Raw genomic sequence first — 72089 nt, 5'->3', positions numbered from 1 at the left:
GTTATATGTATATTTTGAAAATCATAAGGGGGTTATATGGTAAAGGGTTAACAACATAAAAGGCCCCTGTGGTATAGCTATCATACAGAAAAACCCCCTGTGGTTTCATATCATACGTGTCAGTACCTCATGGTTTGAATTATTCTGAAATATCGACGGAAATCATCAAATGTAACGGAGTTAAGTGAAACGACGAAAATACCCTTTTAATATAAGCGAAAATTGCAGAAGTATCTTGTACTGGTATCGATACTAATGCTTCTCTCTCTAATGCTCAAGATTCTGATCGATCTGAAGGCGCAAGTGTTTCTGAATGTCTCCATGGCGAGGTTGATATTGGCAGTCATGAAACTTTTCAACCAAATGGGGATCAAACCAATAGAACAGCAAAATCTGGGATAGTGTCTCAGTTGGTTGAAAGCAAAAAGTGAATGCCGCCAGACCAATGGTAATGATGTGATGTAGATTGATATTCCTAATGATTTGATGCAGGTTGATATTCCAGATACTAAGTCTTTAGAGGACTAGAAAGATATAGGAGTTGGAGAACAGTACCAGCATGATGGACAGGTTAACCATAAAGAGCAAGATTTATCAAGTCCAGAAAATGCTTCTGAGACGGACCCAACAGAAAGAATGGACGAGAAAACAGAAAAGCTTCCAAGCTTGCTGAGTATACATCAAGCAGGATATGTTTCACCACCACAGAATGAAAATGAATTCTCCATAACAGATTTAGTTTGGGGAAAAGTCAGAAGCCATCCTTGGTGGTCTGGACAAATATCTGATCCTGCTGATGCTTCAGAGAAGGCAGTCAAATATTACAAAATGAACTGTTTTCTCGTAGCATATTTTGGAGACCGAACTTTTGCTTGGAATGATGCATCTCTCCTAAAGCCCTTCCGGCCACATTTCTCTCAGATAGAGAAGCAAAGTAACTCAGAAGCATTTTAAAATGCTGTTAGCTGTGCTTTGGATGAGGTTAAAAGACGTGTTGAGCTAGGTCTAGCCTGCTCTTGTATACCAAAGACATGCATATAAAAGATTGAATATCAGATTGTTGAAAACACTGGGATCCAAGAGGAATCAAGCAGAAGAAAAGGTGTCGAAGGGTAAAGTTCTCTTGTTATTAAAGTGTGAAGGGTAAAGTAGGCATATTAGGAACAAGTTTGTGGTAGAAATCTATTTTCCACAAGAAACACGCGCATTTCCGGTGCGTTTAAGACAAACGCCATACATTTGACGATTTCCGTCCAATTTTCAAAATAATTCAAACTATGAGGTACCGACACGTATGATATCAAACCACAGGAGGCTTTTCTGTATGATGGCTATACCACAGGGGGCTTTTTTGTTTTTAACCCTATGGTAAAATATAAAAATTATACGGGGGTTATATGGTAAAATTTTTAGAAGTTCCGTTACGAGTGACTATTTCCGTTACTTTGACACTTTAATTCAAACTATGAAGGGGTTATGTATAGCTTTTGAAACCATAGGGGGTTATATAAAAAAAGGGTAAACCACAGGAGGGTAAAATGTAATTTACCCTTTAGTTTATACTGTTCTCTGCACAAACGCCAAGCATAGTACGCAGCTTCAGAAAATCATCCAACTTAAGAGGCTTTGTCATCACATCAGCTATTTGTTCCAAAGTATTGCAATGAACTACCTCTATCATACCTGCCTGTGCGAGTTCTCGAAGGAAATGGAAACGAACATCTATATGCTTGCTACGACCATGCATAACTGGGTTTCTTAAGAGCTTGATTGCAGAACTATTGTCACAATGGATAGTATTTTTCTCTTACTGAGGCTGATCCAGCGTTTTGAGCACCCTTTTTAACCAAATTGCTTGACAAGCACAAGCAGCAGCAGCAATAAATTCAGCTTCGGTGATAGACAGGCTCACAATAGGTTGTTTCTTAGAAGACCATGATATAGCTCCTAAACCGAAGAGAAAAACATAGCCTGATGTATTTTTTCTATCATCCAAGTCACCCGCATAATCACTATCAGTGTATGCTATAAGATCATCATTTCCTCCCTTCTTATAGAAAATTCCATATTCAGTTGTTCCTTGCAAATACCTCAACACTCTCTTTGCCAGTTGCAAATGAAGCTGAGTAGGATTCTCCATATATCTGCTCAAAAGACTTACTGCAAACATCATATCTGGACGAGTCGCAGTAAGATACATAAGACAGCCTACAAGTTGTTTGAAGTGAGTCTTGTCCACCTTAATTCCTTTTTCATCCTTGCAAAGCTCAGAATTGCTTTGATTCATTTCAAAACGTTGCAACACCTCCTGAGCATACATTCTTTGACCGATAAAAATTTCACCTGATTTCTGCAAAACTTCGAGACCCAAAAAATATTTCATTTTACCAAGATCAGTCATATCAAACTCATTCTTTGTCAAGTTCTGAAACTCAGTAAACATCAGCTCATCATTTCCTATGAAAAGAAGATCGTCAACATATAAACTTACAATGAGCATGCTGCCCTCCATGTTTCATTTAACAAAAAGGGTATGCTTATAATCACATTTTTGAAAACCTTCCTTCATGAAATATGTTTCAATACGGCTGTACCAAGCACGCGGAGCTTGTTTAAGCCCATAAAGAGCTTTCTTCAGCTTGTACACTTTTTCCTCCTTTTCCTTTTGAATGTAACCACACGGCTGCTCAACAAAAACATCTTCAACCAGTTCTCCATGTAAAAAGGCAGACTTCACATCTAATTGATAGATAGCCCATCCTTTTTGTGCTGCTAAAGCGATCACCAATCGAACAGTCTCCATACGAGCCACTAGAGCAAACACTTCTGTGTAATCTATACCATATTGTTGTGCATATCCTTTTACAACCAGCCTCGCCTTAAACTTGTCGACTTCTCCCTTTTCATTAAGTTTAGTCTTGTAGACCCACTTGACTCCAACTATTTTGACTCCTTTTGGTCGATCGATTAGTTCCCATGTGCCATTTTTCTCAATCGCCACAATCTCAGCATCCATGGCATTTCTCCATTTTTCATTCTGTACAGCTTCTTCATAACTAAATGGATCGGCAGTCGCTGTATATGAGGAAAAAAATGTTCCTGCCTCTTCATCAGACAAACCTTCACCTGAAACATAATCTTTCAACCAACTTGATTGTTTCCTACTCCTCCCTTCCACGGGATCTGGAGAAGTTTCTTGATTAGTGGCAAGAGATTCCTCTGACTGTGTGTCAGCAGCATCTTCTTCTACATGAGATTCTTCAGTCACTACCTTTTCATCATCTTCCCATTCCAGCTCGCAAGTAACAGCTGATTCATGTTGCTTGTCCCATTCCCATTCTTCACATTCTTCAAAAACTACATCTCTGCTCACCACAATCCTTTGTGAGATAGGATCATAGAGCCTATATGCCTTTGATTCCTCGCTAATTCCTAGTAAAACATATTTCAAGCTTTTCTCATCTAGTTTAGTTCTCGAACTATCAGGCACGTAAGCATAGGAGACACAACCAAAAATTTGAAATGTTGAACTGATGGCTTGATTCCGCTTCAGGCTTCTTCGGACGTTTTGTCCTTTACAACCAGCATTGGACTACGATTTAAAACGTGCACAACCCAATTTACTGCTTCTGGCCAGAAAGTTTTGGGCATGTTCTTTTCAGATAGCATGCTACGAACCAAATTCATGATAGTTCGATTCTTCTGTTTTGCAACACCATTTTGTTGTGGTGAATATGCAGCTGTCAATTGTCTTTACACTCCATGTTCCTTGCAGAAATTGTTGAATTCTCGAGATGTAAACTCTCCATCACAATCCGTATGCAACATTTTTAGAGACATATCTGTTGCTTTCTCAACATGTATCTTGAAGCTCTTAAAAATGGTAAAAGCTTCTGATTTTTCTGCCAAAAAATACACCCATGTTTTTCGGCTAAAATCATCAATAAAAGTAATCAAATACCTTTTCTTGCTATTCGAGGCTGGCTTAATTGGTCTGCAAATGTCGACATGAACTAGCTGCAGAATCTGAGATGCTCTCCAAGAACTTTTCGTTGGAAATGAATCTCAATGTTGCTTCCCCACCAGACAATCTTTGCACAGCTTAAGTAATGGTAGACCTTTCACCATTTGTTTTTTCTGCAATGTTTGTAAGCCTTTGAAGCTTAAATGCCCAAACTTGCAATGCCACAGCTGCGCTACATCTTCTGTGACTGTGTTAAAACAAGTGGGTTCTATAGGCAAAGAGATGGCATGCAAGATGAACATTCGATTTGCAGACATATTAGCTTTCATGATCAATCCTTTGTCAGGATGATATATTTTGCATTGCCCTTGTTGGAATAAAATGCTCAGCCCCTTCTCTTGCAATTGTCCCAGACTCGGCAGATTATTCTTCAATTCCGGAACATAAAAGACTCCTGAGATGATGCTAACAACTCCATCAATTTCCAACCTGATGTTGCCCTTCCCATTGTCCACCATGTTTGAATTATTTCCCAACTTCACTGAATCTGTGAATTTTTCATCAAAATCTGAAAAATATTCTCTTTTTCCACTCATGTGATTGCTGTACCCAGAGTCAAGAAACCACATGTCTATTTTGTGTTGCTCCTTTTCTTCAACATAAGCCATCAGCAGCATGTGTTCTTCACTCTCCACTTGACTCTCTGCAAAATTGGCCTTTCCTTTCTTGCATTCCCACTGAAAATGACCAAGCTTGTGACAAGCGTAACACTTCACAATTGCTTTGTCAAAGCTTTGTCTGCTTCTTCCACGGCCTCTGCCTCCAAAGCTCCCACGCCCTCTCCCTCGTCCTGCATATTGGTTTCCATGAGTCACCTTCAGTGCATGTTCTTCATGTACAGTGTTACTCATACGTTGTTCGTGCACGAGCAAACTGCTTTGCAGCTCATCAATTGACAAAATACTTGTATCCTTAGATTCTTCAATTGAACAGACGACATAATTAAACTTAGGTGTCATTGACCTCAGAATCTTTTCCACAACAGCAATATCTTTCAACTCTTCACCATTTGCTTTCATCTTGTTGGTGATGACAAGAACACGAGCAATGTACGCATTCACAGATTCTCCTTCCTTCATGTGAGCAATTTCATACTCCTTTCGCAATGCCTATAGATGAGCACGTTTTACTCGTGTTGTTCCTTGATATTTCTGCTTCATAGAGTCCCAAATACTCTTTGACGTATCTTTGTTAACGATAGTCTACAAAATGGAACGATTTAACGCCTGAAACATATAGTTCTTAACTTTGAGATCCTTCAACTTCTGCTCTTCACAAGTTTTCTTTTGTGCCTCAATTAAAGTCACACCTTCTGCTGCTGCAGAAACTCCATTTTCTACCACATTCCAGTACTCCTTTGATCGAAGAAAATTTTCCATAAGCATCGCCCAATGATTGTAGTGACCATCGAACCTATGCACTGCTGGTTGAATAAAGGCACCCTCTGTTGCTATTTTCGTTGCCGAAACTCCCTTAGAAGACTGTTGCTTCTACCTACCGAGCCTCTTGCGAGGCTCTGATACCAAATGATAAGGTTAACAGTAAAGAGTATTTCAGAGAAAAGAAAGTATGGAAGGAATTCAGTGTATCTTTGAATGAGAAATATTTAGGCTATAAATAGCCGTACAAAGCAAACAGAAAATACAATAAATAAGGAGTCTACTGCTAACAGTCTTCTAAACAGAAAGACCTATTCTAAAGCAAAGAATCCCAAATAAAATGGGATTTTATTTACTGGCTAATATTGACTAAATCTAACACGGCAAAAGCTACAAAAGACAGAAAAAGAAAAGAAATGGGAAGAGAGAATTTTTTTCCCAAAAAAAGCTGTGAACAGGGTTGATGAATTAGCCCTATTTCTCACCTAAATCCGACTTCAATCGTAGTCCTTTACGAGAGAACTTTGTTTCTACACAATCTAGGATCCTCGAGAAACAACTTTAGTTTTGAAAATTTTTAGAGAAAATGTCTCCAAATCCTTCAAATCAAGGCTTGAATTTGTCACTTCATTAACACTTGAATCTCCACAATAGGAGCTTGTTTGCTTCGTTTCAAGAATTTGGGTGCATTTTCTTGAGACTTCCTATGTTTATTCGAGTCCACAAGCATCTATAGGTGACTACAGCTTCTTCTCTTGATTGATTTAACGATTTGCATGAAGTTTTTAAGCCCTCACATGAGTTTCAAGGGTTTGAGCCTTAAATCTCATTTTGCATGATTTATGATGTTTAGGAATTTGGTTTAATGATTTGTACGAGTTCACAAAGTTGCAAGGATCATGCTTGAACCAAAACTAGACCCTAAGTGCTCTTGGAAGTTTTTTCCGGCGAGATTCTGGCTATTTGGTCTGTTCTTGGTTCCACCGGAAGCTGGTTCGTAGTTCTTCCTTTTCATTTTTGCTTGTCTTTCTTTGTTTGATCCTTTAGGAGTTGGAGTTTGTTATTGGGTCTTGTTAAAAAAATGGGCTAACGTTTTATGCTGCGTTTTGGTTAATATGTTGTTGGGTTCTGATTTTTCTTTCTACGCGTGGGCTATGATATTTATCTACCAGGCTACTCACTATTTTGTTTGGGCTAGGACACTAAAGCCCAGATTTAGCCTAGTTAATAAGGAATGGCTTTGTAATCTAAATCAAGACTATTGTTTCCTTTCTTTCTTCTGTTTATTATCTCTTTGGTAATTTTAGACGTTTATGCACTTTTGATGTGTTCTGAAATTTCGGTTAAGTGAATAGTATGTTATTTGCTGATTTGATTCTATGAGAAAATATGTTTGCAATTTGGCTTTCCAATTTTTGCATAATTACACTAGGGCCCAAAATTATGAAAAATGGATATATTTCTTCCCCTTTAAAGTCTTGATTTCTCTTCATATGTTTTATGCATGTTTTGAGTAAATTAATTATGGTCTTTAGAATATAATTGTGACTTTGAATACAATTTATTGGTTTTTAATTACATAATTTTAGAAATTTATACAAACGATTTAGATAAGAAGTAGGCTGATGTGTTGTTTTTTGTTGGGTTTGTGACATGGGCTTTGAACTCAAGCCCAATGTCTTAATAGGTGTAAAGTTGTAAAGATGAATTGGGTTGGACTGTTTTTTAAATAAGATGGATGTGCTTATTTTTCTTGGATCAAAATGACACAACCTAACATTTTTTTTTGTTTATGTAATAAAAAACAAATTTTATAATTTAGCCCCTGATTTTTAAGTAAATTTATTATAACCCTAAAATTTTGAATTTCTTTTATTTACGTCCTTAATTTAATTGCATTTTAGCCGCTAATCTTTTGAAAATTATAATTTGACTCCAAAAACTTTTCTAATTTTTATAATTTAGTCCTTATTAGTTTTTTATTTTTCAATTACAATTGTTTCTCTTCTTTAATTGCTAATTATTTTTCATTTAAATGTTTTTAATTTATAAATTTTGTTTGCTTTATGTTTATTTACATTTTTCACAATAAAAAGGGGAGTCTAGTATATGTTTACATTCTCTTTCAAAATTGTCAATTAAATTGGTGTATTAACCCTTGTGTTGATTTTGAAAAAATAGATAACTCTCCCTTCCTCTTATTTAGCTGCTACTTCAAAAGGAAGGTATACCTATTATCCTTTAAATTATTTTATGTGCTCTTATGTGTTTATATGTTTATGTCTTTTTTCTTCATTTATGTATTTTAAATTTTTATTCATTTTGTACTTGTTTAATTTAAGTCTTATGATTATTTGTAGGGTATTTAAATACCCAAAATGTAATAGATAGGTAATATTCTCTTACTCAAGAAATATAATTAGATAGCCAATGTAATATATAGGTTTTATTTTTAGCAAGAAATGTAATTAGTTAGATAAATGTAATAGATATGTTAGATAGGTTTATTATATTATATTTTCCCTTTTAAATTGTAGTTAGGACACCCAATATAATAGTTAAGTTTTATGTATTTGTGTGTTTATGTGCTTATGTGTTTTATTCGCTTTCTGTAAAATTTTGCATCTTGATATTATGCTATGTGTTATGTGCTCTACATATTATATGTGATTTTATGTGTTTATTTGTTTTAATTATGCTCTATATGTTTTATTTATTTATAATGAGTGCATGACATCACCATACTAGTCCAATGTTAGTTATGATTTTTCTCTCTGATTTCTCACTAGTCCAACGCTAGTGAGAGATTGTAGATTTTTATTCTTGGGCGCGACCTATTCTATGGAAAAAAAGAAGTCCAAAACAGAGAAATATAACTTGACTCATATCACAGAACATGCCATATCTACCCAACCACATGTCTTTACATGTTCATATGTCCACTTATACAAGCCAGAAACTGTCCCCCGTGAGCTCTTAAATGCTATGGTACCTCCAAACAGTCCTACCACATTTCTTTACACGTTCTTTTGTGCACTCATTCAAGCTGCAACTACACCCACCACGAGCTCTTTAAAGGCTATCGTACCCAAGTTTGCTGGTGAGAGCAATTTACGAAAACTTGCATATAGAATATTCATGAACCGCATAACTAGCCCATTTATAATTTCACTAATCCTAACTGAATGTACTGATTAGTAAAATTGCATTTGATACCTTCATCCAATTCAATCGGTTAATCAATGATCAATTAACCCTTAGGATAAGGTTGGATGTATAGGATAACCTAACCTTCTTCTACTTATAAGAAAAAAAATTAGATTAACAAATCAAATAATACAATATTTTTCCAAATCGATGAGAGTACTCAATCCTACAACTCTAAAAAACTATCAACAAAATAGAAAATCAAAGCACATCACATAATTAAAACACCGAATATTTCAAATATTTTGTTTTCATTTTCTCTAGTTCTTAAAAGCTATCAATTTATTTTTTAATAAAGATGATAGGTTACTCCACAACCAAACACGTAAGTTTCAAATATTAAAAACAAAACAATTAGTAGAGTGACGAAATGCATAGAATTTGTGAGAAATGAAAAGAAGTTTTTAAATAAAAACAAGAGAAAAAGAGTGGCAAAGTGTGTAAAATGAACAATTGAGGTCGGCATAGTGATAAGAAGAGGATTATTAATCTTTTCCGCTATTAAATTCAGGATTCAAATCCCATACCTGATAGATAGAGGTGGATAGGGTGGAAGAGTAAAAAAGAAAAAAGTTAATTTATAAAAATGGAAATTAGTGACAATAAATGTAGGAAGTGGAAAAGGTAAATGGGAGATAGACTTAGATAAATAATTTTTTAAGTTTTGAAAAACAAAATATAATGATCCTTCTAACTCAAATTATTAGTAGATGACTAAATAATTTTAGTTTCCAATTTGGATACTGGTTACCCAAAACAACTGCATATCCTACACATATGCGAGTAGTTTCAATAATCGTAGTCTTTTAAAACTGAAAATCATATCCTAACCTAATTTTTTTTAGCAAGTTCGGGTAATCTAGCCATTTCAAAAATTATAGATTGAATACCCTATGTTTCGATTTGGATCAATTCAGTTTTCTCGATTAACCGACTTTTTGATACTTTTTCAGCACCCCTACTTACAGAGTTCATTGATTAATATTTGTCCCATTCCATCCACGGCCACATAAACCCAATGCTCCAATTTTCTAAAATTTTGCAACATGAAGACACCAAAATTACGCTCGTTACAGCTGAATTCTTGCTTAAAACCGAGCAAGAAGTCTCAAATTCTATCTCAGTGGAGAACATCTCTGATGGATATGCTCCTATTTTTTTGTCTGCTTTTGTGGTTTCCTGTGGATGAAGGTTAGTAAACTATCGTAAAAGTCTTTAGACTTTGGTAAAAAAGATTAGAAAGTTTGCCCAAAATGTCCAAAACAGACATTGTTATTTTAACCACTGGGCCAATGGCTCAGTGGCCACCAGGGAGGGACTTAAGTCACTCCTTGGGCTGTAGGTTGAGGGTTCAAACCTCACCTGCAGCGAAAAAAATCTAAGAGTTGTGTCATAGCACTCCCTTGGTCTAGTTGGGTCTGTATACCCACTAGCCCTCACCACAGCCTCCTTAGGCTCCACCTCCCCCTAGATTAGGATAGAATATGTTATACAAATGTATCGTTACTGAAAAAAAAAAAAGGAGAACATCTCTGAAATTGACAGGTGTCGAGCCTGTCCAATAATAATTACCTACTCGAGAAAAATACAGATTTTGTATATAGCGGTGAGTAGGGTCGAATCCACAGGGATTGGGGATAACTTATTTCTTTTAGAGTCCGAAGTATGGGGGGTTTCTGGAGAATATGAAATAACTAATTAACTAACTAATAAAGCAACTAATAGAAATAAATAGAAAGTAATCAATAACCAATACGACTCTAACCAAAGGTACAACTTTTCAGATACGGTCCATTCAACTGATCATCGATGCAAAGATATTTCATCCATTTGTCATTAGGTTGGTTATAATTATCAACAAGCTCTGATAACCAATTCTTCCTTACCTTTTCGACAGTCAAGGTACGACCATTAACTGCTCCCCTAACCAGATAACAACCCTAGGTACGACCGTAGGAATTTAATTATCCAATTGCATTAGAGCTAGAAGAACCCAACCCTAACCAATAAACACGCTAAGAGGGTTTATTTAAGTTAGATCTTGCGTTTCCCCATCATAAAGCCAATTATGGTGGTTGCCACGGGGTGTTAACTAAATGAACAATTACGGATTCTATTTAATTAACGTGGCAGTAGGCTATTAAATTAAATCAAATACCCGGCCGTTGATATTCAATTAATAAAATACCCATGAACAATTAATTCAGGAAACGCACGAATAGCAATTAATTGGAGGAAATAATGAAGATTCGGTTAGATCTCACAGATATTATGGACCGCACCCTCGCGTCGACCTTTGGGTAGAGGAGAAAATTAGCCGCTCCTCATCGTGTCAATCCCGCGTGATTTAATTGAATTCATTCAATTAATTTCCCAAGAATCAATTGCCCAGAAATTGGGGAGGATGAATTAATCGAAGAAACAATCAATGAAAAACCTGGCTCTGTCTTGTATTGGAGCCGCAATTACAAAGCAAAAGCCAACGGAGAATTGTCAAAGGCGAAAAGAGCGAATTCGGGAGTCAGAGTCGCATAAAAGCAAAAGCTACAGAAAAGGAGAAAGTCTCCAATGTCTGACCCAAAGCCGCAGAAGAAAACAAAAGAAAAACAAAAGCGTCTGACCAATCTTGCAAAAAGGTAAAACTAAGGCTAAAAGTAGTGATGATCCCTGAATCCTGCTTTTTTCCTCCTTTTATAGCCGCCGCAGGAGCTCTCCAGACGTCTGGCCCAATTCCTCCCAACAAAAGCTAGCCTTTTGGAGTTTTTATCCCATGTTTCTCGCGGTTCACGTGGACCGCAGTCCGGCTTTCGGTTTCGTCCACCTTCTAAGACGTGGCCACGCCCTGAGACGAAAAGTCTTCTGGAAATTTACCCCGCGAGATCATTTTTCATGCCTACCACCTACAATTCACACAAATATCGAATATGAGTGAAATTCCAATTCTTAGTACCGTGAATAGCCAAAATTAGGACAAAATAACAGTGCAAAATACGCCAAATAACCGTTCTATCAAATCCCCCCACACCTAGACAATGCTTGCCCTCAAGCATTTCGGAGCTCAGAAGTACAACCAAGAGAGCAGAGGTCATGTAGTAGTCTATACTAATACAAGCATTTCAGATCCCTGACAAGATCTCCAAAATTAGAACACACCGGACATGTTGTAACTCAAAGAAAATACATGAATACTAGGAACGCTCAAATCAACATCACAGAATGGCATTACCATAGGCTTGCATATTTATCACATCTCCACCACTCAAAAGTGAACTAAATACACAAATCAAAGGGACTTTAATTGGGTTGTAATGGGGTTTAGGTAAAAGGCGGGATAAGAAGGTAAAAATAAGGTGTAATGTGTCAAGAGAATGTCCAATATCCACTACATAACCACAATGCTTTACCGGGGCAATTTCTCAAGTATGGCGTTTTCATTTGCTGTTTTCATTGTGCAAGTGTCGAAAATCGTTCCTCTATTTTTTATTTTTTATTTTTTTTGGAGAGGACGTCTAGCACGGCGTGGGCACGCCCTGGAAGACAGAGTCTTCTGCTCACCAGCTTTTTGCCGATTTCTCCCCTCTTTTTTTTTTTCTTCTTTTCTCTATTTTTTTCTTGGCTTTTCTTTCGATATCAGATGTACAGAAACAGCACCATACAACATCTTTTTGACAACACTTGCGCCCATAGATTTATTTGCCTTGCACAAGTAATGAATTTCAGACATCCCTTAATGACACAAGGTTGAACAAGAAAGTCTAAAAAGGTCATGGGTTATCAAACACGGCTAACAAGCAAAAGTAAAGGACAAAAGTTCAAGTTGGTTCACTATTGGGAAATAAGATGAAGGCATGGTTTGTAGAAAGTTAAAGAAGGTCAAATCCTAAATGCCCTTATCATTTCAAATGCATCCAATTCAACAAAATGTGGTCTTGACATGTATAAAATAGCAAGTTCTAGAATGTCAATACCATGTGCGATACCCACTCAATCAAACAAAAATAGAGTAAACAAGAATAATATGCTCAAGTAAGGCTCAAAAGCTCCCAAAAGTTTCAAGAATGGGTCAAGTCCAGCATATTCAACATTCAACACTATTGTCAAGAAGAAACAAAATGCATAGCTAGTATATATAACCACATACCCGTGCACCTTGATTGTGCAATCCATTATAGCAACATGCTCTAGCAGTTAACAAATGTAGGACTAGAGAAGTCAACTAACTACACTTTTTTTTTCTTTTCTTTTTTCTTTCTTTTTTATTTCATTTTTCTCCTCTTTTTTTGTGTTTCTCTTTTTTTTTTTTTTTAAAGCAAAGCAAAAGGAGATAATAATGGAAGCCATCCCCCCACACCTAATACCTACATTGCCCTCAATGTAGAAAAGATGAATGAAGTATAAGGAGAAAAGGAGAGAAACTTCCCTGACCACCGAGAAGATGCAGCGAGACACTAAGACGAAGGAGGGTGAGATGGCTGGAATCCAATGTGAGCAAAGAAAATTGTCTGATGAGAGAGAGAGTCTCTAGCGGCGGTGGACAAGGGGGAATCCTGGGACTAAAACAAAACAAAGAAGATTGAAAAGTAGAAGCTGAGACAATGGAAATTGACAAGACCATACAAGACAAGAAAAGAGAAAAGTAGAAAGTGGGATTAGAGAGGGTCCTGGTCAATCTTTGACTTTCGTTGGCGCAAAGGCTGGAAGGCGTGGGCACGCCTTAGAAGCTATAGTCTTCTGACTGTCAATTCCAAAACTTCACTGCTTAGGCGTGACCACCTAGTGTGGGCATGTCCAACTGCCAGCTTCCTGCCACAAAACAACAATCCACTAAATGACATTAACACTTAATAAAAATTCCAAAAATATAAGAAAACTAAAGCAAAAGAATCCTTGGGTTGCCTCCCAAGCAGCGCCTTTCTTTAATGTCTTTGGCTAGACATCGTCATGTTTATTCACGGAGGATAAAATCGTGTAGCTCGTTTCAGTGCTTCATCTTCTATGTAATCCTGATAGCCCTCGTAAATAGAGTAATTCTTGAGTCCACGAGCTACGGTCTTCCATGGATTAGTAGATGGCGGCAAACAAACAAGTGATGACACTAAATCTTCAGTCACTCCTCCATCACGAGCACTTAGTGGTTCGAGATATTTTGCCATCGCAACCCTTAACTTATTCCTGTCATAAAATTTAAAATCTTCTGGTATAATAAAATCAATTTCACCAACAGGAATTGAAGAATAAGAGTTAGAAAAATATTGATTAAGGAATGGAGGAGATGTCACCGCATTTGGAGATTGTTCACTAGATTCATTCATTTGAACAATTTGATATTGGGGTCTCATGTCTTGCACTTCAACTTTCTTTTCAACTGCATCTTTAGATCCTTCTTCATGAGACTCTTGCAGTTTCATGTCATTTGTCAGGATAATTATACCCTCATCTTCTTCATGGTCGATAATAGTCACTGAGGGCAATTCTTCACAAAATGGAGAAATCAATTTGCTCATTGTAGATGCCAATTCACGCCTTCCATCTTCCATCTCTTTAATCAACCTTTGTGTCTCCTGTTGAAATTGACGTGTCTCCTGTTGAATTTGATATGTCTCCTGTTGAATTTGATGCGTCTCCTGTTGAATTTGATATGTCTCCTGTTGAATTTGATATGTGTTAGTAGCTATTAATTCAACTATTTCTTCAAGAGACATATCTGACATGGATGACGGTCCTTGAGACTCTAGCTGTTGAAAATCTATTAGCCTTTGTTCATAATTAAAAGTGGAATCATCCCACCATCCTTGCTCATACCCGTTTGAATAAGGGTCATGCCACGTTTGATATTGAGGTGGAAAATCCCCAAAAGTATCGATTGGAGTACTTCGACCATCTTAAAATGCAGGGCATATGTCGGGTGAAAAATTCGAAGCAAAATAAGCTCCACAATTTGCAACAGCCCATTGATCATTAGAAAAAGTATGAGTCTCATGACCCCTTGTAAAATTAAAATCCAGTCTATCACCAAAATACGGAATGTTAGCAGCCATAAAATATATACAAAAAAAAATAAGAGAAAAATAAAAAAAAATGAACTAAAAAAGAAACAAATTAATCAGGCACCAGTCCCCGGCAACGGCGCCAAAAATTGACAGGTGTCGAGCCTGTCCAATAATAATTACCTACTCGAGAAAAATACAGATTTTGTATATAGCGGTGAGTAGGGTCGAATCCACAGGGATTGGGGATAACTTATTTCTTTTAGAGTCCGAAGTATGGGGGGTTTCTGGAGAATATGAAATAACTAATTAACTAACTAATAAAGCAACTAATAGAAATAAATAGAAAGTAATCAATAACCAATACGACTCTAACCAAAGGTACAACTTTTCAGATACGGTCCATTCAACTGATCATCGATGCAAAGATATTTCATCCATTTGTCATTAGGTTGGTTATAATTATCAACAAGCTCTGATAACCAATTCTTCCTTACCTTTTCGACAGTCAAGGTACGACCATTAACTGCTCCCCTAACCAGATAACAACCATAGGTACGACCGTAGGAATTTAATTATCCAATTGCATTAGAGCTAGAAGAACCTAACCCTAACCAATAAACACGCTAAGAGGGTTTATTTAAGCTAGATCTTGCGTTTCCCCATCATAAAGCCAATTATGGTGGTTGCCACGGGGTGTTAACTAAATGAACAATTACGGATTCTATTTAATTAACGTGGCAGTAGGCTATTAAATTAAATCAAATACCCGGCCGTTGATATTCAATTAATAAAATACCCATGAACAATTAATTCAGGAAACGCACGAATAGCAATTAATTGGAGGAAATAATGAAGATTCGGTTAGATCTCACAGATATTATGGACCGCGCCCTCGCGTCGACCTTTGGGTAGAGGAGAAAATTAGCCGCTCCTCATCGTGTCAATCCCGCGTGATTTAATTGAATTCATTCAATTAATTTCCCAACAATCAATTGCCCAGAAATTGGGGAGAATGAATTAATCGAAGAAACAATCAATGAAAAACCTGGCTCTGTCTTGTATTGGAGCCGCAATTACAAAGCAAAAGCCAACGGAGAATTGTCAAAGGCGAAAAGAGCGAATTCGGGAGTCAGAGTCGCATAAAAGCAAAAGCTACAGAAAAGGAGAAAGTCTCCAATGTCTGACCCAAAGCCGCAGAAGAAAACAAAAGAAAAACAAAAGCGTCTGACCAATCTTGCAAAAAGGTAAAACTAAGGCTAAAAGTAGTGATGATCCCTGAATCCTGCTTTTTTCCTCCTTTTATAGCCGCCGCAGGAGCTCTCCAGACGTCTGGCCCAATTCCTCCCAACAAAAGCTAGCCTTTTGGAGTTTTTATCCCATGTTTCTCGCGGTTCACGTGGACCGCAGTCCGGCTTTCGGTTTCGTCCACCTTCTAAGACGTGGCCACGCCCTGAGACGAAAAGTCTTCTGGAAATTTACCCCGCGAGATCATTTTTCATGCCTACCACCTACAATTCACACAAATATCGAATATGAGTGAAATTCCAATTCTTAGTACCGTGAATAGCCAAAATTAGGACAAAATAACAGTGCAAAATACGCCAAATAACCGTTCTATCAAATCCCCCCACACCTAGACAATGCTTGCCCTCAAGCATTTCGGAGCTCAAAAGTACAACCAAGAGAGCAGAAGTCATGTAGTAGTCTATACTAATACAAGTCTTTCAGATCCCTGACAATATCTCCAAAATTAGAACACACCGGACAGGTTGTAACTCAAAGAAAATACATGAATACTAGGAATGCTCAAATCAACATCACAGAATGGCATTACCATAGGCTTGCACATTTATCACATCTCCACCACTCAAAAGTGAACTAAATACACAAATCAAAGGGACTTTAATTGGGTTGTAATGGGGTTTAGGTAAAAGGCGGGATAAGAAGGTAAAAATAGGGTGTAATGTGTCAAGAGAATGTCCAATATCCACTACATAACCACAATGCTTTACCGGGGCAATTTCTCAAGTATGGCGTTTTCATTTGCTGTTTTCATTGTGCAAGTGTCGAAAATCGTTCCTCTATTTTTTATTTTTTATTTTTTTTGGAGAGGACGTCTAGCACGGCGTGGGCACGCCCTGGAAGACAGAGTCTTCTGCTCACCAGCTTTTTGCCGATTTCTCCCCTCTTTTTTTTTTTCTTCTTTTCTCTATTTTTTTCTTGGCTTTTCTTTCGATATCAGATGTACAGAAACAGCACCATACAACATCTTTTTGACAACACTTGCGCCCATAGATTTATTTGCCTTGCACAAGTAATGAATTTCAGACATCCCTTAATGACACAAGGTTGAACAAGAAAGTCTAAAAAGGTCATGGGTTATCAAACACGGCTAACAAGCAAAAGTAAAGGACAAAAGTTCAAGTTGGTTCACTATTGGGAAATAAGATGAAGGCATGGTTTGTAGAAAGTTAAAGAAGGTCAAATCCTAAATGCCCTTATCATTTCAAATGCATCCAATTCAACAAAATGTGGTCTTGACATGTATAAAATAGCAAGTTCTAGAATGTCAATACCATGTGCGATACCCACTCAATCAAACAAAAATAGAGTAAACAAGAATAATATGCTCAAGTAAGGCTCAAAAGCTCCCAAAAGTTTCAAGAATGGGTCAAGTCCAGCATATTCAACATTCAACACTATTGTCAAGAAGAAACAAAATGCATAGCTAGTATATATAACCACATACCCGTGCACCTTGATTGTGCAATCCATTATAGCAACATGCTCTAGCAGTTAACAAATGTAGGACTAGAGAAGTCAACTAACTACACTTTTTTTTTCTTTTCTTTTTTCTTTCTTTTTTATTTCATTTTTCTCCTCTTTTTTTGTGTTTCTCTTTTTTTTTTTTTTTAAAGCAAAGCAAAAGGAGATAATAATGGAAGCCATCCCCCCACACCTAATACCTACATTGCCCTCAATGTAGAAAAGATGAATGAAGTATAAGGAGAAAAGGAGAGAAACTTCCCTGACCACCGAGAAGATGCAGCGAGACACTAAGACGAAGGAGGGTGAGATGGCTGGAATCCAATGTGAGCAAAGAAAATTGTCTGATGAGAGAGAGAGTCTCTAGCGGCGGTGGACAAGGGGGAATCCTGGGACTAAAACAAAACAAAGAAGATTGAAAAGTAGAAGCTGAGACAATGGAAATTGACAAGACCATACAAGACAAGAAAAGAGAAAAGTAGAAAGTGGGATTAGAGAGGGTCCTGGTCAATCTTTGACTTTCGTTGGCGCAAAGGCTGGAAGGCGTGGGCACGCCTTAGAAGCTATAGTCTTCTGACTGTCAATTCCAAAACTTCACTGCTTAGGCGTGACCACCTAGTGTGGGCATGTCCAACTGCCAGCTTCCTGCCACAAAACAACAATCCACTAAATGACATTAACACTTAATAAAAATTCCAAAAATATAAGAAAACTAAAGCAAAAGAATCCTTGGGTTGCCTCCCAAGCAGCGCCTTTCTTTAATGTCTTTGGCTAGACATCGTCATGTTTATTCACGGAGGATAAAATCGTGTAGCTCGTTTCAGTGCTTCATCTTCTATGTAATCCTGATAGCCCTCGTAAATAGAGTAATTCTTGAGTCCACGAGCTACGGTCTTCCATGGATTAGTAGATGGCGGCAAACAAACAAGTGATGACACTAAATCTTCAGTCACTCCTCCATCACGAGCACTTAGTGGTTCGAGATATTTTGCCATCGCAACCCTTAACTTATTCCTGTCATAAAATTTAAAATCTTCTGGTATAATAAAATCAATTTCACCAACAGGAATTGAAGAATAAGAGTTAGAAAAATATTGATTAAGGAATGGAGGAGATGTCACCGCATTTGGAGATTGTTCACTAGATTCATTCATTTGAACAATTTGATATTGGGGTCTCATGTCTTGCACTTCAACTTTCTTTTCAACTGCATCTTTAGATCCTTCTTCATGAGACTCTTGCAGTTTCATGTCATTTGTCAGGATAATTATACCCTCATCTTCTTCATGGTCGATAATAGTCACTGAGGGCAATTCTTCACAAAATGGAGAAATCAATTTGCTCATTGTAGATGCCAATTCACGCCTTCCATCTTCCATCTCTTTAATCAACCTTTGTGTCTCCTGTTGAAATTGACGTGTCTCCTGTTGAATTTGATATGTCTCCTGTTGAATTTGATGCGTCTCCTGTTGAATTTGATATGTCTCCTGTTGAATTTGATATGTGTTAGTAGCTATTAATTCAACTATTTCTTCAAGAGACATATCTGACATGGATGACGGTCCTTGAGACTCTAGCTGTTGAAAATCTATTAGCCTTTGTTCATAATTAAAAGTGGAATCATCCCACCATCCTTGCTCATACCCGTTTGAATAAGGGTCATGCCACGTTTGATATTGAGGTGGAAAATCCCCAAAAGTATCGATTGGAGTACTTCGACCATCTTAAAATGCAGGGCATATGTCGGGTGAAAAATTCGAAGCAAAATAAGCTCCACAATTTGCAACAGCCCATTGATCATTAGAAAAAGTATGAGTCTCATGACCCCTTGTAAAATTAAAATCCAGTCTATCACCAAAATACGGAATGTTAGCAGCCATAAAATATATACAAAAAAAAAATAAGAGAAAAATAAAAAAAAATGAACTAAAAAAGAAACAAATTAATCAGGCACCAGTCCCCGGCAACGGCGCCAAAAATTGACAGGTGTCGAGCCTGTCCAATAATAATTACCTACTCGAGAAAAATACAGATTTTGTATATAGCGGTGAGTAGGGTCGAATCCACAGGGATTGGGGATAACTTATTTCTTTTAGAGTCCGAAGTATGGGGGGTTTCTGGAGAATATGAAATAACTAATTAACTAACTAATAAAGCAACTAATAGAAATAAATAGAAAGTAATCAATAACCAATACGACTCTAACCAAAGGTACAACTTTTCAGATACGGTCCATTCAACTGATCATCGATGCAAAGATATTTCATCCATTTGTCATTAGGTTGGTTATAATTATCAACAAGCTCTGATAACCAATTCTTCCTTACCTTTTCGACAGTCAAGGTACGACCATTAACTGCTCCCCTAACCAGATAACAACCATAGGTACGACCGTAGGAATTTAATTATCCAATTGCATTAGAGCTAGAAGAACCCAACCCTAACCAATAAACACGCTAAGAGGGTTTATTTAAGCTAGATCTTGCGTTTCCCCATCATAAAGCCAATTATGGTGGTTGCCACGGGGTGTTAACTAAATGAACAATTACGGATTCTATTTAATTAACGTGGCAGTAGGCTATTAAATTAAATCAAATACCCGGCCGTTGATATTCAATTAATAAAATACCCATGAACAATTAATTCAGGAAACGCACGAATAGCAATTAATTGGAGGAAATAATGAAGATTCGGTTAGATCTCACAGATATTATGGACCGCGCCCTCGCGTCGACCTTTGGGTAGAGGAGAAAATTAGCCGCTCCTCATCGTGTCAATCCCGCGTGATTTAATTGAATTCATTCAATTAATTTCCCAACAATCAATTGCCCAGAAATTGGGGAGAATGAATTAATCGAAGAAACAATCAATGAAAAACCTGGCTCTGTCTTGTATTGGAGCCGCAATTACAAAGCAAAAGCCAACGGAGAATTGTCAAAGGCGAAAAGAGCGAATTCGGGAGTCAGAGTCGCATAAAAGCAAAAGCTACAGAAAAGGAGAAAGTCTCCAATGTCTGACCCAAAGCCGCAGAAGAAAACAAAAGAAAAACAAAAGCGTCTGACCAATCTTGCAAAAAGGTAAAACTAAGGCTAAAAGTAGTGATGATCCCTGAATCCTGCTTTTTTCCTCCTTTTATAGCCGCCGCAGGAGCTCTCCAGACGTCTGGCCCAATTCCTCCCAACAAAAGCTAGCCTTTTGGAGTTTTTATCCCATGTTTCTCGCGGTTCACGTGGACCGCAGTCCGGCTTTCGGTTTCGTCCACCTTCTAAGACGTGGCCACGCCCTGAGACGAAAAGTCTTCTGGAAATTTACCCCGCGAGATCATTTTTCATGCCTACCACCTACAATTCACACAAATATCGAATATGAGTGAAATTCCAATTCTTAGTACCGTGAATAGCCAAAATTAGGACAAAATAACAGTGCAAAATACGCCAAATAACCGTTCTATCAAATCCCCCCACACCTAGACAATGCTTGCCCTCAAGCATTTCGGAGCTCAAAAGTACAACCAAGAGAGCAGAAGTCATGTAGTAGTCTATACTAATACAAGTCTTTCAGATCCCTGACAATATCTCCAAAATTAGAACACACCGGACAGGTTGTAACTCAAAGAAAATACATGAATACTAGGAATGCTCAAATCAACATCACAGAATGGCATTACCATAGGCTTGCACATTTATCACATCTCCACCACTCAAAAGTGAACTAAATACACAAATCAAAGGGACTTTAATTGGGTTGTAATGGGGTTTAGGTAAAAGGCGGGATAAGAAGGTAAAAATAGGGTGTAATGTGTCAAGAGAATGTCCAATATCCACTACATAACCACAATACTTTACCGGGGCAATTTCTCAAGTATGGCGTTTTCATTTGCTGTTTTCATTGTGCAAGTGTCGAAAATCGTTCCTCTATTTTTTATTTTTTATTTTTTTTGGAGAGGACGTCTAGCAAGGCGTGGGCACGCCCTGGAAGACAGAGTCTTCTGCTCACCAGCTTTTTGCCGATTTCTCCCCTCTTTTTTTTTTTTCTTCTTTTCTCTATTTTTTTCTTGGCTTTTCTTTCGATTTCAGATGTACAGAAACAGCACCATACAACATCTTTTTGACAACACTTGCGCGCATAGATTTATTTGCCTTGCACAAGTAATGAATTTCAGACATCCCTTAATGACACAAGGTTGAACAAGAAAGTCTAAAAAGGTCATGGGTTATCAAACACGGCTAACAAGCAAAAGTAAAGGACAAAAGTTCAAGTTGGTTCACTATTGGGAAATAAGATGAAGGCATGGTTTGTAGAAAGTTAAAGAAGGTCAAATCCTAAATGCCCTTATCATTTCAAATGCATCCAATTCAACAAAATGTGGTCTTGACATGTATAAAATAGCAAGTTCTAGAATGTCAATACCATGTGCGATACCCACTCAATCAAACAAAAATAGAGCAAACAAGAATAATATGCTCAAGTAAGGCTCAAAAGCTCCCAAAAGTTTCAAGAATGGGTCAAGTCCAGCATATTCAACATTCAACACTATTGTCAAGAAGAAACAAAATGCATAGCTAGTATATATAACCACATACCCGTGCACCTTGATTGTGCAATCCATTATAGCAACATGCTCTAGCAGTTAACAAATGTAGGACTAGAGAAGTCAACTAACTACACTTTTTTTTTCTTTTCTTTTTTCTTTCTTTTTTTTTTTCATTTTCCTCCTCTTTTTTTTGTGTTTCTCTTTTTTTTTTTTTTTTAAAGCAAAGCAAAAGGAGATAATAATGGAAGCCATCCCCCCACACCTAATACCTACATTGCCCTCAATGTAGAAAAGATGAATGAAGTATAAGGAGAAAAGGAGAGAAACTTCCCTGACCACCGAGAAGGTGCAGCGAGACACTAAGACGAAGGAGGGTGAGATGGCTGGAATCCAATGTGAGCAAAGAAAACTGTCTGATGAGAGAGAGAGTCTCTAGCGGCGGTGGACAAGGGGGAATCCTGGGACTAAAACAAAACAAAGAAGATTGAAAAGTAGAAGCTGAGACAATGGAAATTGACAAGACCATACAAGACAAGAAAAGAGAAAAGTAGAAAGTGGGATTAGAGAGGGTCCTGGTCAATCTTTGACTTTCGTTGGCGCAAAGGCTGGAAGGCGTGGGCACGCCTTGGAAGCTATAGTCTTCTGACTGTCAATTCCAAAACTTCACTGCTTAGGCGTGACCACCTAGTGTGGGCATGTTCAACTGCCAGCTTCCTGCCACAAAACAACAATCCACTAAATGACACTAACACTTAATAAAAATTCCAAAAATATAAGAAAACTAAAGCAAAAGAATCCTTGGGTTGCCTCCCAAGCAGCGCCTTTCTTTAATGTCTTTGGCTAGACATCGTCATGTTTATTCACGGAGGATAAAATCGTGTAGCTCGTTTCAGTGCTTCATCTTCTATGTAATCCTGATAGCCCTCGTAAATAGAGTAATTCTTGAGTCCACGAGCTACGGTCTTCCATGGATTAGTAGATGGCGGCAAACAAACAAGTGATGACACTAAATCTTCAGTCACTCCTCCATCACGAGCACTTATTGGTTCGAGATATTTTGCCATCGCAACCCTTAACTTATTCCTGTCATGAAATTTAAAATCTTCTGGTATAATAAAATCAATTTCACCAACAGGAATTGAAGAATAAGAGTTAGAAAAATATTGATTAAGGAATGGAGGAGATGTCACCGCATTTGGAGATTGTTCACTAGATTCATTCATTTGAACAATTTGATATTGGGGTCTCATGTCTTGCACTTCAACTTTCTTTTCAACTGCATCTTTAGATCCTTCTTCATGAGACTCTTGCAGTTTCATGTCATTTGTCAGGATAATTATACCATCATCTTCTTCATGGTCGATAATAGTCACTGAGGGCAATTCTTCACAAAATGGAGAAATCAATTTGCTCATTGTAGATGCCAATTCACGCCTACCATCTTCCATCTCTTTAATCAACCTTTGTGTCTCCTGTTGAAATTGACGTGTCTCCTGTTGAATTTGATATGTCTCCTGTTGAATTTGATATGTGTTAGTAGCTATTAATTCAACTATTTCTTCAAGAGACATATCTGACATGGATGACGGTCCTTGAGACTCTAGCTGTTGAAAATCTATTGGCCTTTGTTCATAATTAAAAGTGGAATCATCCCACCATCCTTGGTCATACCCGTTTGAATAAGGGTCATGCCACGTTTGATATTGAGGTGGAAAATCCCCAAAAGTATCGATTGGAGTACTTCGACCATCTTGAAATGCAGGGCATATGTCGGGTGAAAAATTCGAAGCAAAATAAGCTCCACAATTTGCAACAGCCCATTGATCATTAGAAAAAGTATGAGTCTCATGACCCCTTGTAAAATTAAAATTCAGTCTATCACCAAAATACGGAATGTTAGCAGCCATAAAATATATACAAAAAAAAAATAAGAGAAAAATAAAAAAAATGAACTCAAAAAGAAACAAATTAATCAGGCACCAGTCCCCGGCAACGGCGCCAAAAATTGACAGGTGTCGAGCCTGTCCAATAATAATTACCTACTCGAGAAAAATACAGATTTTGTATATAGCGGTGAGTAGGGTCGAATCCACAGGGATTGGGGATAACTTATTTCTTTTAGAGTCCGAAGTATGGGGGGTTTCTGGAGAATATGAAATAACTAATTAACTAACTAATAAAGCAACTAATAGAAATAAATAGAAAGTAATCAATAACCAATACGACTCTAACCAAAGGTACAACTTTTCAGATACGGTCCATTCAACTGATCATCGATGCAAAGATATTTCATCCATTTGTCATTAGGTTGGTTATAATTATCAACAAGCTCTGATAACCAATTCTTCCTTACCTTTTCGACAGTCAAGGTACGACCATTAACTGCTCCCCTAACCAGATAACAACCCTAGGTACGACCGTAGGAATTTAATTATTCAATTGCATTAGACCTAGAAGAACCCAACCCTAACCAATAAACACGCTAAGAGGGTTTATTTAAGCTAGATCTTGCGTTTCCCCATCATAAAGCCAATTATGGTGGTTGCCACGGGGTGTTAACTAAATGAACAATTACGGATTCTATTTAATTAACGTGGCAGTAGGCTATTAAATTAAATCAAATACCCGGCCGTTGATATTCAATTAATAAAATACCCATGAACAATTAATTCAGGAAACGCACGAATAGCAATTAATTGGAGGAAATAATGAAGATTCGATTAGATCTCACATATATTATGGACCGCGCCCTCGCGTCGACCTTTGGGTAGAGGAGAAAATTAGCCGCTCCTCATCGTGTCAATCCCGCGTGATTTAATTGAATTCATTCAATTAATTTCCAAAGAATCAATTGCCCAGAAATTGGGGAGGATGAATTAATCGAAGAAACAATCAATGAAAAACCTGGCTCTGTCTTGTATTGGAGCCGCAATTACAAAGCAAAAGCCAACGGAGAATTGTCAAAGGCGAAAAGAGCGAATTCGGGAGTCAGAGTCGCATAAAAGCAAAAGCTACAGAAAAGGAAAGTCTCCAATGTCTGACCCAAAGCCGCAGAAGAAAACAAAAGAAAAACAAAAGCGTCTGACCAATCTTGCAAAAAGGTAAAACTAAGGCTAAAAGTAGTGATGATCCCTGAATCCTGCTTTTTTCCTCCTTTTATAGCCGCCGCAGGAGCTCTCCAGACGTCTGGCCCAATTCCTCCCAACAAAAGCTAGCCTTTTGGAGTTTTTATCCCATGTTTCTCGCGGTTCACGTGGACCGCAGTCCGGCTTTCGGTTTCGTCCACCTTCTAAGACGTGGCCACGCCCTGAGACGAAAAGTCTTCTGGAAATTTACCCCGCGAGATCATTTTTCATGCCTACCACCTACAATTCACACAAATATCGAATATGAGTGAAATTCCAATTCTTAGTACCGTGAATAGCCAAAATTAGGACAAAATAATAGTGCAAAATACGCCAAATAACCGTTCTATCAATCGTTACTGACAAAAAAAAAAAAAAAGGAGAACATCTCTGATGGATATGCTGCGGAGTAAATGGAGTTGTAGCAGAAGTACACTTGGCTGTGGCACAAATAAATTTTCATGAATTCACCTCCCTCTTCAAATACGTTCACTAGATCTAAGAAACTAACTTCCAAATTTGAGGTCATATTAGATATATATTTTAATGGACAACTAGAACCAATTCTTAAACATGTATTCTTAATCGTAAGTTTTTCTAAAGTATTGGTTATTACACCTAAATTATACCTAACTTATTATGTAAATACACACACCCGCATCCATTGCACCTGCAACATTTGGACATTTTTCTTAAATTCATTTGATTTTTACCAAAAATTAATATATGAAATTCTCTTAATGGTGACCTCCTGACACTGTTAATCAAGCATGTACATGTAGCTGGATCCATGTAGTTCATTGCAAATTTGCCACGACACGAAGTGCGTTTGCAGTCAATATCAGCAATAATTGTTAGCTGACCACAAACACTTGCATCTTTGTAAATGTGACCATCCATAACACATACATCAATGTGAATGTGACCAGTCTTTTTGCATATAATCTTTTATTTTCTAAAATATTTTGACATATAATCTTGGGATAATTTTAGAAACCTTTCTGAAATTTCAAACAATTTCACTAGCCTCCTCTGAAATTTATAAAATTACACTTACCTCTCTTTTATAGAATTGTGAGCCAAATTACTTACATTATATGGGGAGAAATTACTCATATACCCTAAGACATTATGTCTTATTAGAAACTAATATCTAACGATTGAATAATTAGAACACTAGTTAATTGTTAGTAACCAATTAACGGAAAAAACTGTTGAGAATTTCTTTAATGATGAATGGTGACTTACAATTACAAAATAATGCCAATTGATATACCAAATGACGCTATTTGGTGATCGATAATGACCAAAAATCAATTTTATGCAATGTGAGAAGAGGGGCTTTAGTAGAAGGAAAAAACTATAAGGGAAAAGAAGGTTGTTCATAAGAAATTTTTTTTGGAAACTCTTGAACCTATGATAGTTGTAAGTTAATTCCGTTGAAATAAAGGAAAAAAGAGGGAAACCTCATATGAAGAGATATGACTGGTCTTTTTTTATTGAATTTTGTGATCATTATTATAGTTTTGTTGTCTATTCGTATTGCCTAATGTATTGAATGTGAACTTTTTGAATAGTGAAATATGTTTGTTAATTGTTTCTAACTTCTAAGTATTTTCATTCTTTTACTAATACAACTTATATACATGCATAAGGGGTATTTATGGAATAAAAGTTTCATTTCTCTCTTTAATGTTACTTTTTATGACTTGGACTATTTTTGTTACAAAAATCTTAACCTTAAGGGAGAGTTGTGTAATTTGCAAACCTCAGGGAAGGATAATGAAATTGTTAGAAACCTCAAGGAGGTTTCTGAAATTATCCCTATAATCTAATGTAAAACCTACCTGTGTTTTAGATGATTGGTTCTTTAATTTGTGGTTGAATGAGAATTAGCAAGACAAGCAGAAAAAAAATAAAGAAAATTTTTTTTTTCCCTAATGAGCTCTTGTTAGATGAGAAAAAAGGAACCGATTAAAGTGCACATCTTTACAATCACGAACCTTAAAATTTGTGGCAGCTTTTGAGAAAATTTTTCCGAAATAAATACTTGTATAAAACCAGTCATGTAATTAAAAAAATTTAAGATGATTCTTACTAAAATTGAGTCTCATGGTCTTCCTTTTTCTCCATAAAATAAAAAAATGTCAAACTTTTGAACACCTAGAGAATTGATTTTCTTAGTGTAAATCATAGTCAATCATTAATTAGATATACGTAGTGTTTGGATAGGAGATTATTTGAAATATTATATGAAATAATTAGTTTAGCATTTTTTACAATATAATGTATATGAGATAAAAAAAATTGAAAAGATAAAAAGATATATTAAAAAATATATTTATAATACAAATAAATAATTTTTAATCAAACAATTGCTATTCAAATGTGTATCCAAACACGTGGAAAAGTGTATTCTAGAAGTTATTTGTGATAATAATTTGCACACCAATTATGACGTGGGGATTTAAACCACAATTGCAATGACGTTTGCAGTAAACGGGCAATAATTGTTACCTGTGGACATCTGGTACACTGGCCGCATTTACATTGACGTAAGTGTTTGCCGTCAGCTAAAAAGTAAAAAGATATGATCAATTTTGACAGATGGTCCCCCCTCTCTCTCTTCCCTCCCGCTTACTTTTCAAGTATTTGGCAGTCTAATGTAAAACCTACATGTGTTTTGCGTGTTTGGTTCTTTAATTTGTTGTTGAATGAGAATTGGCAAGAGAAACAAAAAAAAGAGCATTTAAAGAACCCTTCATTGCTCATTTATTGTCTCATTTGTCTCTGTCACTTGAGGGAAGCCACGTTTGGTTTGTAAACTTCCCAAAGGAGAACCCTTAATGAAGATTTACTTTAACTTTCAAAAAAAAAAAAAAAACCCTTCATTGCAGCCGTGTAGAGCAAGTAGAAAGAGCATTTCAAGTGAAATAAGTAACATGCTTTTGCATTTATCAAGCTGTAGACTTGATTTTGTAAGGGTTTGTAAATGGACTTGAGTGTGTACATTCATTTAGTATTTTTTTTTTGGTTTAACGCACTATCAAGTTTTCAATTACTATTGTTAGAAAAATTCAAATTTTTGTAATTTTGTTTGAGTATGCATTTAACCTGTTTTAATGAGTTAAATTTTTTTAATACTCGCTGACATTCACTAAAATATTGATTAATCCAAAATTGAGTACTTTGGAACCCCTTTTGAAGGGTGGCTCGAACACTATTTTCTCCGTCCATAAGATTTGGAATCCGAAATCTATTGCGGGGTATCAAACTCCTTGTCGCTTTGACCCAACAATCGTTTGTGGAGCAGAGGGGAGCAAGTGTGATTCAATCATATCATTGCACTCTAGCTACAGACTATTCCCATATCCGTTTAGCCACATTGGTGAAACAATTCTTATATTTACTCGTAGCAAGCAACAAGCACCCTGGTCCCGTGGCTAGTGCAAATGGAAACTCGCAAAGCTCATTGCTTGATATTTCCATGTGCCGTGCAAGGACATATAAACCCGATGCTCCAGTTTGCTAAGCGTTTGCAACATCAAGGCACCAAAATCACACTTGCTACAACTAAATTCCTGTTCAAAACCTTGCAAGAAGTCTCGGGTTCAATCGCAGTGGAGACCATCTCTGATGGATATGATGAAGGAGCAAATGAAGTGCCCCTTGATACATATAATGCTGTGTTTCAAAAGGTTGGCTCAGAAAGTCTAACTGAGCTAATCTTGAAGCTTAAAGATCTAGGCTGTCCTGTTGATTGTATTGTGTATGATGCAGTCATTCCCTGGGCTCTGGGTGTGGCCAAAAGTCTTGGCTTACGTGCAGCTGCGTCCTTCACTCAATCTTGTGCTGTCAACAAGATCTACTACCATGTCTACGCAGGACTTTTGAAACTCCCTCTGGAGGAGTCTAAAGTGGAAATTCCTGGCTTACTACCACTTTTAGCTTCAGATCTGCCTTCTTTTGTTTCTACTTACGGTTCATATCCGCCAATTTTTCAGCTGGTTACACATGACCAAATGAAGAACATTCATGAAGCTGACTGGATCTTCTGCAACACATTTTACAAGTTGGAGGAAGAGGTAAAAGAACATCTGGATTTATTTCAATATTACCTGTACATTACTGCTGCCTAATGGCAAACCTTATTCCTTAATGACCCTGCGAAGTTGGGCTTCCAATAAATATGGATGTGCCTACGTTCTCGTCGGATGGTCCTTGTAACCACATTTTGACTCCCTTAACATTAGGCCATATTACTTCTATGAGTATCATACGATTACAAGGAAACTATACTGGCACACGAATCGCATGGCTTCAGTGACATCCACTGCTGAAGACAAAAAATAGTAGCATTACCTCATATTTCTTTTCGCTTTTTTTATTTTCATTTCGTGAGGAATGCATATGAACTAAAAACTAGGGACGAGAGGCAGGAACGGTTGCAATCATTCCTGATGGTTCATGGCTAAGATTTGGTAAAAAAAATATGTAAGGTTTACATTTTATTTTATACATCGTTTTTCATATTATGTGTGAAATCCATAAAAATTTATTCTATAATTATACGTTATTGAAAGTGAGTTACATTGTATGTATATAAAGTTACATTTTATGCATTTTGCACAAGACTAGTCTTGTCCAAAAACTAGATGCTTGATCAATTTGTTGCATATATTGCCTAGGTGATTGACTGGACATCTAAGATCCTACCAGTAAAGACGATTGGACCAACCATTCCATCTATGTACCTTGACAAGCGCCTTCAAGATGACAAGCAGTATGGTCTCAGCCCTTTTAACCCAATGACTAATGCTTGCATGTCCTGGCTAAATGAAAGATCAACCAGTTCAGTTGTTTATGTGTCATTTGGAAGTTTGGCAGAACTTGATGCTGAGCAGATGGAAGAAGTAGCACAGGGCTTGAGAACTAGCAACTACTATTTTCTATGGGTGGTTAGAGAATCAGAATCAAATAAGCTGCCAAAAGATCTTGTTAAAGAAACACCTGATAGAGGATTAGTCATTTCATGGTGTCCTCAGCTTGAAGTTTTAGCCCACAAATCTATAGGGTGCTTTATCACTCATTGTGGATGGAATTCAACAGTGGAGGCCTTAAGTTTGGGAGTCCCAATGATAGGCATGCCACAATGGACCGATCAAAGCACAAACGCCAAGTTTGTAATGGACATCTGGAAAACAGGAATCAAAACTCAGCCAGATGAAACTGGAATTGTTAGAAGAGATGTCATTCATGAATGCATAAGCGTAGTGATGGAGGGGGAGAAAGGACAAGAGATCAGGAAAAACGCAGATAACTGGAAGGATTTGGCAAGGAAGGCTTTTGATCAGGGGGGAAGTTCAGATAAAAACATTAAAGACTTTGTATCCAAATTGATTCAGTTTTGAAGAGATAATAAAGTATATCGTCTTCTTCAAAAACAATCAAAAGGCAACCAGGTAACTGTCATATGAAAATTTGGGCTTGGCATAGTAGCATCCGTTACCCAAAAGGGCGCAAGATAACCCAAATTTTCATTTTGTAAAAAATGCCCCATTTAGATAGCATCCTGGTACTTAGTTTTCAACATCAAATGTGGGCTGGGCATAATAGCATCCGTTACAGAGTGTGCCGTCTAATTGAGAATACTCTCAATTATTGGTTTTCCTCCATTAAACTGCGAATTCTTTTGCAAATCAAAAAACGCATCAAGTGAATGCATCTTTTGAGGAAACAATGCATTCGATAGATTTGAAAAATAATGCATTCAAATGATTGGAAAAAAATTAGAAAAAATCACCCTTTAGAAATAGGTTTGAAAAACGCCACTCTATAAGAATTTTTCTTTCTTAAAGTCTCATTTTTAGACAATGTTCTGAAACTCGAACCATTAATTGAACCGGTGAGGTGCTCGGATCGAGATTCAACCAGTCAGATCTATTCAACCTTGGTTCAACAAATTTTTAAAAAATAATATATATATATACATACACATACTAAATAAGACATGCAATGAACTAATTTAAGACTTTATATGATGAAGAGCTTAATATTTTCAAAGAACTTAGATTTTCACAAATAAAAATTTTAAATTATAAGTTGCAACAAATAAATTTCATCCCAGTTTCAATTGTATCTATCAAAAAATAATCTTAAATCCCATTCAAAAGTACTACAATATTCTAAAATTATACAAAATTCACGTCCATGGAAATTAGACATTGTAAGTTTAAATTTTTAATTCACATTTTTGGAATTTAGAGATTACAACTTAAAAAAAAAGGAAGTTTGGAATTTAGAGGAAGTTAAGAAAACAGAAAATAGAGTTGCAAACTTGATAAGGGGCAAAAAATGAGAAGAAATTGAGTGGACGTGGTATTTAATAATTAGTCTTTAGGGTTAAGGAAAACCTATTATATATATATATATATATATATTCAATTTAATAGACAAAAACAAAAAAATCGTCGGTTCAACGCTTCAATCTGGTTCATACAATTTAAATGATTCTTAACGATTTTTAAGTCCAATCAACCCGAGGTATGAACTAAACCAGAGCTATGACCGATTTGCGATCTGACTAGTCGAATTGGCCAGTCCGATCCAGTATTCAAAACAATGCTTTTAGGAAATTCATTCATGCAACGTGTGGTTTTTAAGGGTTAGTATGCAGCATCTTGCTACCAACAAATACAGAAGGACTTTGGCATAGCCAAATAGGGGCTAAATCTACATCCTTTTATCGTACAACACTTTTATTCCCACAACTCAATCAGTTGGTAGGAACGTAGTTGGATGACTTTGAGGTTCTTCATTTGATTTTCAAATCTTCTTATTTTTCCTTTCTCTCGTAAGAATTAGAGTCTCTTGAAAAAGAAAAATAAAAGGATACTAATGTTGCAAAATTTTTTTTATGACTTTAACGTTGGAACTTCGAAGAAAATGCGAATATATGACAGAAGTGCGAATTTAACTTTCCCCCCGAATTACATACAAAATATTGCCAGGTTAGGATTTTTCACCTTGAATTGGATTCTATAGAAAAAAAAATCTACAATGGATTTGGGTGGACAAAACTATGCCATCCTTCCCTTTGTCCCATATCTATTGACAGTACCACCTACTGCGCTGCTTTAGATTCTCCAATCATGTTTACTGTGTTCTGTTTGTAGTTGTGATTCATACTAAAATCTATGTCGATGACCTATGGATATGAACCTTGGAGTAAAAAAATTCTCCTATCAACTGCCAAATTTATTAGTCAAGACTTGGATCCATTGGCTATTTGTTTATTGATATCTTGATCTTGGAATGTACAATGCAGATCACATTGTTCTTAGGCGGCCAACATAGATTATCTCGGGCAAAAAGAAATACAAAATGGAGAATATAACTGGACTTATACAACAAAAGATGCCATATCCACCCAACCGCATGTCTGTACACATTCTTCTGTCTACTCATACAAGCTATAAGTACTCTCTCCACGAACTCTTAATTCTTAAAGGTTGTGATACCTCAAAAAGAGTCCATACAGAGCAATTGATGGAAACTTACAGAGCTCATTGCTTGATTTTGCCATTTCCCATCCAGGGTCACATAAACCCACTGCTCCAATTTGCTACGCGTTTGCAACATCAAGGCACGAAAATTACACTTGTTACAACCAAATTCTTGTTTAAAACCTTGCAAGAAGCTTCAGGTTCTATCTCTGTGGAGGCCATCTCTGATGGATACGACGAAGGAGCAAATGGAGTTGCAGCAGGAATATACTTGGCTATGTTTAGAAAATGTGGCTCAGAAACTCTTACTGAGCTAATCTTGAAGCTTCATGATTTAGGCTGTCCTGTTGATTGTATTGTTTATGATGCATTCTTGCCTTGGTGTCTGGATGTGGCAAAGAGTCTTGGCTTACGTGGGGCTGTTTTCTTCACTCAATCTTGTGCTGTCAATAACATCTATTACCATGCTCACAAAGGGTGCTTGAAACTTCCTCTAGAGGAGACAGAAGTGGACATTCCTGGCTTGCCACCACTATTAGCTTCAGATCTGCCTTCTTTTATTTCTGATTATGCTTCATATCCAGCAATTTATCAGCTGGTTGTACATGACCAAATGGAAAACATCGAAGAAGCTGACTGGATTTTCTTCAACACATTTTACAAGTTGGAGGAAGAGGTAAAAATACTTGAATATTCTCAATTGTGGCCAAATAGATTATTGGCTAGCCAGTGGCAAAGCTAAGTCCTTAAATGACCATGCCAAGCCATGTGATTGTCAACTAATATTTCAAAACTAAAACTTGCTCTTTGTCTACTAATATGAATTTTATTGTTTATATGTATATTGCTTAGGTGAATGATTGGATGGCAAAAATCCTACCAGTTAAGACAATTGGACCAGCTATCCCATCCATGTACCTAGAGAAGAGCCTTGAAGATGACAAGCACTATGGTCTCAATCTTTTTAAGTCAATGACTAAAGCTTGCATGTCATGGCTGAATGAAAGGTCGGTCAGTTCAGTTGTTTATGTAGCATTTGGAAGTTTGGCAGAACTTAATGCTGAGCAGATGGAAGAATTAGCATGGGGTTTGAGAAAGAGCAATTACTATTTCCTATGGGTAGTTAGAGAATCAGAATCAAACAAGCTACCAAAAGATTTTCTCGAAGAATCATCTGATAAAGGATTAATAATCTCATGGTGTCCTCAGCTGGAAGTTTTAGCGCACGAATCTATGGGGTGTTTTATTACTCATTGTGGATGGAATTCAACACTGGAGGCTTTAAGTTTGGGTGTCCCTATCATAGCAATGCCACAATGGACAGATCAAAGCACAAACGCCAAGTTTGTAATGGACATCTGGAAAACGGGAATCAAAGCTCTTCCAGATGAAAATGGAATTGTTAGAAGAAATGTGATTAGTCAATGCATAAGCCTAGTAATGGACAAGAAGAAAGGACAAGAGATTAGTCAAAATGCAAAAAAGTGGAAGGATTTAGCAAGGCAGGCTTTTGATGAGGGGGGAAGTTCAGATGCAAACATTAAAGACTTTGTATCCAAACTGGTTTGAGTCTTGAAGAGTTGACAAAATAGATCCGTCTTCTTCATAATTAATGCAACCATCATCAGAAAATTAAGGAAAAATGAGTGAATTTGACCCTATACATTTGTCAGGAGGTTTCCACCAGCAACCGTTGTGATATCCGAAATGTGGCTACAGCAATGAGAATATAGCACATATTGTTCAGTAGTACATGAAAGTTGAACGCAATGTAAACAAAAGTGTTTGCTATCACCCCAGTTCTTTTATAGTACTGCAAATTATAATTGAGTTAATTTATCACCCCAGTTCTTTTATAGTTGAAATAAGACTATCAAGGAAAAGAATACAAAATAGAGCAAAAAGAGAACTGAGAACTGAGAATTGGAATCTGTTGTCTGAGTGAAGAAAAGTACAGATAACATGGTATAAGTATTTTTTTTCCTTGTGATCTCTGCTAGGTGAGAAAAGGCTACCAACAAATGCAAAGCTTCAACTTCCAGTACCTCTAAATCGTTTCAGGAACAAAAATATCCTGACATCCAAGTTCTCCCACTATTTTTTTTCTTTTTTGGGTGTCCCGCAGGGAGTAGACCTCGCAGACTAAATCCTCTGCTCCTGTAACTTGCTGGCAGCAAGGCTCGAACCAGAGACCAAGTCCTATCTTCAGCAACCCCTTGCCACCAGACCAAGCCCGGGGGGCAAGTTCTCCCACTATCCATTCCTCTGAGAATGAAAAAAGGATCATCTAAAGAATGAAATCAAGTGCAGATATAGTACGCCCTTCTCTATATTCTAATCGGTGTTCTGTTTTAACTAAAAAGATAGTTATGAAATCATGAAACATCATGACAATCCAGATAAGTTATCTCCCTATTCATTTTCATCCAAATCAAAAATAAATAAATAAATAAAGTATGATAGTCAGAAGGGTAGTGTTTCTCCTGTTTTCTTTAGTCCCTATGAAAGATTCTCTAATAGCATCCCACATATTAAATGAACTGGTATCAAGCTACTAGGCCTCTGCCTTTGGATCTATTTAGACTATCACAATTAGATCTATTTAAAGACTGATTTAAGGATTAATCAACTCTTCATCAAGAATAAAAAGTGAGTGCATGATCATTAGGCAAAAGCATGCAAGTTTAATAAAACTAATCCAGACAAGCTCGTTGACTTTCCAAGAAATCACAACTTAAATTGGTCATTACTAAGCAAGGTTTCGTCAAAAGTACACCCTCATCCTCCCAAAGAGAGTTATCTTCTTTAAGGATTTCCCATTCTGCAAAAAGTACTCCACTAGCTCGAGTTCATCTGCCTCCCTTTTGAATTTTCTGATTCCTATCTCCCTAAGATGCACAACTAAGTGTATTGGAAATGCCTTTCAAAAGCCGAATCCAAATGCCCTAGCGGAACAAAGGTTCCCCAGGGACGCTGCACATAAGGAGAAGATCAGGGAATGCAGAACATTATGAATTGACTCTGCGACAATAACGTTGGTCCTAACTCGCTTTGTTATGGATTAGCACTTCATGATTAGGGGCTTTTTCAGGTAAGCTTGACGAGACTTGCTACACTGCCACATAAAGAGCATCGTTATAATTAGAAGCTCCACAATGGTTAAGTCGTTGAAAGTTGGCAATAAATTTCTAGAAAGACAGAGCCTTCATAACAATGAGGAGAAAATCTAGACAAGTCAATTTCATAAGATCTCTAAAATGAGGCGAAATGTATCAGAAGAAAGGAAAAGGAAAAACACACCTTCAGACTCAAGTGAGATATATTACGTGATTTCACATTTTGCAACTCACGAACAAACTCAAAAGCATGATGTCTACGGGAAAGCAAGTTGCTTCCATTTCTTCCACCATGAAGAAACTTAACTTCTACTGCAGCTCTAGCAAGAAACATGAGGTATTGCATGACCTTTACTTTGAACCCAAGGCCTCTGTAGTTGAAATATTTAAGAATGGGAGAATCCATAATCATCTCATGATCTCTATAAACTCTGTACTCAAAATATTCAAGATTGTTCGCTTTCACACCAATAGGGAACTTACCGCCCATACCAGAGAGTACAAGAATTTTTTCAACTTAAGACTCGAAATCACAAGAATTTTTGTCATTAATTCCATCACTGTTCTTAAAAGGTCGGAAGAATAAGTACAATTCTTCAAGCAAAGGACAACCCTGAATAAGCCTACGAACAGAAACTCCTACCAATCCGAAGGCTTGCAAGCGAAGCACTCTAAGCCTCAGCAAAGACACTGAATCCGGGACAATCATAACCACCTCCGCATTCAGTTTCAACGTAACAATTTTTTTGCATGTAAATACTCTAGGAAGAAATAGATAGAGTACATTCTGATCAATTGCCATCAAAATCTCAAGTTCTTGGACAACAAGTGAAATTGCAGCAAAAATTAACCATTCAACTGCCAAGCTTTCAATAAAGTGCAACAACCACAGCTAAATATTCTTACAGGAACCTGATTTTGCGATACGACAGTCTATTCCCTAAACTAATCAAACTTAAAAAGAGCCTTTTACTGTCATTCTGATCAGTTGCCTCAGTTAATTGGAGCGTACCAACATCAAGATCGACATCAGGAACTGAAATAAAAAGATTTCTCCGCCTTGTGGACAGAATGGAGGTGGCTGCAACATCTTTTGTTGCAAGGAATAACAAAATGTGACGCAGAATGTCATCTAAAAGGGCACTCAATCTATCACTACCAGTTGGGGTTTTAAGCAGGGCTTGAGAAGGCTGAAACATTTTTAACTTTATACACCAGCCAAACAATCAACCAACCTGGAATTTTGCCAATTTTCAATTCTGGGGCTAAAACAGAAAAGGGGTTTTGCTTAAACAGGAGATGACCATTAAACTCTTGGTTCTACAATAACAAGACATTCAAGAGTAACAGAAAATCCAAGAAAAGAACCTGAAATTTTTGAAAGTACTGCGTTTTAGACCATTGAAATCCCCAGCTGCAATTTGTAGTGAAGCCCAACTTTTGCATTATCAACAGCAATCTGCGGTTGGCTCTTCAGGAACTAATCTGAAGCCAAAAGTCAAGAAATGCTCCATGAAATACAAAGGGCTCCATCATTCTGGCAACTGGAAAGTTATACTTCATTGAAGAGAGTGGGCACAGGGAAGAGTATCAATATCTGGAGTGATAACTGGTTCCCAACAATGGGAGGCCAACTACTGTGAGACCAGTGAATTGTGAGAAGCAAAAAGTATGAGAGCTGATTACCAACTACAAATGGAATAGGAATGTAATCTTCAATGGGGAAGATGATGAGAACGTTCTGAAGATTCCAACTAGCCTGTCAGGAAGAGCAGACAAACACTACTGGGTGCACAGCAAGAAAGGAGAATTCACAGTGAAATCTTTTTACAGAGCCCTGATGATGAGGGAGGAGGAGAAGCAACAACAAGGAACAGGGAAAGAAGGAACAAGTGTTGATGACAACAACACACAGATTTGGAAGACAGTGGGGGTTAAATATAAAACATAAGATTAAGATCTTTGTCTAGAGGTTTATTACTAATACTGTGGCAGTAAGACTGTAACAGAGGTAATATTCAAGAGGACAAAGCAAGGAAATCCAATCTGTGCAAGTTGTGGAGAGCAGATAGAAAACTTAGAGCATGCACTTTTTTCACTGCTATCAGGCCAAGCAAACATGGAAAATAGCACCAATTCAATAGGATAGAGTTCAGAATCAAACTGTTTGCTTCAAGAAATGGTGGGCGTCTGTAGTACATGCAAGAAGTAGTAGGGATGGACAGAAACATCTGGCTCTGACGGCCAATAGTCTTTGGCAAATTTGGAAAGATAGGAATGATAAGGAATTCAATGGAAAGCAAAAAGAAGGGATCAAGACAATCCAGAAAGCTAGCTGCGAGTGGCTGGAGTATGAAGAGGCTATGAAAAGGGAGGAAAATAGAAGCACAACAGAAAATGGTGAAGCAGAAAGGAGGGTGAAAGTAGTGAAGGGGATGGCATTAAGCTCCAAGTAGCTGCCAGAGGTAACAATGATGCAAACAAGCTGGGAATTGGGATTTTAGCAAAGAAGAATGGAAATCAAGTACTTGCAGAATGGGCACTGGTTGAGAGAAGCTCACATCAGAAAATGCAAGGTGAGGCCGAACCTGTAAGACTAGGTCTGATCAAGGCAAGAGAGCAACAGTGGTAAAGGATCAGAATTGTTACTGAAAGCAGGCAATTCACTTCTATGATCCGCGCAGGAACAGTTAAAGACATAAAAATGTCTACACTGGTGGAAGAGATGAATTTACTTGCTAACTTGTTTTAAATGTGCTCGTTTTCTGTAGGAAATTCTGATAATATGAATCTATGAATTAGTCTTAGCTCGTATGCTGTAGGCATATTTAGAGATGAGGAGAGAATTTTGCTTCCCCTCAAGTGTCCAGATACACTTTTGTAAGATGCTTGAGCTATTGTTCAAATACCGTAAAGTTTAGACGTTTCAATAAAATTCCTATCGTTTCAAAAAACAAAAAAAAAAAAAGAAAATGATGCAAGAAACTAGAGACTTTTGCTATTTTCCATACAGCTTATCCTGAGAAATAAATTGAAAAATGGATTACTGGAATGCAATTTTTGGTCACTCAACTTTTTATAATTTCAGATTGCTTACACAACTTTTAAAGTGATAAAGGCTTGACAAATTTTACTGTCTCAGTTCTAGTGATCAAGTCAAACAACTTATGCATGAAATTTGGTTATCTCATTTTGATTTGTTCTAATATTAGAAGACATGACCAAAATATACTATTTTCTAAGTTCAATTGATTATTTAAAAGAATAGTTTGTCTAACGGGTGTCTATTGTACTTCAAGTGTTAGATTTTTAGAAAGGTAAGATTAATTAGAGAAAGTGTATGCATGCAAAGGTGGTTAGTAATTGTTAAAGTGTGTATACATAGTAGATTAAGTGAAATTTAGGTATGTTAAGAAGTATCTAATGAACACCTGTTAGAAAAATCTTTAAAGAAAGAAAAAAAGAGTTTAATGATAGAAAAGTAGATGATGTAAATAGTTCATGTGACTATATAGCTTTTTGGCCTTTCTTTTCATGATAAGATGTCCAATGCAACATGTTTACTTACGTTGAGGTCTAAATTTTTAGGAGGATAGTGGGTGAATTATTGTATTATTCTTATAGTTTAGGCATTACACTAAAATACTCTAAAAAATTTATATGATAAGAAGCATGATTGTTAACATTTTTAATGTTTACATAATTGATTACTAACATTTCAACAGAAGGGACTACATTGGGGCACTGCTTGTATATTAGGGACTAAGTACTATTTTTCCTTAGAGGAGATAATTGGGTCTTCCACTAGGGAATTATAAAAGTAACTTTTCTAAATCTTTTAGATGAATGAATTGATTATGATTGCAACTTTTGATCAGTAACAAAACTTTGTGTTTTTTACACATTAATTTCCTAGTTTTTGCATTTGTTGTTTAGGGCCTATACATGTTCTGTCAATACCTTTTTTTGTTTTTTTTTTTTTGGAAATCCTCTCCTATTATAAGGAGGGATCATTTTTTCCTTTTTTTTCTTTTTTTTTTAAAATCCTATCCTATTATAGGGACGGGTTTTAGGGAAAGCGATGTCGAGGGGAGAGAGGCATCAGCAAGGGTACTTGGAGAAGGGGATGGTGGGGAAAGAGGGACGTTTCCTACTATTCCTATGGTGTGCTTGCTCACTGTTGGTGCTTCTTGATTGAAATGATGTTGGTAGGGTTCAAACCTTGACTAACACCTTATGAAGAAAGTTAGTTCCCCTTGGTGTAGAGGTGCAAACAAGCCAAGTCAATCTCGAACAGTGCTATGCTCAAGGTCGACTCGATTGAGTTTGAAAATCTATAGATCGAATTTGATTTGTTAAGGTTTTTGAGATGCTGGAGTTCTACTTGTTTGGACTTGACCAACAAGCTCAACAAACTATTGAGTTTAACTAAAAATGATCGATATTTGACTCATTTGATTAAATAAACTGCTCAAGATCAATTCTAACTTGGTCAATTTGAGTCAAGTCGATCGTTTGAGCATTAAGCTCGCAAGTAGCTCGAAAATTGCTCGATTAGTTAGCACCCTATCCTAGTGGCCATTGGCCCAATGTCAATACATTTATTGCATGTTACTGGACCAATGTCATTGTATATATTGCATGTTACAATTCTTACTAGCAATTGGTCTAGGGCCTCTATCATTGGCAATAGCTATTGTACCGTACATTGTATGGCTAACAAAATAAATCCTTATACTATATAAGATTGAGTTTGGATTAAAAAATGGCTTTGAATTTCAACCGCAAGAGTAGGGGTATTTTGGGATTGTGAGGTGGTTTTAAGTGTAGTTATAGTATTGGGTACTACTTTAGATGGCATGTGTATTATTGTGTTTACTGAAATGTCCTTGTATTCTAAAAGATGCAGTGATGATTTGTTCAAAGGTTTGGGTAGTCTGGGAATGTGAGATTATTTGGTCATCTTTTCTACAATGGGTACAACCCATAATAGCTTCTTTATTGGTGTAATTACTTAAATGTCCTTGCAGAGACATTCATTTTGGTTTGAATCAATTATTACTATTACTTTGCTATTATAACTTGAAGAACTTCAAACATCATTTTCATCTCAATTAAAGCAAGGACAATGTGGTTTATTAAGGAATTTATGATTGAGCGTTAGTTTCAACTTCAATTCTTCAAATGTCTGCCCCTTCACATTCTTTCGTTATGTTCCTTTCATCTTCCGGTAAATACTTATTTGTATTGCTATTGTACTCTAGATTTCAATATGGTTCTCTAATGAAGTTATTCTTGGTGGTTCAACTTGAGGTGAGGTTTCATTCTTTTTTTTAATTTCTATTGTTAGCTAAATGCTTTCATTCCAAATTGGATACTCTGTTAGCGCAATTTAATGTTGATAGTAATGTTTCCCCACAAAGTTGGTTATTCTATACAAATTAAATGGTATGGTTTTGTTGGAATAGGTTTCGATCAACAAGAATGTTGGCTACTTTGATCAAAAAGCCTCCACCATAGTTGGCTACTTTCATCAACAAGAATGTTGTGTAGATGCATCATTAAGTGGATAATCACTTTGTTTATTTGTCATTCTCTGAATCGTTTGGGTATCTGTTTAAAGTTCATTTAGTCTTGTTAATGAAAAGCTCATACACAAGTGTTTGTTTCAAAATATATGAACTGAGCAAGATAGCATGCATAATTTCCTTCTCCACCTCCCAGTATACATTAGATATTTTGTTACTTCATTTTGTTACTCAATGTGCGTGAATTTTTTGATATTCGCTTGAACTACTGTAAAATCTTCTTTAACTATAAGCACCAAACACCCGCGCGATGCGCGGGCATTCCCCTCCTAGTATAGATATAAGAACAACTCTTACAGACAATAAGATAAGGTGTATAAACGCGTCTTAATGAACCTACTATGACAATATCTATATGTCGGTATTTATTGAATAAATTTATTGTTTAATGTCTATATTTATTGTGTTAGTACCAATTAAAAAGAACTTCAATCTAGTCCAGCAGATATTCAGGGTTAGCTATCTTATATTACAATATCTTACACATTAACATTTATTTGTAAAAATTATTTTAACAAATTTAATATTTGCATATTTTCTATTTTTCATTTAATTTTTTATTTTTCTTTAATTAATTATCCTAAAAACCATTATTTTTAAAAGTAAAAAAAAAAAAAGTTCACAAAATGTTATACCTATAAAATATGCACCGTTATTTGAAAAATGAAAATATGTATATTCTTTGAAGTTGAACTCATATTATTTTGTGTGTTATTTCTATTAACAATGAAGTATAGATGATTCACCACATATAAATTTTTTCCATCTAATTGTTCATTTTTTGAAAATTAAAATTTCAATGGTAGGGATAATTGAGTTCTGCTTTCTTTTTTTTTCCTTTTGCTTTCTTTTATTTTTTATTTTTTGGGCAAAATCTAATATAAAGCACAAAAAGATTCTACCATCCAAAGAGTACCTTGTTTTGGCATCAATAGTAATATTTTTGAAGATTTGAAAAATCTAATTAGGCTGCGATTGATCAAGAATTTTTAATGAAAATAAAAAACTAAAAATAGAATACAAAGAGACACATTGCTTTGGAGTGTTATATTTTATTTATTGCCTTCATAATTCAAATTTAATTACGGTTACAATTTTTCTCCTAACCGCTACAATTATTGTTATTATTAAAATGCAATATATCTAATTATTAAGGAGAAGGGTATTTTGTATAAATAGAAAATTAAGACCAGATTCTTCTTAGTTTCTAATGCTTAACATTTTGTCTTGTCATCAACAACTATTTTCTTTTAAGTCAATAGATGTAGTATAATGAATTTTGATCATCACAATAAATTAAAAAGAGTGTAATATGAAACTTTAATCATCAATTAACAAGGACATAATTGAAATAACAAAAACTAAGATTAAAGGATCAAAACTCATGATATTTTTTATACAGTAATGATAATGATCATGGAATTGGATCAATCTCAGAGGAAAGTAAACCATTTATCACGTATAAAAGAATGAGTTGATGTTTGTGGAAGACAAAAACGTTGCCTTTGTTTTGTAATCATTTCGTGCATGCATATAAAGCGTGCATGTCTTGTTTTCTAGTGCAGCAGCCTACTTTGAACAAAGATGTGAGAACGTTGACTCAAAACCGTTAGCTAAATCCGCACTGCCCACCTTAAATCTACACTTAAGTCACTTAGCACTACAATTTTTTTTTTTTTTGAAGTGTGATTTTAGAATCCAGTAGTGTAAATTTAGCCTCTTTTTTGACTTAAACACAAAATAAGCCAGGTTTGGATTTTTGCACTTGTTAGGGATTGCAGAAATAACAATACGATATATCACTATATATTTTTCTTACTCTAGTAAATTGTCCATGCAAGCAAAATCTCGTGGTTAGAGGAATTGATGGAAACTTACAGAGCTCATTGCTTGATATTGCCATATCCCACCCAAGGTCACATAAATTTGTACAAATTTTGGATTTAGGGTGCTAAGGATTGAATCGAATAGTTCCCTTGTCAAACATGAAATATAAATGCAAGTTCCAAGTTTTCAACTCACTTGTATTCTAGGCGGAATAAAAAATAAAGCAACACTTGCTGTAGAGTGAACAATACTATGCAATCTTTCAATTGGCGTCGCCCCATGGCGATGGACAATACCACCTACTGTGGTACTCGTATATTAATTTCTCCGGTCGTGTTTTCTCTTGCTTTCTTTACATTTTCTTGTATCCACTCATACAAGCTGCAAGTACACCTCCAAGAGCTCACAAAGGTGTAGAACCTCCAAAGTGTCCAGACTCAGCTTCTTGGGCATAGCAACTTATGGAAACTTGCAGAGCTCACTGCTTGATATTGCCATTTCCCATTCAAGGCCACATAAACCCAATGCTTCAATTTGCTAAGCGTTTGCAACATGAGGGCACCAAAATTACCCTCGCTACAACCAAGTCCTTGTTTAAAACAGTAAATGAAGTCTCAGGTTCTATCTCAGTGAAGGCCATCTCTGATGGATATGATGAGGGAGCAAATGGAATTGCACCGGAAATATACTTGCTGAAGTTTCAAAAGGTTGGCTCAGAAACTCTGACTGAGCTAGTCTTGAAACTTCAAGATTCGGGCCGTCCTGTTGATTGTATCATTTATGATGCATTCTTGCCTTGGTGTCTAGATGTAGGCAAGGATCTTGGCGTACGTGCGGGAGTGTTCTTCACTCAATCCTGTGCTGTCAATAACATCTACTACCATGTCCACAAAGGGCTTTAGAAGCTTCCTCTAGAGGCGACTGAAGTGGACATTCCCGGTTTGCCACCACTATTAGCTTCAGATCTGCCTTGTTTTGTTTCTGATCCTGGTCCATATCCAGCAACTTCTCAGCTGGTTGTGCATGACCAAATGGAAAAAATTGAAGAAGCTGACTGGATCTTCTTCAACACATTTTACAAGTTGGAGGAGAAGGTAAGCATACTTGAATATACCTCAGTTTTAGTTTATATAAATTATGAGGTGGCTCGTGGCAAATCTAGGTCCTTAATGACATGCCAAGATAGCTGCTTGTCAAATAAAGGAAAATCGTTCAAAATGTTCACATTTTGTAAAATAATTTTTTTCATCCCTTACTTTTAAAAGTATAATTTTGCATCTTTTACAAATTTACATTGATCAAATTTGATTCCTATCTAGATTTTCAACTAATTTTTGGCAGGAATCTACCACGTGCAGATCATTTTTAGAGGTAAAATTATCAAATACATTTCACATAATCTGATCTATAGTCCCTCACGTTTCACAAAATAAATTTTTCATCCCTTACATTTTACAAAATAATTTTTTTTGTCCCTCACATTTTGCAAAATGAAAATTTTCATCCCTTATTGATCATGTGTACGAATAGTCGTTTCTTATTTTTGAAAACTCATGCACATATCTATTTCATTTTACATGAACGATACAAATAGTATGTAATATATCTTTATTAATTTCACCCGAATAAGATAATTGTAGTTGTAGGTGAAATCAAATAAATATATACACATGGGTTTAAAAAGAAAAAAGAAACTACTCAAACACATGATCAATGAGAAATGAAAAAATTAATTTTGTGAAATGTGAGAGATGAAAAATTTTATTTTTTTAAATGTGAGGGATAAAAAAATTCATTTTGTAAAATGTGAGGAACGAAAAAATCAAATTATGTGAAATTTGATTTGATAATTTTGCCCTTAAAAAATGATCACGTGCAAGGCAGATGGTGGATTTCAGCAAAAAATTAGTTGAAAACCTAGGTAGGGACCAGACTTGACCAATGTGAATTTATAAGGGATGTAAAATTACACTTTTAAGAGTGAGTGACGAAAAAAGTCATTTTGTAAAATGTGAGGGATGTTTTGAACAATTTTTTCTCAAATAAAATCTAAAAAGAATTTGTTTGTACAACTATGAATTTATTTGCTTTGTATTGGTTAATTAGGTGAATGATTGGATGGCAACAATCCTACCAGTAAAGACAATTGGACCAACTATTCCTTCCATGTACTTAGACAAGCGCCTTGAAGATGACAAGGAATCTCTTTAAACCAATGACTAACGCGTGCGTTTCATGGCTCAGTGAAAGGTCAATTAATTCAGTTGTCTATGTAGCATTTGGAAGTTTGGCAGAACTTGATGTTGTGCAGATGGAAGAATTATCATGGGGCTTGAGAACCAGCAACTATCATTTTCTGTGGGTGGTTAGAGAATCAGAGTCAAAGAAGCTGCCAAAAGACTTTGTTAAAGAAACATTTGACAAAGGACTAATAATCTCGTGGTGTCCTCAGCCTGAAGTTTTAGCCCACAAATCTATAGGCTGCTTTATAACTCATTGTGGGTGGAATTCAACATTGGAGGCCTTAAGTTTGGGAGTCCCGATGATAGCAATGCCACAATGGACAGATCAAAGCACAAATGCCAAGTTTGTAAAGGACATTTGGAAAATGGGAATCAAGGCTCAGCCAGATGAAAATGGAATTGTTAGAAGAGATGCCATTGGTCAATGCTTAATCACAGTGATGGAGGGGGAGATAGGACAAGAGATTAGGAAAAATGCAAAAAAGTGGAAGGATTTGGCAAGACAGGCTCTTGAAGAAGGGGGAAGTTCAGATGAAAACACTAAAGACTTCGTATCCAAATTGATTCAATCATGAAGAGACAAAAGAGTTTATTTTGTCCTTTTTTTTTTTTGGTTTTTGGAGGGGGGGTGGTTGTAGGAATTGATTTGTCTTCTTCATAAATAATCAAAAGACTAGCAGGTATTTGTCAATTGTCACCCAGCAATTGTTGTGGAAATATGGAATTCCTGATGCCTTGATGTCTAGCACATGTTGTCCGTGTACACAAATTGAATCAATACTAATAAAAGTGTTTGCAATCAGCTAGAGTATTTTAGTTATATAAATTGTATTTTGACATATGGGTAACAAAGTACCTGGTTGTGTGGGAAGAAGGAATGGATTAAGTGGTAGAAGAGGAGAAATTGTAAGTGGAAGATTTCAGATTTGAGACCTTCAATTTATACAACAAATAAAAAAATTGTACCTCCTTACGTTTGTTGCCTGGTTCTTTTATTGCTGAAATGAGAATAAGGAAAAGGGAATCAAAGACAAAAAAGAATACTAGGAAGTTTAGTTAAAATGGTCAAAAGATAAATATAATTAACCCTAAATTCAAGAAACACTCTTTTTTTTTTTTTTTTGGCAAAGACCATCAGCAGGTTCATGACAGATGCTCCTAAATTACAAGCATAGAATAAAAATAACAAAATGTACTAAGCAATCGTTCACACTAATAAGTTCCAAGTACACCCAAAACAAAAAAGAAAAAAGCCTACCCTGTACTTAAAAATCGACATGAATGCTTCAAAGTCTCTAAATCTTCAGCCACATGTGCTCTGGCACGAAATACCAAGTGAACTTCCACACACAGAGAAGAAGAAAACCATTTTGACACATGGCACTCTCTACCTCAATCATCAGAGTGCTGCAGCATAACGGGTGTGTGCAAGTTGTGGAATCTTTGTTAACTTACAATATGAAGGAATAGATGAGACACATAGTATAGCCATTCTCTGTTGCATTACAAGTCCTCGTACCTACCAATGCACAACTCAGAGCTCCATCTCCCCCTCTTTCTGAAAGCAGCTTGAAAATGACAATTGTCAGATCTTTGGCACGTCTATCTGTTTCATCTTCAAAAAGCATTACAGCAAAGTAATCATTTCCTAAATCAACAAGATCAACAGCAACTTCATATGGCATGCCATCTAATAAAAGGGGCATTTTTACCGCTTTCTCATCAGAAATTTGAAAGGCACTGACAGGAGGATGGAAGGCAGATATAATGCACAAAATGAAATTGTCTTTATATAGGGTGGCTTTTTTCTGAAAAGGAAATGGAGGACCGCAACCATCTAGATGTCGCACATAATGTTCGGTAGGTTGAAATCTAGATGTCGCACATAATGTTCGGTAGGTTGAAGAGGGAAATCAGAAAATAACTCACAAGCCTCCCATTCCCACTGGACAGTGTCAAAAGCACACGCATATTCCCCAGTCGAAACACACAACCTTGAACCAATCACTACATATGAAAAGAAGCACCTAAACATCTCGGAGTAACTACCTTTTTCAAGAAAAGGAGGAATCGGCAGATCAGCCCACCTATCCTCTGAAGGATAATAAACCTCAAAGCCGATGTCAACTATATCAGGGGATCCATAGTTGGGCAGGGGCCCAGATAGGACATAGATGCGACCATCAATTTCCTCTATAAGGGGGCAATACTTTGCCCCATGCATTGGGCACTTAATCTCTGCTCGAGAGTTTTCTAGAGGAGTTGTGAGAGAGATGCAACTGAACTCTCGGGGCAGTCTGCCTGGCTCAAACAAGTGCCTCTCTTCCTCATCGCCCTTCACACCACCAACAGCATAGACCAAACCTCCAGCTTTAATGAACCTCATTGCAAAGTAATGTGGGGTGCATGCATCAGATGCATCCTTTATCTCACGCCAGAGAAACTCCTCTTTCGGTTTAAGCTTGCTTGAAGAATGGTGAATCAATTTCCGAATTGGAAAAGACTTGAAAGAATAAAACATTGGATCCGCATAACCAGCCGTTTGCATGAAGCACACCACGAGGTTTCCTGTTGTTTTTCTTTCATGCTTTCAAAAAATACAGCTGAAGGAAAGTCTCTCACTTATCCCTTTCTCTGTTGTTCGCGACATGCTCTAGCAAAAGCGCTCGAATTAGAACAGAAGAAAAAAGGGCGACGGCTGGATCTGAAAATATCTCTTGCAAAGCCTTTGCTGGAGTTGGAGCAGCAGAAGAGGGAGACGACTGCTGATTCTAAGATTTGATGACGCCCTAATTTTGCTCTGGCCCAAGAAACACTCTTAAAAAATAAATAACAAATTTAGACACTAAAATAGCATACATATATAACAAAATTTTGTCCTTCCATTGAATTTATGTTCCAAATTTAATCTCATCCCTTCGATTTAAAATTGAACCATGCCCATCATGAGTTTGTACTTTATTTTCACACTTATTTAATCACCACCATGATTGTAGAGAACCTACTAGTAAGGCCCGGCTGTGCTATGCACAGCCAGTGCCCACCTCCAATTTTGTAATAAATTTTATTTTAGTTTATTTACATTTCAAATTTAATGCTTTCATAGGTGGACATTTATATTAGAATTGATTGTGTAGTTTAAGTATATTTATTTTTAAGGCAAAAGAGAGTAAATTGAAGTATATTAACATAAAGGATCGTCAAATATAAGATAACAGAAATACATTAACGCAAGTAGAATAAAGAGATACAAGATAATTACAATGAAACAGAAGTAGTTCAGTTTTTAAGTACATAAGCATTATATTGTTGGAAATTAATGCTATGCATAATCATTGTGGAAGTTCAGTGAAGTTTGCTGCTCAGTTGCGAGTTGTTCAACTTCATAGCTGGTGACAATGGTGAATGCCGTTCCTTTGATTGCTTTTTCTCTTGGAGTTGCCTTTTTAACAAAGCACAATAGTCTTTTTCCTTGGATTGCTTGTGTTATGTGATGAAGTAAAATCATATTCTGCTATAGTCGGAATTAAACATGTTAAGAAGTAAAGAGATTTAATATGTCAGCAGTTTGTAGTTGTTTTTTTTTTAATACCTGATTGTTTATCTCGGTTAGTTCAGTAGCTTGAATGGACATCAATTTTTCAGCTTCTTCTCCCAAGGCAAGTGTATCCATTTTTCCAGTGGCATCAAGTATGGTAAGTGCAATGAAAGCTCTATATATGTAATTAGATGTGTTAGCTAACTTGTTATTTTTTCATTAATCACGGAAGGAAAATTTTTAGGCAGATAAAAATATCGTTTACTTGCCTAGGAGAGGGGTTGATTTTCACTCTGCAATAGTGGCAATTAATGTCCAGGATTCCTGTGTAGTCAGTGGGTTCATGACAGTTGGAGCATGTGAAATACCAGAAAGGAGCTTTTTGATAGTTAATTTCAGCTCGACCTTCAATCCATGCTGTTCGTTTCTGTCATTAAGAGTATATTAGAGGTCGAGGTAGAAGTAATTAATTATCACTCATGTTGTTGAAAGGTTAAGTTATGAATGTCTTACAAATCTTGCGGCCTGAAGAGCTCTGTTTATGCGACTGATTTCATTTGTACTGACTGGAGGTAGAATAACTCTTGGATCAACATAAGCCTCATTTGTACTGACTGGAGGTAGAATAACGCTCTTCCTTTCCTGGAGTGCTTCCTAAAGTAAAAAATATATATATAATATCTGACTACATTAGAAACTTTTATGGTAATATTCTTTTTTAATGAAGATAAAGTAGCAAATATTGACTATAACCTGAACGTTTTCTTTTCTTTGGCACATGGTTTTTCCGTTCATATGACGTCTGCATTCCTTGATCTTGCAGTGAATGGTTTCACACATCAGATTATAACTTTAGTAAATAAAATACTAAGTAAATGATACATTAAAAGTTTGATGAACCATAAAAGGAATTACCTTTGTTATGGTTCATAGGTGTAGCAATGTTTTCAGAATTGCTTGATGCCTGAATTATACTGGTGCATGTAGGTATGCTTCCAGTACAAACTGGCTCAGCAGGCTGGACACTGTCATTGCGAGACTTTTTTGATTTCCATCTAGTATATGACTGCTGCCTATTTTTAGGAAGCTTAATATTGTCATTGTTTTCAGCTTGAGAGCCATTTTCCAGAAGTTTTCTATCAATATTCAACAGAGGAATATTGACTGGTTCAGTGGAAGATCGTTTCTTTATTTGAAAATGATATAACGTAATCTTTTTGATTTCCATCTAAGGTAAGCCTGTCTTCTGTAGTTTTTCTTCTCTAAATGGCTACCTAAATGTGGGAAACTTATAAAAGGAATGCCTTGAAAATCAGACATCATGACATAGCCGTTTGTAGTAGGCTGTTTGCCATGCAGAGGAGGAACACTTGTGAGAGTTAGGTTAGTTATGAAATAGACATTCAATAACGTTAGCTATGGATTAAAGAGGTAAGCAAACATATTGCAGATGAACAAGTAGCTGACAATAAGCAGTTTGAATATTCATCAGCAGACTTTCACAATCACAGGCACACAGCATATGTAAATCAACAATAAGCAGCTATCAATGCTGATGAAAAGTTGTAAATATGAAGCATCAAGAAAGACTAACAAGCAATTTATCAAACACTTGGTAGGCTAGTTATGAGTAATAGAACTAACCGGCAAGTAAAGCGGTGGTGCAAGCCAAAATGTTCAATCCTCAAAGCAATGCTGCAGTGTAAAAATAGAAAACATGTAAAAGAAATTGTATGTTACTACAATAACATATAAATCCACAAATATGATGAAGGAAAAGCTAAGAAAAGTTGTATTACCAAACGATGAGAAAGCAAGAGAGCGAAGGAAGGCTCGTTTATGCAGTCTGTGAACGGAGGAAAAACAAAGGAGAACAAAAGCTATTAATGTACATAGTAGCATGGACTGCACTATTCAATCTGACCAAATCTAGTACTCTGTATTTGAATCTAATGGCCATGAAAAGATGAAGTACAGCTGATAACTATTCAGAAGATTGGCATTTCAACCTAACTCTCAGAAAAAAAAAGTTGTTGTCTAATCTGATTCGGTGAAAAGGGGAGTAGTTGAAGAATGGCTATCCTTTTTTTGATATTGTTACAAGAAAACAAGCGGGAAAACTGGGCAACCAAACAATATGTAAGTACTTTTCTGGAGTGTTCTTAATTGGAATCGATAATTTGTGACCTTCTTCAATCTTCAATAGAAATAAGTTGGAATTATATTCAAGTTTTGACTGGAACTATTGAACGTTTAACTGGAGCTGAGAACTTTAAGAAACAAACGTATAAATGAATTAAAATAGAATTGATAATAAATATATATAGCATATTAAGTCGTAATTTTAGTTCAATTGTATAAGTTTAGATTAGTTCAATTGTACAACTTTAGATGAGAATAAAATAAATAAAAATACAGGAAAAATGTAGATTTTATTGTGAGGTTCTAGATTTTGTGTATAATACCAAGAAAAATGTACATTAGACCAAAAAAAATAATTTTATTCTTTATAATAGGATAGGATAAATTTATATAGCCAAATAAAATTTTAAATAATACGGTTAAAAAAAGAATTTCAAATATTAAAAAATTGAATTAATTTGTCAAATATAAGTTAAAATGTCAAATATAATTTTCAATAATGTTAAATAAAATCTGATATATAATTTTTAACAAATATAATTATAAATAATTAAATGATAAGATTGAAAACTGGAATAGAAATAATTAAATTTCAAGTTAATCTATCTTGAAATGTTAATCTACATAGAACATACTAATATGTTTTAACAAATAGAATTTTAAATAATTTAAATGATAAGGTTGCAAACTGGAATAGAAATAAATAAATTTGAATGATAAGGTTGGAAAGTGAAATAAAAATAATTAAATTTCAAGTTAGTCTATATTCAAATGTTAATGTACATATACTATAATTATATAAATTGTATAATTAAGTCTGTTCAAAATAACGCATCTAATTTAAGTCATTTACAAATAATTAAATTTCAAGTTAATCTATCTTCAAATGTTAACCAATTTACTATCTTCAAATGTTAATATACATATAATATACTCATATGTTTTAACAAATATAAATTTATAAATAATTTAAATGATAAAGTTGGAAAGTGAAAAAAAAAATAGTTAAATTTTAAGTTAATCTATCTTCAAATGTTAATGTACATATAATATAATTATATAAATTGTATAATTAAGGCTGCTAAAAATAATGCAACTAATTTAAGTCATTCAGCACATCTAAAAGAATGTCAACTTCGTATGGCAAAGTGAAGCTTATATACAAAGCAAAAGGAAAAAGGCCCAAAATTCATCTATTGTGCCATGTGTCAGCACAACAAGGTGCTACAGTAACTTTAGGTCTTTTCTTATCTTATAGTACTAGAGGAACCAGGCTGTGCCTTGCACAGCCTTGGCCCTCCAAAAAATACTGATCATTGGAAAAGTATATATAACAATTCTAGTTGCAGAATAGGTACATAATACCATAATTATCATTCATAGATAGCTGTCAACAATTTCAGTAGCAATTACACACCTTCCAATACAATTAAGTCCTAAGTAGAGATACATTGACATGCTAATAGTCTTTTTCAAAGTTCATTTTAGTTACATAATATCATATATTATGATCCATTAACTTCTAGTCATACAGATAATGTTAATGGATTCTAATATGATGGCAAACAATAGTATGCTGGAAGTTCAGTAGCATACATGATAAACAAAAGAGGACATGAAGCTGTGTGGCTGCTTCATTTTGCAAATTCACGTGGCTTCTTGAGAGGGCTCATATGAGCAGATTTTGGAGATGCAGGCTTGTTGTCTTCAGGACCCTTTTTTGCAGCAATCGAGGGAACAGCTTCAATGGTTGTCTTCTCAGCAGAAGGTACATTAGTTCTGGGAATTGGAGTTTTAAAAGTTAAGCTTCTTTTTGCAACAATGTTTGAAGAGGTTGGCTTATCTGCTCTATCTAATCGTTTCTTTCTCTATCTATGAACTGCATTTTTTCTACAATCTTTTTTCCTCATCATTTGACCCACATCAAACTGAGAAATCACAGTAGGAACATCATCATAATTTTCTTTGATCACAGAGTCCATGACAAAAAAAGAAGACTACCATCCAAGGCATTTTATATGGAACAGACATTCATTCTCATCATGTGAAGGCTTTTACTCTTCATAACAGAAAGAAAACCTTTAACTACATCATGTATCTCACAATCATGTAAAAATGAAACAGATAGCAATTAATATGCCCGAAGCTCAAGAATTTTTAACATGAGACACACAACCTGTAATATAATCAACAGCAGATAAAATCCAAATCATTTAGACAAAAAAAAGCAGCACAAAATTTAGTTTCTTAGACAAACCTGAGAACTGAATATGCCAACTTGTTGGAGCAAAAGATGCACACCAAATAGAATAGCCAGCTTAAGTTGAAGAAACAGGTTGACATTTTGTAAGCACGGGCAAAAAAAAAAAAGTAAAATCAGTATAAGAAAAGGAAGAATAAAGATTCACAATGAAAAAGAAAATTGAAGAATTACAGTAGCAGTGCTAGACACCATTTTCATAACTCCATAAAATTCATTGTTTAGTTATGATCTAGAAGTATAAAAATATGTTTTCAAGTAAAGTAAGTACATTGTGAGAAGAAAATCAACCAAATTAATAAATGATGGTCTTATAACTCTCATTATTGATCCGTTTACTATTCTGTTAAGTTTTACTGCTAGTGAAAACATAGCCAAATGATCTGAGCCTAAAACATTGTTTAGATAAGCTGTTTACTAATATTGTCATATAATGGTGAAAACCAGAAAAAAAAAAACTTGATCTTATAAGTTTATGAAGACATGTTATCTGTGATAGAAGTGATAGTTTGCAGATTTAGAGACTCTAAGGTCAGGGCATTTATGAACCATTAACATATTCTTACTGACAATTTTAGTTTTTATTGTTGATAGGAAGTCAACGTGGCCATGGTCTCCTATATCCCTGTATATGGCTGAAGTTGCAGCTGTTTCCTAAGTTGCTATAATACATGGCTTCTACATGGAGGTTTAGTTAATTAATAAGCAGACTGATAAATCTGTTTTTTAAGGAGAGACCAAAGAAAAAGTGCAATGGAAAATAATTAAGTATACAGGTTCTTCATGGATCATAATCTTAAGTGACTGTAGTTTCTGCAGTAGTATTTTTTATTTATGATACATGTAGTTTTTGCACCATAACCTACCAAAATTTGATTTACACAAAATTTCTTGAAAGGGAATGAAAATTTGTCAACAAATATTGAATCTTGATTCAAAGATAACGATAAAGAGACTAAAGATCATATGTTATAAGAAGGGGAAAAAAAGGACTATAATTAATGCATGATTGTCAATGATTTATTGAAGTCCTGACCATTGTGCTTTTACTTTGATAGTATATGTAAAAAGAACTAAACAAATGCTATAAGCAACAACCTAATATGTTACTTCTTCAACAGTAGCAATCCAGCAGGTGAATAACCTTTTTTTGCTACCAAACTTGTTGTCCACAAAATATTGTAATCTGCTTGGTATTATAAAACACTAAAGAGTTTTCAGAGTTTCTCTACTTGCGTGTCAATTTCTCTAGGAACATTCAATACTTTATCCAAGTAAATAAATGTTATCACCTTTTGATATTATGAGCATGATATTATGGACTAATACTTAATTCTTTATAGCAGCAGTATTCCATGTATACTATATGATCTATGGCATGAAATGCATAGGATGAGTAAAATGACTCAAATCTAAAGTTAAGAAGCTACCTGAGAAGTAATTATTTTCTTTATCTTCAGGTTTATTTTTATCTTTTCACAAATTTTACATAGAGATGTGGACAAAAATCTTCTTTATCGACATATTGCAATCACTTACTAATAATCAAGCGAAAGCACCATCCTTTTTTTCAGAGAAAAACAAAAGTATCAATTCCAATGTCTTAAATAAAGTCAAGAGATTGATATCAATGGCAAGAAGTGAACTTTATCTAAACGAAACTGATAATCAAGATATCTAAGCTTCTAAATTGACCGAAAATGAAAACTCAGAAAGCTAATTGAGCAGCTAACCCAAACACAACTGCAAAAGGAGCAAAAAAGAATGCAAGCAATGCAAATTAAATAGGAAAAAGAAAAGAAGAATAAACCTTATTAAGTGAAGTATTAAATTGAATTGTTCTGAATCCAAATTTTTCACAGTGGAGTATGGCGAAAGTTCAGTGATTGTTGATTGAGGTAGGCTCATTGGTTGTCCGAAGAGGGAGAAGTAAAAGGGATCATAATTAAGGCTTTGGAGTTGGCTTTTGTTTTATAGATTTAATATACCCTAAAAATTTACATACAATGTTCCAAATTCTTTCGGATGGTCACAACATGATTTAACAAAAAGTTTACAGATCACAACATGATTTAATAAACCGATTAATATCTTATTCTAATATGTAATATTTACCGAAATTTTTACATGAATAAACCAAGAGAAACATTTAGCCAAAATCTACTAATTTTAATATCTCTACCACATATGACGACACATGTTTAGGAAAAAAAGATAGAATCTAATTTACAAATGAAAAGGATCCTTACCAAAGCTAGAGGCAGAAGAAGCTCCCTTCCAAACGCAAGGTCTTCGGAGAAAGAAATATCACCCTTTATATGGGCACTTCCCTTTTTTTTCCTTTTTAAAACCTAAAAACCTAAATTACTACTCACTTAATTTCTATCACATCAAATCTCTGAAAAATATGATTTAGAATTATGGTGTTCATGGGAAAATTGGATGGCTACAAAACCAATTCCAGTACAAATGAATGAAATCAAACGGTTGGGCACTTTCCTGGGGAAAATCCCTGAATTTTGGGGAAAAAGAAGACACCTAATCTCTGAGGAATTTCAGGCCTTCCATGCTTCCAAGTACAATAAGCATGTGAAGGAACCATCTCTGCTACAGGAAGGGAAGAGTACTTGCTGGTACTTTCACCCGAAGAAGAAGAAAGGAAGAGATACTCCGCTCCGTTGGTTTCTTGTTTGTCTTAAGTGTCTGCAATGAAATGGGCCATATAATAGAGGTTCCGTTGGTTCTATTGCAATGTAATGGGTCTCGCTGATTCTATTGCAATGTAATGGGCAATGTAATTTCTTGCTGGTTCCGTTGGTTTCTTGTATGTCTCTGGTCCATTGTTCCCCTCATTAAAAAATCCAGCCAAGTGTCAAATAAGTAGCAAGTCACTTGTCAAAAAGAGAGCCTGCTACAGTGAACAACACTCTCTTTTTATTATACTTGAGGGACTAGAGGTACTTGAACTGTGCAAAGCACAGTTTGGGCCCCCTAAAATTAGTCGAATGCATAGCATTAAATTATTTTGCAACATGATGAATGAATAGAAATATAGGAGAAAAATTGAGCATCAAAGCAATTAAAATTGACAAATATTATTTGAACTCTCATTTTTGTTAATCATACTTCCGCTATTATTTTTATCATATAGCTTTGTTTATTGTAGGAATACAATTAACAAAATATGGAGAATAAATAAAATTTCTCTCAAAATTTGTTGTAAAGAGAAATCCCATCTATGAATTCAACCTCCCTATTTATTGTGATTTGAATAAAGATTTTTGAACCACTATTATATGATACCCAAAAAAGAGAGAAAATTAATACACTATAAGTGCATTGATGTATTAATAGTAGTATAGTTTTAGTTAAAACTAAATCAAAAGCAGTCGTAATACTTTTAGTACTTTAATAATGAGAAAAAGTTTAGAAAGCTGCTAAAACATGGCACAATCTTCAACATCAATATAGCTTACTATAAACTTTCATATTTTTCTTTCTTTTGGTAGAAGAATCCAGTTCATCTATTTAAATTCCGCCTAAAGGTGACAACATTATCCTGCAGCTTCAGAATATAAATAGCAAGATTAGATAAAAATATGAATTACTATGTTTCTTGATCTACATATACAAATTAGAATTGAACTATTTTTTTATTGCAAAACCATCTTCCTAATCAAAATTGAATTTTCTAACAATTTTTTGTCAAGTCACACTCTAGGCCGAAAGCCTCAATTATGACTTCCACCACCAGCTGCAATCCTTGTATACCAACCCAATTGATACTACAACACTTGAGTACTTAAAAAACAAACAAAAATTAACTTTAGTTTAAATATATACAAAATCTTATTGGATCTTTCAATTAAATTGAATAGGCCATAAAATAATTGCAAAAAGAAAGAAATGGAGAAAAACGGAGGTACAAGAATGCCTAGCTAGATTTGTCTTGGTGGAAACATCACATGATATATCTTTCTCCTAAAAAAATACACAAAATTGTAGATAATTACAAAATGGAACCAAAAAAACAAAGAAAAGGAAACAAAATGTGAAGTCAGAAATCTAATCATGGGAGGAGAAATAAAAGATTGAATTTTTGTTCTATTATTCATAGAAAATGATCATTGGTATAAAATGAATTCTAAGATATTTTAATATTTCACCTTTTATCCATAAAGAACTACCAAATAAAAACATCATCCTATAAATTTAACAAACAAATGCCAGTTGGCTACAACATTATGATCAAAAAATAGAGCAAACATGAGAGATTAGAGATAAAGAAAAAAGGAAGAAAAGAAAATGTAAAATGGGATAAAAATAATAAAGAATTCTTTTTGCTAAGTAGCTATCATACTGACAAAAAAAAAAGAACATGGCAACAATCTTAGTTAGATTAGTTTTAAAAAATAAAAAAGGTAAGGGATGACAACAGTTATTGCAAGAAGAAAAAGAAGAGATGGAGTTGATTTTCTCAAGGAGAAAAAATATTTTAATCCTTTAGCCCAATTGAATCAAAAAAGGGAAGGAAAAATTTAGGTAAAATAATCAAAGGTCCACTTGTCAAAAATATATGCAATACATGTGTCAAAAAGATGGTTAGCTACAGTAACTTGGATTTCTTTTTATATACAAGGTAGATTTTGAAGGGAAAAAAGAAAGATAAAGAAAAAAAGATAGAAATAAGGGTTGTGGAGGAAAAATTCAACTAAAAAAAGGAAACCGCCACTTGTCAAAAGAAGTAACTATACACATGGTAAAAAGAGAAGTTGCTGCAGTAACCTTTCTTTCTTTTTATATACAAGGTAGAAAAGTTTAGCTAAAATGACCAAGAATCCACTTGTCAAAAATATGTACAATACATGTGTCAAAAAGATGGGGTGCAATAGTAACTTGGCTTTTTTCTTATATAATAGGTAGATATAATAGTAAGATAAGATATCCGACTTTCCCGTAAAATCTCTTTCAAATCAGAAGAGCCGTGCTTCAATTTTTCTATTAACTATTATGAATGTCCTTTCGTCTTTTTACTTTTTGAGTCGTTGGGAGTAGGGCTGCAAACGAACCGAGTCGAGTCGAGTTTTGAGCTAATCGAGCCGAGTCTCGACTGAATTTTACCAAACTCGAGCTCGAGCTCGAGCTCGACGAGCCGGCAATTTTCAAGCTTGAGCTCGACTCGAATCAAGTCGAGCCGAGCTCGAGCTCGAAAAAAATAAAAAATAATTATTTTGTTTTTTAAAAAATAAATAAAATAATATATTTTTTCTTAATAAATAATAAAAATATTAAGGATATATACGTAATTTTACTATGAAAATAAAAAATATATATATATAATATACGTAATTTTATTATTAAATAAAAATAAAAATAAAAAATATATATATACTCAAGCTCGCGAGCCGGCTCGCGAGCTAACGAGCTTAATATTCTGAGCTCGAGCCGGCTTGAACTCGAGCTCGACTCGAGCTCGATATTAATCGAGCTCGACTCGAGCTTGACTCGAGCCGCTTGCGAGCGGCTCGATTCGTTTGCAGCCCTAGTTGGGAGGAGTTGGGAAAAGGACTGCCAGCCTATGATTAATTAATAAAAAGAGTTTATGGTTAATCGACTCATTGTAAAGGACAGAAGTACTAATGTTTTAAAATTTGTATTCATAAATGTACACGATCAAATTTTATACATTTCGACCACAAATTAATACGTACGACTTCTTTTTTTCTTTTTTGTTTTTTGATAACAATGATAATTTTATGCCAATATCTGCACTAATGATAGTAAGTACATCAAAATATGACAAAGATGCATAGATATAAAAATCAACTGATACAGCAAATCTGGAGAATAATAAACTTATTTTATTTTTGTTTTTGGGACAAAAACTTGAGTTTACATTGTCTTCATTAATTAATGTTTCCAGCAACTAACTCATGTTGGCTCAATTAGTAAGAATGTATGCTTGTCCTGAAGAATGTCCTTTTCCGTAATGATGACTTGAATTGAAAACACCCAAACTTTTCTTTACCAAAATGAAAAAAACTAATGCTCCTCGCATGCCCTTCCGGCCAATTTTCTTTGGTATCTATCAAGCAGTAGGGTAGATGCTTGAGGAAAGATAAAACATTATGTTTATTTCAAAACTTGAGAGACTTATGATGCAAATAATTTTAAATCTTCCAAATATAAGAGTTGTATTAGAATAAGGAAACTAATTCCTATTGAAAACTAATTTTAAGTTTCTGGTCATCTTATTTGTCTATAAATATTTATTAAGCTTTTGGTAGCAAGACTAATCGACATACAAATTACCTGAGATTTTTTAGAAAAATATTGAAAGGAAAATACTCAAAATTCGTCCAAGAAAATAAGAAAAAATTCACGTCTCTTATTTCTCTCACTTAGGTGGATTTTTCATATTAAAAAACTAGGGTTTCTCTTGTAAAATTTATGTGACAAGTTTTGGCAATAGTTAGCACTAATCTAGCAAAATTAATTTAATCTTGGAGGTTCTAACTAAGAAAGTTTATGTTGATTACCATTAGAGGCTAGACCCATGTGCGGTTACATAGATCTCTTTGCCATCCTGTGCTTCAAACTCCATGGCTTTAAGAAGATTTTCACGGGTCGAAAAAATCTTTTGAAACAAACTCTATGTCATGTGAACTTAATTGAAAGATGATCTATTAAGGAATAAAAAATTTTAATTTTTTCGCTGTGCATGCTCGTGCGATTCCCTACAACTATGTGCCAGGCAAATGCAACATTCCTATTTTTCAATTTATACTATATTCTAGAAGAAGGAAAAAAAAAAGAAAAATTCAAGAGCAAAGTTGGTGTTTTCAGATAGTAAATTATTTGAAATTCCTTTTTTATTACATTATAATTAAGCACGTTACTAGGAATTAATAAGATGCCTAAAGTGGTGGATCTTATACATGATGGATCTTATACATGATCTTACCAAAATCATTCTCAGATTAAAAAGCATGTACTTGTACTAGTACTAGTATAAAGTCCTTGCTGTTCAAATTTATCCACCGCTTTCATTTCTTAGACCATCAAAAACCCCTCCACAAAACGCTATACACAGTGGCCAATAGCACTCCCTTGACACCACAACATGCGTGCCACCAAAGTGAAACATCCTCCCCCACCGCACTACAACAAATCCCAGGCAAATCCATTGCAAATTCAGCACCAAAACTATACCAAAATGTCAAATTCTGTTCCTTCACTACTTCCCTTGACCTCTACCCACTCCCCCTCCCAAAAATGCCTTCTTGCCATTCCAAAACGCAAACATACTCCATTACATCAGAATTTTGTCCCAGTTCATTTGCCCCAGAATGATAAGAAAACAACGCCTTCAACTCCCTGGACAGCTTTTGAAGGATTGTTCTCTACAAGAAATGCATCAAGCACGTAACTTCTGGCCAAATATGTATCTACTATTTCAAAGACATCACAAATCCTTCTTCTAGTTAAATATGTCTCTATCCTGATCCTGATTATTGTAACTTTTCAAAGTATTAATGCATCTTTTCATCAATCCAATTCTTTCATTTAGAATTAAAAAATACATATTGTAATCTGGAATTCTGGTGTTATCTTCTTCATTCATTAGCCCGGTTAGCTTTTCTCTTACAAGACTTCAATCACCAATTTCCTTCCTATGAATTTCAATCAGCTGGGAGTTTGCAATTCGGGTTTGTTTTATGTTGAGATGAACTGTAGGTAATGTTGGGTTAGTTTTTGTGTTTTTTTTATGAATGTTTAACTAAAGCTTTGCACCTAGTCTCTCACATTTTTGATCAATAGTGAGGTGGTTTACCACTGTTATCCTTTAAAAATTGGGCCTGACATGTGTACTGAGTGAATTCCAGCCAAATTTTGCTCGAAAAAGTAAAAAGAGGCCAAATGTGATATTTTTTGTTTATTAAGAATTAAAATTGATCATTTTTATTTTAAAGGACTAAATTTTTACATCAGCGCAATATGTGTGGAGAATTGGTGCAGCTCTCCCTATTTTGAATATCTCACCCACGTGTGAGTGTCAGCAGTAAGAAGAATCTCAAAGTCATTTATTTTTTTATTGCAAGTTTCCTAGAGCAGTGTGAGATAAGGTCCAGAATCTTTGTTTGCTATTTAAAGGTGTAATGACTTGGACAGAGGAGGTTCAGTGGCGATGTAGACATTGCAGCACAAACTGCTTTGACCATAGAGTTAAAAGGCTTGCTTTTACTAATTGCTATGTCAGTTTACTTTATTTGGCAGGCAAGAAACAAGTGTCATTTCCAGCATTTGAGACCATCTACTCTGGGTGTGGTTGCTGCTGTTAGGTTCATGCGTAAACGATTAGTCCCACATTGGTTCGAGAGATAGATAAAGAACGGTTAATATGTAAGTAAGGGTTCGAGACCTAATAGCTTAAGGTTTTGGATTAGAGTTGGGTTCCTGACTTACATATTAGCCTCTTTGGCAGACTCTCTCGAGGTGTTTCCCCCTAACAAATTAGTATCAGAGTTTCAAGTTGTGAGACTGGGTTACTCATGGGCAAGTGGATTCTTCTCGGAGTTGGACCGGTGAAAAATTTTCTTCTTGATGGTGGACCGAAGTGCCAAGAAATTTGGTTAGTATTGGACCAGATGTGCCATGGGTTTGGCAGGGGTCCAGTTGGTGTTAGACGAAGGAACCAAGGGTTGGTAGGGGTCCAAAATGCAGTTTGGATGTTGAAGAAGAGTGGGTCCATGTTTGGGAGAAGAGGTGACCTTGGTGATAAAGGTGGGCTTGCATTGAGTATTAAAGTAGGGTCGAAGAAGGGGTTGTAAATTTGGGTTTAATGTGGGGGTTACTCATGAAGGGGGAGATTTGTTAGGTTCATGAGTAAAGGGTTAGTCCCACATTGGTTCGAGAGATAGATAAAGAGCGGTTAATATGTAAGTAAGAGCTCGAGACCTAATAGCTTAAGCTTTTGGGTTAAAGTTGGGTTCTTGACTTACGTATTGGGTTCTTTGGTGGACTTTCTCGAGGTGTTTCCCCCTAACAGCTGCTGTGATTAACGACATGCAGCTAGTTGATGCTTATTGGAGTAAGATTCCATGCACTAAAGAGAACTGGGAACTGGCAATAGAGTTGGGTATAGAACATAACTGTTTTCTTTGATAAGTACTACTCGCTTTGTTTTTCTCGCTAATCCTTTTTTGACAAGTAAAATGTAGTGAATGTAGATACAAGGATTCTCCCTCCTTTGTGAAGCTTTCATAGTTCATCAGTAAATGAAAAGCTTAATTTTGCTCGAATAATTTTATTTTTTAATCACCTTTATATCTCACATGCAACAGCATTATAAAATGCATTAGATAGTGTTGTTTGATAGGGTGCATTTTAGTGGGATATTTTGGACATTATTGCTTAATTGTTTAGGTTAATGGGTAGAGAGTTCACCTAATCTATCACTGAATTTAATTTGGCTCTTGGGTTTATTGACATTCCCTACTCCCAGAGTGAGGAATATATGCACAGTTCGTGCGAATACGCGGAGCCATTTTACTGTCATAACATTGGTTATTGGAGAGAGTTGTCGGTTGACCGACACAACTACGACCCCAGCCAGTCTAAGGCATCTTATCTTAAGAGCCCTGCCTACCGTTATTTACATAGATTTATGGCTTATAGTTTCTCTGGTAGAAAGGACAGTTCGGATACTTTGACCAAATCCGAATTCTTTTTCATTTGGTGCATGGTTATTCGGAGGAAGGTCAATTTGGGTTGCTGGTTTGCCCTCCACCTCCGAACTGTCTTAAGTAAGAAGAATAAACCATTAATCTTGGGCTCTTTTATCACTCAATTGGCTGTAAATCTTGGGGTTTTGGACTTGAATAATCATAATTTGCATCAGGCATGTACTATGGAACTCCTAGATTTAGTTTGCTTGGAAAAAATGGGTCTTGTGCAACAGGTGAATGGCGTTTTTCAGTTCGCCCCCCGGGGCCAATCTATGTTGCTCCGAAGCACAAAGCTTCCAAATCCACTGCTTCGAAGGCCGGTGGTCCTCCCACCGATGCCCCTGGACCGTCCTCGTCGGCCCCTCCACCGTCTTCCTCCGCCGATAGCCAATTTGCAGCCCTTCGGTTCCAGATGCAGCACATGGACACTCGTATGGAGCGGATGGAACTTCAAATGGCCGGAATGGCCCAGAATTTGGCGCAGCACCTCCACCACGTGGGTTTCCAGCCGCCATTCCCTCCACAGCCTTAGTTCACTTCTGCCCTCCTCCGTTTAGGGAAGTGTCGTTGCCCCTTTTTCTCAGTTTTGCTCTTTATTTGCTTACATTGGGGGCAATGTAAGGTTTAGGTGTGGGGGAGGGTTAACTATGCTTTTAATGGAGTTTTTAGTTGTTTGGTTTGCATTCTTGCCTTATTAGTTAAACGGTGATGAATGCGATTGAGATATGAGTATTAGTAGTAAGTTCATGCCATGGGATGTTCTACTATTTCTCAATAATGAATTGATTGATGAATATGCTGAACTTGACATTAATTTGATGACTTGTGCAATTTTTGAGCCTAATTTTTCGTTTGTTGAGTGATTAGAGCACATGGTTTGTCACTTTAGAACTTGCTCGGTTATGCATGTCAAAACAACATTTAAATGAGTTTAATGCATTAAAGTGATAGGGCACCTAGGATTGAACCATTTTTGGACTTTTTAAAAAACCAACCTTTAGTTTATTTACCATTATGGAGCCAAGTTGGGCCTTAAACCTTATTCTTCGCTTGATACCCTAATTTTTAGCCGTAAAACCTCTTCTTAGACTCTCTCTCTTTGAATCTCGTGTAAAGAAATGCTTTGATTTCGTTACATGGAAATTTGGAGTATTATTTGAGAGGCATTACATGTATACTTGTGGAAGGAAAAAAAAACAAACAAAAAAAACAGAAAACGAAAAAAAGAGGTAAATGCAGGCAATCAATTAGTGAAGTTGACTCTTATGGTGTTGGTATTTATTCAAAAAAAAAGGGAAAAAAAAGACGCAAAAGCAAGAGAGAAAAATGTGTGAAAAGAAAACAAGAGAGGAGAAATAGATGAATGGAAAAAAAGGAGAAAAAGAAAAGTCAAAGGTTGTGGCGAGGGCCGATGGTTACTTCACTTGGGGGATTGTTGAGGTGTTTTGAAGTCCCAGATGTGCAAGAATCTGTGTGATGAATTTCTGAGCATTTTCTTTATATTTTTACACCCGTTGAACCCTTTTTATCCTACCTCCTCACCCCAGCTCCATTACAACCTTGTAAAGCCCCTTGATTGATGAATTTAAATTCACAAGTGCGTGGTGGCGATATGATATATGAGCAAGCTTATGATAGTGTCATTCTATCATGTTGATTTGAGAGCCATCTTATATACGTATCCTATACACTTTGGAGTGAATGAGTGCACTTTAAACTGCGAGAATTGTTGATTTGGTATATTCTGATTTCGATGAGGTTATTGGGGAATTTGGAATGCTAATTTTTGGTATGAACTGCTATGAACTGCTTAGTATCTTGTTTGCACTTCTGAGTTAATTATGCTTGAGGGCAAGCATAGTTTAGGTATGGGGGAGATTGATAGGGTGCATTTTAGTGGGATATTTTGGGCATTATTGCTTAATTGTTTGACTAAATATCTCATTAATTGGGTGGATTCTACTGATATATTGTTTTGGTGCCAATGGCAGGAGTTGATGCTGAAAAGTGCTTTAAATCGAAATTTGGAGGATTCGTCGTACGTGGGCCACTTCAAGTAGTGGGGTCCGCTTGAGAAGCTGAAGAAAACTAAATTGTAGTAGACTTTATTTTATTTTATTTTTAGGGAGTTTTGTTTTAATTTTTGGAAGGCCAGTTTCGGATAAGAAGGAAATCTTTTCCTCTATTTTGGGAGACTACTTGTTGAGGGGATTTCCGTTGGCCTAGGTTGAACTCTCATTATTTTTCTCTGCGTTTTTTTAATTTTTTGGCTCGGCCGTAACTTAAAGGGGAGGTTTTTTCCTTGTGTAAAAAAAAGCTTCTCTCTCGTAGCTTTTGGTTGAGCAATCAGGAGAGAGGCCATTATTATTGACTTTTGGAACTCAATGCTTTATACTTGGCTTTGACCGAAATCAAGCAATTGGAAAACCTTTCTCTCGTACGTCTTGCTTAGCAATTAGGAGAAGAAAGCAATTGAGCCGCCATTGTTGACTACTATTCTTGCTTTCTATTTTCGGTTGACGAAGAAATTGAATTGAGAGTACGAAATTCTTTGTTCTTTTCTTTCCGGGGTTGACCGACTCTAGAGGCAAGATTTGATGGCTCCTGCCGCATACAATCGCTTGGGCTGTTCTCAAATTATGGGGATCTAAATCCCTAATTCTAATCAAGGGGGCAACTGACGAATTGGTTCGGTGATTACTGTGAGATCTAAATCGCTTTTAATTGATTCTTTCATTTAGTGGTATTTATATGTTCCTTGATTTTAATTATTAAAGCCTTGTGTATGATTGGTTAGTGTGCAATAATTAATTATTCATATAGGCTATTTTGCTAATTAGGGGGATTGAATCCGTAATTGTTCGATTACCTCTATCTTAGTAGCAACTGGCGTAATTGGATTTATGTCAGGGAAATATATGACCTAATTTAAACAAACCCTCGTAGCGTGTTTGTTAGTTAGGATTGGGCTTTTCTAAAGCTTAATGCAAACCAGAAATTAAATTCTACGGTCGTACCTAGGATCATTTTTGGGTTAGAGAAATAGTCAACAGTCGTACCTTGACTATCGATAAATTAAGGAAGGGTTGATTGTTTATCGCGTGCATGACAACTATAACTAATCTATTAATGAATGTTGGAATTATTTTTGCATCAATGATCAGTGCATGAACCAATTCTGAAGTGTACCCTTGGCTAGAGCTCTCCTAATTATTTCTTTTAATTAATTACTTTTCTGCAGTTAAATTGTTTAGTTGGCATTTAATTCTAAAATCCCCTATTTGTTGTGACTTGAAAAGAATAAATTTCTCGCTAGTCCCTGAGGAGACGATCCTACTTGCCACTGTCTACTAGTTAGTGAATTCAGTTAAATAATTAATTCAGGTATATCGGATTAAGCAAACTCTTCGGGAACATGGTGAATCAAATAACCCATTGCACACCTAGAGTCCCTGCTCCAGTACTCGAATTGATTATTAATTGCTTCAAGTGGTAGTTAGGTTTGATTTATTATTATTGCACAGGTTCGGCACCTGTCATTGTTCTATACATTTTTCCAAATAATCTAGAATTTTGTTTTTGGTGAACAAACTTAATCAACACTCCGTTGGCCCCGTGGCAATGGACAATACCACTTACCAGTCGTGTTTTCTTTTGTTTTCTTTACATTTTGTTGATCCACTCATAGAAGGTACAAGTACAAGTGTACAACCCCTCGAGCTCACAAAGCAGTCCATACTCAAGAGTCTCTTCGTCATAGCAATTAATGGAAACTTACAGAGCTCGTTGCTTGATATTGCCATTCCCCATCCAAAGTCACATAAACCCAATGCTCCAATTTGCTAAGCATTTGCAACATGAGGGCACCAAGATCACCCTCGCTACAACCAATTTCTTGTTTAAAACACTCGATGAAGTCTCGGTTCTGTCTCAGTGAAAACCATATTTGATGGATATGATGAGGGAGCAAATGGAATTGTACCGGAAATCTACTTTCGTAAATTTCAAAAGGTTGGCTCAGAAACTTTGATTGAGCTAATCTTGAAGCTTCAGGATTTGGGCTGTCCTGTTGATTGTATCATTTATGATTAACTTTTGCCTTGGTGTCATGGTTCGCCATCGCGTCGCAGTCGCGTCGCAGTCGCGGTTGTTCCACATTCATCGCGACATATCGGTTAAATATCGGGTGATATGCATATTATAGTACATAAAAAATTTCAAAAATTTTGAAAAAATTACTAAAAAATAGAGAATTTCATTAAAAAATTGTACATAATTCATTAATTTTAATTTATTGTGATTACATAAAATATTTTAATTTTAATATGTACATTGCGATAGCTAACACTTATGAAGTATACCATAACATATTGTAATGTTAATTTATTTAGTGAAAAATGAAGAATATTTATTTAGTGAAAATGGTTTTCTTGAATTATAATAAGACTTAAAAGGATTTTGGCCTTTTCATAAAATTATTTTATTTTGAAAAAGACAAGAAGTAGTTGCATAGTAGTCATGGTTAAACCAACATAGTAGAGAATATTCCAAAAGATAATTTTATCTTCAAAATTCACGAAAAAAGACTCATATCTTAACTAGAAAAAGAAAAAGGCTTCAGAGAAAGCCCCAAACTTCAATATACTTAAAAATCAAAGCGTTCCATAACTTCTATATCCCTTGTTGGATCGTCATGAATCGCCCAGTTTCGGCTGATTTCTTGTCTCGCTGAATTGACTTGGCTAATATCGGTCGAGTCAGCAGGAGTCAACTCGGAGACAGGTTATTCATTGATGTTGCTATCAATCTCGTACTGGCAAGCACTGTTCCAGTTACATATCATCCGAGTTATCTCGGAATCGGGTGATATGGCGAACCATGCTTGGTGTCTAGATGTAGCCAAGGATCTTGGCGTACGTGCGGGTGTGTTCTTCTCTCAATCTTGTGCTGTCAATAACATCTACTACCATGTCCACAAAGGGTTTTAAAACTTCCTCTAGAGGAGAATGAAGTGGACATTCCTGGTTTGCCACCACTTCTAGCTTCAGATCTGCCTTCTTTAGTGTCTAATCCGGGTCCATATACAGCAAGTTCTCAGCTGGTTTTACATGACCAATTGGAAAAAATTGAAGAAGCTGACTGGATCTTATTCAACACATTTCAGAAATGGTTCAGGCACTGATCATTGATTCACAGATAATTCCACATTTATTAATAGATTAGTTACAGTTGTCATGCACGCGATAAACAACCAACCTTTCCTTAATTTCTCGATAGTTAAGGTACGACCGTTAACTATTTCTCTAACCCAAAAACAACCCTAGGTACGACCGTAGGATTTAATTTCTAGATTGCATTAATAATTAGAAAGGCCCAATCCTAACTAACAAACACGCTACGAGGGTTTGTTTAAGTTAAATCGTATGCTCCCCTGACATAAACCCAATTACGCCAGTTGCTACTGAGATAAAGATAACGAACAGTTACGGATTCAATTATCCCTATTTAGCAAAATAGCCTATGTGAATAATTAAATATTGCGCATCTATTCAATCACTCACACGAGCTATAGCAATTAAAAGCAGGAAACATATAAATACCAATAAATTAAGGAAGCAATTAAAATAAATTAGATTTCACAGTAATTGTTGAACCAAGTCTTCAGTTATCCCCTTGACTAGAATTAAGAGGTTAGTCCTCCATTACTGGAGAACAACCATGCGAAAGAGCTAAGAAAAGAAAACTAAAACTATGCTAAAAGCCTAAACTAAAACTATTGATTCATAAACCTCTCGTACGTTTCTCCCTTTTTAAAGCCAAAAGGAAGTCTAATGCTATCTCTAGTGGTCCCCACACCAAATTCAAAGTCTTGTACGTTTCTTTTCCTAGAGTCCAAATGACTCATGCTTCTTATCCGTGGTCCCCGCACATGTGGACAAAGCCTCCAAAGTACTTGTTGTTCCAAGTCTCTTTACGTTGCTTTCTTTGAAAAGCCCAAATGACTAAATGCCTTGCACTAGCTTGTGGTCCCCACCAATTCAAGGACCTAAAGGTTGAAGCCCTTAGAAGTCTGCATTTTTCCATACAAGTCCCTCCTTTTTAGTAATTTTCTGCTTCACTCCTGAAATTGATTCCAAATACCAAATATGAGTAAATATCAGCAATTAACACAATATTTGTCAGGGATAGAAGGGGAAATCAATAATAAATTTGCTAACAAATTATACCCTATCAGTTCTTCTCTCAATCTTGTGCTGTCAATAACATCTACTACCATGTCCACAAAGGGTTTTAAAACTTCCTCTAGAGGAGAATGAAGTGGACATTCCTGGTTTGCCACCACTTCTAGCTTCAGATCTGCCTTCTTTAGTGTCTAATCCGGGTCCATATACAGCAAGTTCTCAGCTGGTTTTACATGACCAATTGGAAAAAATTGAAGAAGCTGACTGGATCTTATTCAACACATTTTACAGGTTGGAGGAGGAGGTAACAGACTTGAATATATCTCAGTTTTACTTGTCTAAATTATGGGCTGGCTCGTGGCATATCTAAGTCCTTAATGACATGCTAAGATAGCTCCTTGTCAAATAAAATCTAAAAAGAATTTGTTTGTACTACTGTGAATTTTATTTGTTTTGTATTGCTTAATTAGGTGAATGGTTGGATGGCAACAATCCTACCAGTAAAGACAATTGGACCAACTATTCCTTCCATGTACATAGACAAGCGCCTTGAAGATGACAAGCAATATGGTCTCAATCTTTTTAAACTGATGATTAATGCTTGCATTTCATGGCTAAATGAAAGGTCAATTAGTTCAATCGTCTATGTAGCATTTGGAAGTTTGGCAGATCTTGATGTTGAGCAGATGCATGAATTATCATGGGGCTTGAGAACTAGCAACTATCATTTTATGTGGGTGGTTAGAGAATCAGAATCAAAGAAGCTGCCAAAAGATTTTGTAGATGAAACATTTGACAAAGGGTTAATAATCTCATGGTGTCCTCAGCTTGAAGTTTTAGCCCACAAATCTATAGGGTGCTTTATAACTCATTGCGGGTGGAATTCAATATTAGAAGCCTTAAGTTTGGAAGTTCCAATGATTGCAATGCAACAATGGACAGAACAAAGCACAAATGCCGAGTTTGTAATGGGAAAATGGGAATCAAAGCTTAGCCAGATGAAAATGGAATTGTTAGAAGAGATGTCATTGGTCAATGCATAAGCATAGTGACGGAGTGGGAGATAGGACAAGAGATTAGGAAAAATGCAAAAAAGTGGAAGGATTTGGCAAGACAGATTAGGGGCAGGAGCGGTCATCAGATCGACCGCTCCTGAACGGTCTCCTCACAAGACCCAAACGTGAGGCGAGAAATATTCCACGTCAGGAAGCCTTCAAGAGGCCCAAAAAAAAAAGCAGTTCCAAAAAAAATGTTTAGCCCAAACGGGATCATGACGGACCAAACGGAAGAGTTTCAATTTTGAAAATGAAGTTGAAAATTTAAATTAGCTGCACAAAACAAAACTGAGGGAAGAGAGTAGGCGTCCTGCCGAAGGTAGCAATTGATAGAAAACTAGGTGGAGAGAGTTGGGGTATGGTGTTGCATGAATAAGGAAGAAAGTAAACAGTGCAGTGTGAGTGTTGTATGCATTTTGAAGCTGGGTATGAGAGTGTTGTATCCATTTTGAATGCGTGCAAGGCAGGCGGCAAGGTAGAAGCAAACAGAGAAAATTCATCATCTCACGAAGTCAGATTTTGTCGTTCAACTTAATAATGTCGCACCCCATTTTCAAAATAAAAATAAAGTGTTTATGAAAATGGATTGTTGATTAATTTTTGAGTGAAAATGAGTTTTTTATTTTTAGAAAATGAATAACGAAAATGGGTCTAAATGGGACTTTAAAAGTGCGACGGATCTGACCCAAAATAATAGTTTAAAAAGGGTTTTTAATAAAATAGGAGTCACTACTTAGTATTGAGTTAAGGTGTACCAAGTCACCTAAAATGAATTTTGAATAAAAAAAGTAGAAAAATCCTTTTTAAACGACTCCAAGTCTGCGAAAATCAAGGGAAAAGGGGTCGGGAGTCACGGTTGAAAAAAGGGAAGGCAAGGATAAAATTCGAGACACCCTTTCAACCTAGCAAAAGATAGTTGCGTGATTTAGTCAAAAATTTTCTTAATTTAACCTAAAATCTTATCACATTTGGATGTCACTATATGAATGTAAACCTAGACCTAATGTATATCGGAATGGTCAATATGTCTCTTCAAAGATTGATTGGTGCAAATCGCATTAATTGCGACGCTCAAAAGTGATTATTAGAAGAGGTCACGAATATGCAACAAATAAAACTCGAAAAAAAGAAAGAAATAATAATATACAAATATACAGGACTTAAGGGAATGCATCATAATGGGTGTGGCGAGCTAATGTTCGTGACTTCAATTTTTCCCTTAATAGAGGGAATACGAGCGTGCTAAGGCTAGAAAAATCATACTCGTTCATATCTCATATTTAAGGGGTATTTCCTATCTAATCAAGCAAATGATCTAACCTAATTCTAATTTTCTTAAAATGAAATGCAAGTCTAATGTCATGTCTCACACATAGGGATAAAGAATACACATATAGGGGAAATATGAGATAAGGGATATACATATAAGGGGGAATATGAGATAAGGGGTGTACATATAAGGGAAATGTCATGCAAAATGATAAAAAATCCTGAAAAGTAGAAAATATGCATGAAAATGTAGTGATTATCACACAAACATGATCTAACGTGTGGATGGTCCCTAAAGGTCTAACATTGGGCTAACCCATGTCAATAAATTACCACAAGCGAGAAAACGGGAAAAAGGGTCACAACTAGTATTGGACTAGTGTGGTGACGGGAAAGGGGCCATAACTAGCGTTAGACTAGTGTGGTGACATCATCATTTATTACAATCAAATAAATCATATAAAACATAATAAAGCAAATAAACACATAAATTACATATAGCACATAACACATAAGCATGATATCTAGATGCAATAACCGTAAGAAAGTGAATAACACGTAAACACACAAGCATGCAAAACACACAAAGTAAATAAAATGAATAAAGACTT

General features: G+C 35.8%; 4 protein-coding genes and 2 pseudogenes across 17 annotated transcripts; 4 read left to right on the top strand and 2 right to left on the bottom strand.

Moving 5' to 3' along the window:
* The first annotated feature begins 28452 nt into the window (after window positions 1–28452).
* Window positions 28453–30622, top strand: LOC113688590 (UDP-glycosyltransferase 74E2-like). The gene is made up of 2 exons (XM_027206464.2): window positions 28453–29110; window positions 29714–30622. The coding sequence occupies exons 1-2, from the start codon at window positions 28478–28480 to the stop codon at window positions 30434–30436; spliced, it is 1356 nt and encodes a 451-aa protein (XP_027062265.2). The 5' UTR covers window positions 28453–28477; the 3' UTR covers window positions 30437–30622.
* Window positions 30623–32321: 1699 nt separating this feature from the next.
* Window positions 32322–34099, top strand: LOC113688599 (UDP-glycosyltransferase 74G1-like). The gene is made up of 2 exons (XM_027206475.2): window positions 32322–33206; window positions 33383–34099. Exons 1-2 carry the CDS (start codon window positions 32409–32411, stop codon window positions 34097–34099), a joined length of 1515 nt encoding a protein of 504 aa, XP_027062276.2. The 5' UTR covers window positions 32322–32408.
* A 2064-nt stretch (window positions 34100–36163) lies between these two features.
* LOC113690470 (F-box/LRR-repeat protein At4g14103-like) lies at window positions 36164–36845 on the bottom strand. The gene is made up of 2 exons (XM_027208391.2): window positions 36620–36845; window positions 36164–36504 (listed from the first exon to the last, which is right to left on the bottom strand). Exons 1-2 carry the CDS (start codon window positions 36843–36845, stop codon window positions 36164–36166), a joined length of 567 nt encoding a protein of 188 aa, XP_027064192.2.
* Window positions 36846–43522: 6677 nt separating this feature from the next.
* Window positions 43523–45896, top strand: LOC113699236 (UDP-glycosyltransferase 74G1-like; annotated as a pseudogene).
* A 501-nt stretch (window positions 45897–46397) lies between these two features.
* LOC113699244 (uncharacterized) lies at window positions 46398–56069 on the bottom strand. Of its 14 annotated transcripts, XM_072051364.1 has the most exons (11): window positions 55494–56069; window positions 53242–53301; window positions 52581–52763; window positions 50642–50688; window positions 49758–50537; window positions 49596–49658; window positions 49356–49496; window positions 49112–49269; window positions 48897–49017; window positions 47354–48104; window positions 46398–46862 (listed from the first exon to the last, which is right to left on the bottom strand). In XM_072051364.1, the coding sequence occupies exons 10-11, from the start codon at window positions 47850–47852 to the stop codon at window positions 46756–46758; spliced, it is 606 nt and encodes a 201-aa protein (XP_071907465.1). In that variant the 5' UTR covers window positions 47853–48104; window positions 48897–49017; window positions 49112–49269; window positions 49356–49496; window positions 49596–49658; window positions 49758–50537; window positions 50642–50688; window positions 52581–52763; window positions 53242–53301; window positions 55494–56069; the 3' UTR covers window positions 46398–46755. The 14 variants fall into 14 exon arrangements, 8 of the variants coding, with proteins under 8 accessions (XP_071907465.1, XP_071907437.1, XP_071907446.1 ...); XM_072051336.1 differs by having other exon boundaries at window positions 46398–48121; window positions 55494–56065; XM_072051345.1 differs by having other exon boundaries at window positions 46398–48121; window positions 50487–50537; window positions 55494–56062.
* Window positions 56070–66738: 10669 nt separating this feature from the next.
* Window positions 66739–70310, top strand: LOC113690480 (UDP-glycosyltransferase 74G1-like; annotated as a pseudogene).
* Window positions 70311–72089: the final 1779 nt, after the last annotated feature.

The sequence above is a fragment of the Coffea arabica genome, chromosome 1e (assembly GCF_036785885.1).
Source record: "Coffea arabica cultivar ET-39 chromosome 1e, Coffea Arabica ET-39 HiFi, whole genome shotgun sequence".
Classification (NCBI taxonomy): Eukaryota; Viridiplantae; Streptophyta; class Magnoliopsida; order Gentianales; family Rubiaceae; genus Coffea; species Coffea arabica.
The sequence above is the reverse complement of the archived record's forward strand: the minus strand, read 5'-3'. Positions and strand labels throughout refer to the sequence as shown.

Coding starts and splice junctions, on each gene's coding strand:
- LOC113688590 (XM_027206464.2), top strand. CDS start 28,478: ATGGAAACTCGCAAAGCTCATTGCTTGATATTTCCATGTGCCGTGCAA. Junction 29,111..29,713: donor TTTACAAGTTGGAGGAAGAG/GTAAAAGAACAT, acceptor TATATTGCCTAG/GTGATTGACTGGACATCTAA.
- LOC113688599 (XM_027206475.2), top strand. CDS start 32,409: ATGGAGAATATAACTGGACTTATACAACAAAAGATGCCATATCCACCC. Junction 33,207..33,382: donor TTTACAAGTTGGAGGAAGAG/GTAAAAATACTT, acceptor TATATTGCTTAG/GTGAATGATTGGATGGCAAA.
- LOC113690470 (XM_027208391.2), bottom strand. CDS start 36,845: ATGTTTCAGCCTTCTCAAGCCCTGCTTAAAACCCCAACTGGTAGTGAT. Junction 36,505..36,619: donor GGCAACTGATCAGAATGACA/GTAAAAGGCTCT, acceptor AAAGCTTGGCAG/TTGAATGGTTAATTTTTGCT.
- LOC113699244 (XM_072051327.1), bottom strand. CDS start 49,682: ATGTGTGAAACCATTCACTGCAAGATCAAGGAATGCAGACGTCATATG. Junction 49,270..49,355: donor CTCTTCAGGCCGCAAGATTT/GTAAGACATTCA, acceptor TCTTAATGACAG/AAACGAACAGCATGGATTGA. Junction 49,018..49,111: donor AAAATCAACCCCTCTCCTAG/GCAAGTAAACGA, acceptor TTACATATATAG/AGCTTTCATTGCACTTACCA.